The sequence below is a fragment of the Ascaphus truei genome, unplaced genomic scaffold (genome assembly GCF_040206685.1).
Source record: "Ascaphus truei isolate aAscTru1 unplaced genomic scaffold, aAscTru1.hap1 HAP1_SCAFFOLD_447, whole genome shotgun sequence".
NCBI lineage: Eukaryota > Metazoa > Chordata > Amphibia > Anura > Ascaphidae > Ascaphus > Ascaphus truei.
The window spans coordinates 3,451-72,364 of NW_027456778.1; positions in this window are offsets into that span (position 1 = coordinate 3,451).

The following is a 68,914-nucleotide window of genomic DNA, read 5'->3' on the forward strand; positions in this document are numbered from 1 at the left end:
TGAGTACTCCTGTTATCTGGGGGGTTGTGGCTGTGTGTGTGAGACGCCGGGTCAGTGAGTACTCCTGTTATCTGGGGGGTTGTGGCTGTGTGTGAGACGCCGGGTCAGTGAGATCTCCTGTTATCTGGGGGGTTGTGGCTGTGTGTGAGACGCCGGGTCAGTGAGATCTCCTGTTATCTGGGGGGTTGTGGCTGTGTGTGTGAGACGCCGGGTCAGTGAGTACTCCTGTTATCTGGGGGGTTGTGGCTGTGTGTGAGACGCCGGGTCAGTGAGTACTCCTGTTATCTGGGGGGTTGTGGCTGTGTGTGAGACGCCGGGTCAGTGAGTACTCCTGTTATCTGGGGGGTTGTGGCTGTGTGTGAGACGCCGGGTCAGTGAGTACTCCTGTTATCTGGGGGGTTGTGGCTGTGTGTGTGAGACGCCGGGTCAGTGAGTACTCCTGTTATCTGGGGGGTTGTGGCTGTGTGTGAGAGACGCCGGGTCAGTGAGAACTCCTGTTATCTGGGGGGTTGTGGCTGTGTGTGAGACGCCGGGTCAGTGAGTACTCCTGTTATCTGGGGGGTTGTGGCTGTGTGTGAGACGCCGGGTCAGTGAGTACTCCTGTTATCTGGGGGGTTGTGGCTGCTGTGTGTGAGACGCCGGGTCAGTGAGTACTCCTGTTATCTGGGGGGTTGTGGCTGTGTGTGTGAGACGCTGGGTCAGTGAGTACTCCTGTTATCTGGGGGGTTGTGGCTGTGTGTGAGACGCCGGGTCAGTGAGTACTCCTGTTATCTGGGGGGTTGTGGCTGCTGTGTGTGAGACGCCGGGTCAGTGAGTACTCCTGTTATCTGGGGGGTTGTGGCTGTGTGTGTGAGACGCCGGGTCAGTGAGTACTCCTGTTATCTGGGGGGTTGTGGCTGTGTGTGAGACGCCGGGTCAGTGAGTACTCCTGTTATCTGGGGGGTTGTGGCTGTGTGTGAGACGCCGGGTCAGTGAGTACTCCTGTTATCTGGGGGGTTGTGGCTGTGTGTGAGACGCCGGGTCAGTGAGTACTCCTGTTATCTGGGGGGTTGTGGCTGTGTGTGAGACGCCGGGTCAGTGAGAACTCCTGTTATCTGGGGGGTTGTGGCTGTGTGTGTGAGACGCCGGGTCAGTGAGTACTCCTGTTATCTGGGGGGTTGTGGCTGTGTGTGAGACGCCGGGTCAGTGAGTACTCCTGTTATCTGGGGGGTTGTGGCTGCTGTGTGTGAGACGCCGGGTCAGTGAGTACTCCTGTTATCTGGGGGGTTGTGGCTGCTGTGTGTGAGACGCCGGGTCAGTGAGTACTCCTGTTATCTGGGGGGTTGTGGCTGTGTGTGTGAGACGCCGGGTCAGTGAGATCTCCTGTTATCTGGGGGGTTGTGGCTGTGTGTGAGACGCCGGGTCAGTGAGTATTCCTGTTATCTGGGGGGTTGTGGCTGTGTGTGTGAGACGCCGGGTCAGTGAGATCTCCTGTTATCTGGGGGGTTGTGGCTGTGTGTGTGAGACGCCGGGTCAGTGAGTACTCCTGTTATCTGGGGGGTTGTGGCTGTGTGTGAGACTCCGGGTCAGTGAGTACTCCTGTTATCTGGGGGGTTGTGGCTGCTGTGTGTGAGACGCCGGGTCAGTGAGTACTCCTGTTATCTGGGGGGTTGTGGCTGTGTGTGTGAGACGCCGGGTCAGTGAGATCTCCTGTTATCTGGGGGGTTGTGGCTGTGTGTGTGAGACGCCGGGTCAGTGAGTACTCCTGTTATCTGGGGGGTTGTGGCTGTGTGTGTGAGACGCCGGGTCAGTGAGTACTCCTGTTATCTGGGGGGTTGTGGCTGTGTGTGAGACTCCGGGTCAGTGAGTACTCCTGTTATCTGGGGGGTTGTGGCTGTGTGTGAGACGCCGGGTCAGTGAGATCTCCTGTTATCTGGGGGGGTTGTGGCTGTGTGTGTGAGACGCCGGGTCAGTGAGTACTCCTGTTATCTGGGGGGTTGTGGCTGTGTGTGTGAGACGCCGGGTCAGTGAGAACTCCTGTTATCTGGGGGGTTGTGGCTGCTGTGTGAGACGCCGGGTCAGTGAGTACTCCTGTTATCTGGGGGGTTGTGGCTGTGTGTGTGAGACGCCGGGTCAGTGAGTACTCCTGTTATCTGGGGGGTTGTGGCTGTGTGTGAGACGCCGGGTCAGTGAGATCTCCTGTTATCTGGGGGGTTGTGGCTGCTGTGTGTGAGACGCCGGGTCAGTGAGTACTCCTGTTATCTGGGGGGTTGTGGCTGCTGTGTGTGAGACGCCGGGTCAGTGAGTACTCCTGTTATCTGGGGGGTTGTGGCTGTGTGTGTGAGACACCGGGTCAGTGAGTACTCGTGTTATCTGGGGGGTTGTGGCTGCTGTGTGTGAGACGCCGGGTCAGTGAGTACTCCTGTTATCTGGGGGGTTGTGGCTGTGTGTGAGACGCCGGGTCAGTGAGTACTCCTGTTATCTGGGGGGTTGTGGCTGTGTGTGTGAGACGCCGGGTCAGTGAGTACTCCTGTTATCTGGGGGGTTGTGGCTGCTGTGTGTGAGACGCCGGGTCAGTGAGTACTCCTGTTATCTGGGGGGTTGTGGCTGCTGTGTGTGAGACGCTGGGTCAGTGAGTACTCCTGTTATCTGGGGGGTTGTGGCTGCTGTGTGTGAGACGCCGGGTCAGTGAGTACTCCTGTTATCTGGGGGGTTGTGGCTGCTGTGTGTGAGACGCTGGGTCAGTGAGTACTCCTGTTATCTGGGGGGTTGTGGCTGCTGTGTGTGAGACGCCGGGTCAGTGAGATCTCCTGTTATCTGGGGGGTTGTGGCTGTGTGTGAGACGCCGGGTCAGTGAGTACTCCTGTTATCTGGGGGGATGTGGCTGTGTGTGTGAGACGCCGGGTCAGTGAGTACTCCTGTTATCTGGGGGGATGTGGCTGTGTGTGTGAGACGCCGGGTCAGTGAGTACTCCTGTTATCTGGGGGGTTGTGGCTGTGTGTGTGAGACGCCGGGTCAGTGAGATCTCCTGTTATCTGGGGGGTTGTGGCTGTGTGTGTGAGACGCCGGGTCAGTGAGTACTCCTGTTATCTGGGGGGTTGTGGCTGTGTGTGTGAGACGCCGGGTCAGTGAGTACTCCTGTTATGGGGTCTGGGGGGGGTTGTGGCTGTGTGTGTGAGACGCCGGGTCAGTGAGTACTCCTGTTATCTGGGGGGTTGTGGCTGTGTGTGTGAGACGCCGGGTCAGTGAGTACTCCTGTTATCTGGGGGGTTGTGGCTGTGTGTGTGTGAGACGCCGGGTCAGTGAGTACTCCTGTTATCTGGGGGGTTGTGGCTGTGTGTGTGAGACGCCGGGTCAGTGAGTACTCCTGTTATCTGGGGGGTTGTGGCTGCTGTGTGTGAGACGCCGGGTCAGTGAGTACTCCTGTTATCTGGGGGGTTGTGGCTGTGTGTGAGACGCCGGGTCAGTGAGATCTCCTGTTATCTGGGGGGTTGTGGCTGTGTGTGTGTGAGACGCCGGGTCAGTGAGTACTCCTGTTATCTGGGGGTTGTGGCTGTGTGTGTGAGACGCCGGGTCAGTGAGTACTCCTGTTATCTGGGGGGTTGTGGCTGCTGTGTGTGAGACGCCGGGTCAGTGAGTACTCCTGTTATCTGGGGGGTTGTGGCTGCTGTGTGTGAGACGCCGGGTCAGTGAGATCTCCTGTTATCTGGGGGGTTGTGGCTGTGTGTGTGTGAGACGCCGGGTCAGTGAGTACTCCTGTTATCTGGGGGGTTGTGGCTGTGTGTGTGAGACGCCGGGTCAGTGAGTACTCCTGTTATCTGGGGGGTTGTGGCTGCTGTGTGTGAGACGCCGGGTCAGTGAGTACTCCTGTTATCTGGGGGGTTGTGGCTGTGTGTGTGAGACGCCGGGTCAGTGAGTACTCCTGTTATCTGGGGGGTTGTGGCTGTGTGTGTGTGTGTGAGACGCCGGGTCAGTGAGTACTCCTGTTATCTGGGGGTTGTGGCTGCTGTGTGTGAGACGCCGGGTCAGTGAGTACTCCTGTTATCTGGGGGGTTGTGGCTGTGTGTGAGACGCCGGGTCAGTGAGTACTCCTGTTATCTGGGGGGTTGTGGCTGTGTGTGTGAGACGCCGGGTCAGTGAGTATTCCTGTTATCTGGGGGGTTGTGGCTGTGTGTGAGACGCCGGGTCAGTGAGATCTCCTGTTATCTGGGGGGTTGTAGCTGCTGTGTGTGAGACGCCGGGTCAGTGAGTACTCCTGTTATCTGGGGGGTTGTGGCTGTGTGTGAGACGCCGGGTCAGTGAGTTCTCCTGTTATCTGGGGGGTTGTAGCTGCTGTGTGTGAGACGCCGGGTCAGTGAGTACTCCTGTTATCTGGGGGGTTGTGGCTGTGTGTGAGACGCCGGGTCAGTGAGTACTCCTGTTATCTGGGGGGTTGTGGCTGTGTGTGAGACGCCGGGTCAGTGAGATCTCCTGTTATCTGGGGGGTTGTGGCTGCTGTGTGTGAGACGCCGGGTCAGTGAGATCTCCTGTTATCTGGGGGGTTGTGGCTGTGTGTGTGAGACGCCGGGTCAGTGAGTACTCCTGTTATCTGCGGGGTTGTGGCTGTGTGTGTGAGACGCCGGGTCAGTGAGTACTCCTGTTATCTGGGGGGTTGTGGCTGCTGTGTGTGAGACGCCGGGTCAGTGAGTACTCCTGTTATCTGGGGGGTTGTGGCTGTGTGTGAGACGCCGGGTCAGTGAGTACTCCTGTTATCTGGGGGGTTGTGGCTGTGTGTGAGACGCCGGGTCAGTGAGATCTCCTGTTATCTGGGGGGTTGTGGCTGTGTGTGTGAGACGCCGGGTCAGTGAGTACTCCTGTTATCTGGGGGGTTGTGGCTGCTGTGTGTGAGACGCCGGGTCAGTGAGTACTCCTGTTATCTGGGGGGTTGTGGCTGCTGTGTGTGAGACGCCGGGTCAGTGAGATCTCCTGTTATCTGGGGGGTTGTGGCTGCTGTGTGTGAGACGCCGGGTCAGTGAGTACTCCTGTTATCTGGGGGGTTGTGGCTGTGTGTGTGAGACGCCGGGTCAGTGAGTACTCCTGTTATCTGGGGGGTTGTGGCTGTGTGTGTGAGACGCCGGGTCAGTGAGATCTCCTGTTATCTGGGGGGTTGTGGCTGTGTGTGTGAGACGCCGGGTCAGTGAGTACTCCTGTTATCTGGGGGGTTGTGGCTGCTGTGTGTGAGACGCCGGGTCAGTGAGTACTCCTGTTATCTGGGGGGTTGTGGCTGTGTGTGAGACGCCGGGTCAGTGAGTACTCCTGTTATCTGGGGGGTTGTGGCTGTGTGTGTGAGACGCCGGGTCAGTGAGTACTCGTGTTATCTGGGGGGTTGTGGCTGCTGTGTGTGAGACGCCGGGTCAGTGAGTACTCCTGTTATCTGGGGGGTTGTGGCTGTGTGTGAGACGCCGGGTCAGTGAGTACTCGTGTTATCTGGGGGGTTGTGGCTGCTGTGTGTGAGACGCCGGGTCAGTGAGTACTCCTGTTATCTGGGGCGTTGTGGCTGTGTGTGTGAGACGCCGGGTCAGTGAGTTCTCCTGTTATCTGGGGGGTTGTGGCTGTGTGTGTGAGACGCCGGGTCAGTGAGTACTCCTGTTATCTGGGGGGTTGTGGCTGTGTGTGAGACGCCGGGTCAGTGAGAACTCCTGTTATCTGGGGGGTTGTGGCTGTGTGTGTGTGTGTGAGACGCCGGGTCAGTGAGTACTCCTGTTATCTGGGGGTTGTGGCTGCTGTGTGTGAGACGCCGGGTCAGTGAGTACTCCTGTTATCTGGGGGGTTGTGGCTGTGTGTGAGACGCCGGGTCAGTGAGTACTCCTGTTATCTGGGGGGTTGTGGCTGTGTGTGTGAGACGCCGGGTCAGTGAGTACTCCTGTTATCTGGGGGGTTGTGGCTGTGTGTGTGAGACGCCGGGTCAGTGAGATCTCCTGTTATCTGGGGGGTTGTGGCTGCTGTGTGTGAGACGCCGGGTCAGTGAGTACTCCTGTTATCTGGGGGGTTGTGGCTGCTGTGTGTGAGACGCCGGGTCAGTGAGTACTCCTGTTATCTGGGGGGTTGTGGCTGCTGTGTGTGAGACGCCGGGTCAGTGAGTACTCCTGTTATCTGGGGGGTTGTGGCTGCTGTGTGTGAGACGCCGGGTCAGTGAGTACTCCTGTTATCTGGGGGGTTGTGGCTGTGTGTGTGAGACGCCGGGTCAGTGAGTACTCCTGTTATCTGGGGGGTTGTGGCTGTGTGTGTGTGTGTGAGACGCCGGGTCAGTGAGTACTCCTGTTATCTGGGGGTTGTGGCTGCTGTGTGTGAGACGCCGGGTCAGTGAGTACTCCTGTTATCTGGGGGGTTGTGGCTGTGTGTGAGACGCCGGGTCAGTGAGTACTCCTGTTATCTGGGGGGTTGTGGCTGTGTGTGTGAGACGCCGGGTCAGTGAGTATTCCTGTTATCTGGGGGGTTGTGGCTGTGTGTGAGACGCCGGGTCAGTGAGATCTCCTGTTATCTGGGGGGTTGTAGCTGCTGTGTGTGAGACGCCGGGTCAGTGAGTACTCCTGTTATCTGGGGGGTTGTGGCTGTGTGTGAGACGCCGGGTCAGTGAGTTCTCCTGTTATCTGGGGGGTTGTAGCTGCTGTGTGTGAGACGCCGGGTCAGTGAGTACTCCTGTTATCTGGGGGGTTGTGGCTGTGTGTGAGACGCCGGGTCAGTGAGTACTCCTGTTATCTGGGGGGTTGTGGCTGTGTGTGAGACGCCGGGTCAGTGAGATCTCCTGTTATCTGGGGGGTTGTGGCTGCTGTGTGTGAGACGCCGGGTCAGTGAGTACTCCTGTTATCTGGGGGGTTGTGGCTGCTGTGTGTGAGACGCCGGGTCAGTGAGTACTCCTGTTATCTGGGGGGTTGTGGCTGTGTGTGAGACGCCGGGTCAGTGAGTACTCCTGTTATCTGGGGGGTTGTGGCTGTGTGTGAGACGCCGGGTCAGTGAGATCTCCTGTTATCTGGGGGGTTGTGGCTGTGTGTGTGAGACGCCGGGTCAGTGAGTACTCCTGTTATCTGGGGGGTTGTGGCTGCTGTGTGTGAGACGCCGGGTCAGTGAGTACTCCTGTTATCTGGGGGGTTGTGGCTGTGTGTGTGAGACGCCGGGTCAGTGAGATCTCCTGTTATCTGGGGGGTTGTGGCTGCTGTGTGTGAGACGCCGGGTCAGTGAGTACTCCTGTTATCTGGGGGGTTGTGGCTGTGTGTGTGAGACGCCGGGTCAGTGAGTACTCCTGTTATCTGGGGGGTTGTGGCTGTGTGTGTGAGACGCCGGGTCAGTGAGTACTCGTGTTATCTGGGGGGTTGTGGCTGCTGTGTGTGAGACGCCGGGTCAGTGAGTACTCCTGTTATCTGGGGGGTTGTGGCTGTGTGTGAGACGCCGGGTCAGTGAGTACTCGTGTTATCTGGGGGGTTGTGGCTGCTGTGTGTGAGACGCCGGGTCAGTGAGTACTCCTGTTATCTGGGGGGTTGTGGCTGTGTGTGAGACGCCGGGTCAGTGAGATCTCCTGTTATCTGGGGGGTTGTGGCTGCTGTGTGTGAGACGCCGGGTCAGTGAGTACTCCTGTTATCTGGGGGGTTGTGGCTGCTGTGTGTGAGACGCCGGGTCAGTGAGTACTCCTGTTATCTGGGGGGTTGTGGCTGCTGTGTGTGAGACGCCGGGTCAGTGAGTACTCCTGTTATCTGGGGGGTTGTGGCTGTGTGTGAGACGCCGGGTCAGTGAGTACTCCTGTTATCTGGGGGGTTGTGGCTGTGTGTGAGACGCCGGGTCAGTGAGTACTCCTGTTATCTGGGGGGTTGTGGCTGTGTGTGTGAGACGCCGGGTCAGTGAGTACTCCTGTTATCTGGGGGGTTGTGGCTGTGTGTGTGAGACGCCGGGTCAGTGAGTACTCCTGTTATCTGGGGGGTTGTGGCTGTGTGTGTGAGACACCGGGTCAGTGAGTACTCCTGTTATCTGGGGGGTTGTGGCTGTGTGTGAGACGCCGGGTCAGTGAGTACTCCTGTTATCTGGGGGGTTGTGGCTGTGTGTGTGAGACGCCGGATCAGTGAGTACTCCTGTTATCTGGGGGGTTGTGGCTGCTGTGTGTGAGACGCCGGGTCAGTGAGTACTCCTGTTATCTGGGGGGTTGTGGCTGCTGTGTGTGAGACGCCGGGTCAGTGAGTACTCCTGTTATCTGGGGGGTTGTGGCTGTGTGTGAGACGCCGGGTCAGTGAGTACTCCTGTTATCTGGGGGGTTGTGGCTGCTGTGTGTGTGAGACGCCGGGTCAGTGAGTACTCCTGTTATCTGGGGGGATGTGGCTGTGTGTGTGAGACGCCGGGTCAGTGAGTACTCCTGTTATCTGGGGGGTTGTGGCTGCTGTGTGTGAGACGCCGGGTCAGTGAGATCTCCTGTTATCTGGGGGGTTGTGGCTGCTGTGTGTGAGACGCCGGGTCAGTGAGTACTCCTGTTATCTGGGGGGTTGTGGCTGTGTGTGTGAGACGCCGGGTCAGTGAGTACTCCTGTTATCTGGGGGGTTGTGGCTGTGTGTGAGACGCCGGGTCAGTGAGTACTCCTGTTATCTGGGGGGTTGTGGCTGTGTGTGTGAGACGCCGGGTCAGTGAGTACTCCTGTTATCTGGGGGGTTGTGGCTGCTGTGTGTGAGACGCCGGGTCAGTGAGTACTCCTGTTATCTGGGGGGTTGTGGCTGCTGTGTGTGAGACGCCGGGTCAGTGAGTACTCCTGTTATCTGGGGGGTTGTGGCTGTGTGTGAGACGCCGGGTCAGTGAGATCTCCTGTTATCTGGGTGGTTGTGGCTGTGTGTGAGACGCCGGGTCAGTGAGTACTCCTGTTATCTGGGGGGTTGTGGCTGCTGTGTGTGAGACGCCGGGTCAGTGAGTACTCCTGTTATCTGGGGGGTTGTGGCTGTGTGTGTGAGACGCCGGGTCAGTGAGTACTCCTGTTATCTGGGGGGTTGTGGCTGTGTGTGTGAGACGCCGGGTCAGTGAGTACTCCTGTTATCTGGGGGGTTGTGGCTGCTGTGTGTGAGACGCTGGGTCAGTGAGTACTCCTGTTATCTGGGGGGTTGTGGCTGTGTGTGAGACGCCGGGTCAGTGAGTACTCCTGTTATCTGGGGGGTTGTGGCTGCTGTGTGTGAGACGCCGGGTCAGTGAGTACTCCTGTTATCTGGGGGGTTGTGGCTGCTGTGTGTGAGACGCCGGGTCAGTGAGTACTCCTGTTATCTGGGGGGTTGTGGCTGCTGTGTGTGAGACGCCGGGTCAGTGAGTACTCCTGTTATCTGGGGGGTTGTGGCTGTGTGTGAGACGCCGGGTCAGTGAGTACTCCTGTTATCTGGGGGGATGTGGCTGTGTGTGTGAGACGCCGGGTCAGTGAGTACTCCTGTTATCTGGGGGGTTGTGGCTGCTGTGTGTGAGACGCCGGGTCAGTGAGTACTCCTGTTATCTGGGGGGTTGTGGCTGTGTGTGTGTGACGCCGGGTCAGTGAGAACTCCTGTTATCTGGGGGGTTGTGGCTGTGTGTGAGACGCCGGGTCAGTGAGTACTCCTGTTATCTGGGGGGTTGTGGCTGTGTGTGAGACGCCGGGTCAGTGAGTACTCCTGTTATCTGGGGGGTTGTGGCTGTGTGTGTGAGACGCCGGGTCAGTGAGTACTCCTGTTATCTGGGGGGATGTGGCTGTGTGTGTGAGACGCCGGGTCAGTGAGTACTCCTGTTATCTGGGGGGTTGTGGCTGTGTGTGTGAGACGCCGGGTCAGTGAGTACTCCTGTTATCTGGGGGGTTGTGGCTGTGTGTGAGACGCCGGGTCAGTGAGTACTCCTGTTATCTGGGGGGATGTGGCTGTGTGTGAGACGCCGGGTCAGTGAGATCTCCTGTTATCTGGGGGGTTGTGGCTGTGTGTGAGACGCCGGGTCAGTGAGTACTCCTGTTATCTGGGGGGTTGTGGCTGTGTGTGAGACGCCGGGTCAGTGAGTACTCCTGTTATCTGGGGGGTTGTGGCTGCTGTGTGTGAGACGCCGGGTCAGTGAGTACTCCTGTTATCTGGGGGGTTGTGGCTGTGTGTGTGAGACGCCGGGTCAGTGAGTACTCCTGTTATCTGGGGGGTTGTGGCTGCTGTGTGTGAGACGCCGGGTCAGTGAGTACTCCTGTTATCTGGGGGGATGTGGCTGTGTGTGAGACGCCGGGTCAGTGAGTACTCCTGTTATCTGGGGGGTTGTGGCTGTGTGTGTGAGACGCCGGGTCAGTGAATACTCCTGTTATCTGGGGGGTTGTGGCTGCTGTGTGTGAGACGCTGGGTCAGTGAGTACTCCTGTTATCTGGGGGGTTGTGGCTGTGTGTGTGAGACGCCGGGTCAGTGAGTACTCCTGTTATCTGGGGGGATGTGGCTGAGTGTGAGACGCCGGGTCAGTGAGTACTCCTGTTATCTGGGGGGTTGTGGCTGTGTGTGTGAGACGCCGGGTCAGTGAGTACTCCTGTTATCTGGGGGGTTGTGGCTGCTGTGTGTGAGACGCCGGGTCAGTGAGTACTCCTGTTATCTGGGGGGTTGTGGCTGTGTGTGTGAGACGCCGGGTCAGTGAGTACTCCTGTTATCTGGGGGGTTGTGGCTGTGTGTGAGACGCCGGGTCAGTGAGTACTCCTGTTATCTGGGGGGTTGTGGCTGCTGTGTGTGAGACGCCGGGTCAGTGAGTACTCCTGTTATCTGGGGGGTTGTGGCTGCTGTGTGTGAGACGCCGGGTCAGTGAGTACTCCTGTTATCTGGGGGGTTGTGGCTGTGTGTGAGACGCCGGGTCAGTGAGTACTCCTGTTATCTGGGGGGTTGTGGCTGTGTGTGTGAGACGCCGGGTCAGTGAGTACTCCTGTTATCTGGGGGGTTGTGGCTGTGTGTGTGAGACGCCGGGTCAGTGAGATCTCCTGTTATCTGGGGGGTTGTGGCTGTGTGTGTGAGACGCCGGGTCAGTGAGTACTCCTGTTATCTGGGGGGTTGTGGCTGCTGTGTGTGAGACGCCGGGTCAGTGAGTACTCCTGTTATCTGGGGGGTTGTGGCTGTGTGTGTGAGACGCCGGGTCAGTGAGTACTCCTGTTATCTGGGGGGTTGTGGCTGCTGTGTGTGAGACGCCGGGTCAGTGAGTACTCCTGTTATCTGGGGGGTTGTAGCTGTGTGTGTGAGACGCCGGGTCAGTGAGTACTCCTGTTATCTGGGGGGTTGTAGCTGTGTGTGTGTGTGAGACGCCGGGTCAGTGAGTACTCCTGTTATCTGGGGGGTTGTGGCTGTGTGTGTGAGACGCCGGGTCAGTGAGTACTCCTGTTATCTGGGGGGTTGTGGCTGTGTGTGAGACGCCGGGTCAGTGAGTACTCCTGTTATCTGGGGGGTTGTGGCTGTGTGTGTGACGCCGGGTCAGTGAGTACTCCTGTTATCTGGGGGGTTGTGGCTGTGTGTGTGAGACGCCGGGTCAGTGAGTACTCCTGTTATCTGGGGGGTTGTGGCTGCTGTGTGTGAGACGCCGGGTCAGTGAGTACTCCTGTTATCTGGGGGGTTGTGGCTGTGTGTGAGACGCCGGGTCAGTGAGTACTCCTGTTATCTGGGGGGTTGTGGCTGTGTGTGTGAGACGCCGGGTCAGTGAGTACTCCTGTTATCTGGGGGGTTGTGGCTGCTGTGTGTGTGAGACGCCGGGTCAGTGAGTACTCCTGTTATCTGGGGGGTTGTGGCTGTGTGTGTGAGACGCCGGGTCAGTGAGTACTCCTGTTATCTGGGGGGTTGTGGCTGTGTGTGTGAGACGCCGGGTCAGTGAGTACTCCTGTTATCTGGGGGGTTGTGGCTGTGTGTGAGACGCCGGGTCAGTGAGTACTTCTGTTATCTGGGGGGTTGTGGCTGCTGTGTGTGAGACGCCGGGTCAGTGAGTACTCCTGTTATCTGGGGGGTTGTGGCTGTGTGTGTGAGACGCCGGGTCAGTGAGATCTCCTGTTATCTGGGGGGTTGTGGCTGCTGTGTATGAGACGCCGGGTCAGGGAGTACTCCTGTTATCTGGGGGGTTGTGGCTGCTGTGTGTGAGACGCCGGGTCAGTGAGTACTCCTGTTATCTGGGGGGTTGTGGCTGTGTGTGTGAGACGCCGGGTCAGTGAGATCTCCTGTTATCTGGGGGGTTGTGGCTGCTGTGTGTGAGACGCCGGGTCAGTGAGATCTCCTGTTATCTGGGGGGTTGTGGCTGTGTGTGTGAGACGCCGGGTCAGTGAGTACTCCTGTTATCTGGGGGGTTGTGGCTGTGTGTGTGAGACGCCGGGTCAGTGAGTACTCCTGTTATCTGGGGGGTTGTGGCTGTGTGTGTGAGACGCCGGGTCAGTGAGTACTCCTGTTATCTGGGGGGTTGTGGCTGTGTGTGAGACGCCGGGTCAGTGAGTACTCCTGTTATCTGGGGGGTTGTGGCTGTGTGTGTGAGACGCCGGGTCAGTGAGTACTCCTGTTATCTGGGGGGTTGTGGCTGCTGTGTGTGTGAGACGCCGGGTCAGTGAGTACTCCTGTTATCTGGGGGGTTGTGGCTGTGTGTGTGAGACGCCGGGTCAGTGAGATCTCCTGTTATCTGGGGGGTTGTGGCTGTGTGTGTGAGACGCCGGGTCAGTGAGTACTCCTGTTATCTGGGGGGTTGTGGCTGTGTGTGTGAGACGCCGGGTCAGTGAGAACTCCTGTTATCTGGGGGGTTGTGGCTGTGTGTGAGACGCCGGGTCAGTGAGAACTCCTGTTATCTGGGGGGTTGTGGCTGCTGTGTGTGAGACGCCGGGTCAGTGAGTACTCCTGTTATCTGGGGGGTTGTGGCTGTGTGTGTGAGACGCCGGGTCAGTGAGTACTCCTGTTATCTGGGGGGTTGTGGCTGTGTGTGAGACGCCGGGTCAGTGAGTACTCCTGTTATCTGGGGGGTTGTGGCTGCTGTGTGTGAGACGCCGGGTCAGTGAGTACTCCTGTTATCTGGGGGGTTGTGGCTGCTGTGTGTGTGAGACGCCGGGTCAGTGAGTACTCCTGTTATCTGGGGGGTTGTGGCTGTGTGTGTGAGACGCCGGGTCAGTGAGTACTCCTGTTATCTGGGGGGTTGTTGCTGCTGTGTGTGAGACGCCGGGTCAGTGAGTACTCCTGTTATCTGGGGGGTTGTGGCTGTGTGTGAGACGCCGGGTCAGTGAGTACTCCTGTTATCTGGGGGGTTGTGGCTGTGTGTGTGAGACGCCGGGTCAGTGAGTACTCCTGTTATCTGGGGGGTTGTTGCTGCTGTGTGTGAGACGCCGGGTCAGTGAGTACTTCTGTTATCTGGGGGGTTGTGGCTGCTGTGTGTGAGACGCCGGGTCAGTGAGTACTCCTGTTATCTGGGGGGTTGTGGCTGCTGTGTGTGAGACGCCGGGTCAGTGAGTACTCCTGTTATCTGGGGGGTTGTGGCTGTGTGTGTGAGACGCCGGGTCAATGAGTACTCCTGTTATCTGGGGGGTTGTGGCTGCTGTGTGTGAGACGCCGGGTCAGTGAGTACTCCTGTTATCTGGGGGGTTGTGGCTGTGTGTGTGAGACGCCGGGTCAGTGAGTACTCCTGTTATCTGGGGGGTTGTTGCTGCTGTGTGTGAGACGCCGGGTCAGTGAGTACTCCTGTTATCTGGGGGGTTGTGGCTGCTGTGTGTGAGACGCCGGGTCAGTGAGTACTCCTGTTATCTGGGGGGTTGTGGCTGCTGTGTGTGAGACGCCGGGTCAGTGAGTACTTCTGTTATCTGGGGGGTTGTGGCTGCTGTGTGTGAGACGCCGGGTCAGTGAGTACTCCTGTTATCTGGGGGGTTGTGGCTGCTGTGTGTGAGACGCCGGGTCAGTGAGTACTCCTGTTATCTGAGGGGTTGTGGCTGTGTGTGAGACGCCGGGTCAGTGAGTACTCCTGTTATCTGGGGGGTTGTGGCTGCTGTGTGTGAGACGCCGGGTCAGTGAGTACTCCTGTTATCTGGGGGGTTGTGGCTGTGTGTGTGAGACCCCGGGTCAGTGAGTACTCCTGTTATCTGGGGGGTTGTGGCTGCTGTGTGTGAGACGCCGGGTCAGTGAGTACTCCTGTTATCTGGGGGGTTGTGGCTGTGTGTGTGAGACGCCGGGTCAGTGAGTTCTCCTGTTATCTGGGGGGTTGTGGCTGTGTGTGAGACGCCGGGTCAGTGAGTACTCCTGTTATCTGGGGGGTTGTGGCTGTGTGTGTGAGACGCCGGGTCAGTGAGTTCTCCTGTTATCTGGGGGGTTGTGGCTGTGTGTGAGACGCCGGGTCAGTGAGTTCTCCTGTTATCTGGGGGGTTGTGGCTGTGTGTGAGACGCCGGGTCAGTGAGAACTCCTGTTATCTGGGGGGTTGTGGCTGTGTGTGAGACGCCGGGTCAGTGAGTGCTCCTGTTATCTGGGGGGTTGTGGCTGTGTGTGTGAGACGCCGGGTCAGTGAGTACTCCTGTTATCTGGGGGGTTGTGGCTGTGTGTGTGAGACGCCGGGTCAGTGAGTACTCCTGTTATCTGGGGGGTTGTGGCTGTGTGTGAGACGCTGGGTCAGTGAGTACTCCTGTTATCTGGGGGGTTGTGGCTGTGTGTGTGAGACGCCGGGTCAGTGAGTACTCCTGTTATCTGGGGGGTTGTGGCTGTGTGTGTGAGACGCCAGGTCAGTGAGTACTCCTGTTATCTGGGGGGTTGTGGCTGTGTGTGAGACGCCGGGTCAGTGAGTACTCCTGTTATCTGGGGGGTTGTGGCTGTGTGTGTGAGACGCCGGGTCAGTGAGTACTCCTGTTATCTGGGGGGTTGTGGCTGTGTGTGAGACGCCGGGTCAGTGAGTACTCCTGTTATCTGGGGGGTTGTGGCTGCTGTGTGTGAGACGCCGGGTCAGTGAGTACTCCTGTTATCTGGGGGGTTGTGGCTGTGTGTGTGAGACGCCGGGTCAGTGAGTACTCCTGTTATCTGGGGGGTTGTGGCTGCTGTGTGTGAGACGCCGGGTCAGTGAGTACTCCTGTTATCTGGGGGGTTGTGGCTGCTGTGTGTGAGACGCCGGGTCAGTGAGTACTCCTGTTATCTGGGGGGTTGTGGCTGTGTGTGTGAGACGCCGGGTCAGTGAGTACTCCTGTTATCTGGGGGGTTGTGGCTGTGTGTGTGAGACGCCGGGTCAGTGAGTACTCCTGTTATCTGGGGGGTTGTGGCTGTGTGTGAGACGCAGGGTCAGTGAGAACTCCTGTTATCTGGGGGGTTGTGGCTGTGTGTGAGACGCCGGGTCAGTGAGTACTCCTGTTATCTGGGGGGTTGTGGCTGTGTGTGTGTGACGCCGGGTCAGTGAGTACTCCTGTTATCTGGGGGGTTGTGGCTGTGTGTGAGACGCCGGGTCAGTGAGTACTCCTGTTATCTGGGGGGTTGTGGCTGTGTGTGTGAGACGCCGGGTCAGTGAGTACTCCTGTTATCTGGGGGGTTGTGGCTGTGTGTGTGAGACGCCGGGTCAGTGAGTACTCCTGTTATCTGGGGGGTTGTGGCTGTGTGAGACGCCGGGTCAGTGAGTACTCCTGTTATCTGGGGGGTTGTGGCTGTGTGTGTGAGACGCCGGGTCAGTGAGTACTCCTGTTATCTGGGGGGTTGTGGCTGTGTGTGTGAGACGCCGGGTCAGTGAGTACTCCTGTTATCTGGGGGGTTGTGGCTGTGTGTGTGAGACGCCGGGTCAGTGAGTACTCCTGTTATCTGGGGGGTTGTGGCTGTGTGTGAGACGCCGGGTCAGTGAGTACTCCTGTTATCTGGGGGGTTGTGGCTGCTGTGTGTGAGACGCCGGGTCAGTGAGTACTCCTGTTATCTGGGGGGTTGTGGCTGCTGTGTGTGAGACGCCGGGTCAGTGAGATCTCCTGTTATCTGGGGGGTTGTGGCTGTGTGTGTGAGACGCCGGGTCAGTGAGATCTCCTGTTATCTGGGGGGTTGTGGCTGCTGTGTGTGAGACGCCGGGTCAGTGAGATCTCCTGTTATCTGGGGGGTTGTGGCTGCTGTGTGTGAGACGCCGGGTCAGTGAGTTCTCCTGTTATCTGGGGGGTTGTGGCTGTGTGTGTGAGACGCCGGGTCAGTGAGTACTCCTGTTATCTGGGGGGTTGTGGCTGTGTGTGAGACGCCGGGTCAGTGAGATCTCCTGTTATCTGGGGGGTTGTGGCTGTGTGTGTGAGACGCCGGGTCAGTGAGTACTCCTGTTATCTGGGGGGTTGTGGCTGTGTGTGTGAGACGCCGGGTCAGTGAGTACTCCTGTTATCTGGGGGGTTGTGGCTGTGTGTGAGACGCAGGGTCAGTGAGTACTCCTGTTATCTGGGGGGTTGTGGCTGTGTGTGTGAGACGCCGGGTCAGTGAGTACTCCTGTTATCTGGGGGGTTGTGGCTGTGTGTGAGACGCCGGGTCAGTGAGTACTCCTGTTATCTGGGGGGTTGTGGCTATGTGTGTGAGACGCCGGGTCAGTGAGTACTCCTGTTATCTGGGGGGTTGTGGCTGTGTGTGAGACGCCGGGTCAGTGAGTACTCCTGTTATCTGGGGGGTTGTGGCTGTGTGTGTGAGACGCCGGGTCAGTGAGTACTCCTGTTATCTGGGGGGATGTGGCTGTGTGTGTGAGATGCCGGGTCAGTGAGTACTCCTGTTATCTGGGGGGTTGTGGCTGTGTGTGTGAGACGCCGGGTCAGTGAGTACTCCTGTTATCTGGGGGGTTGTGGCTGCTGTGTGTGAGACGCCGGGTCAGTGAGTACTCCTGTTATCTGGGGGGTTGTGGCTGCTGTGTGTGAGACGCCGGGTCAGTGAGTACTCCTGTTATCTGGGGGGTTGTGGCTGTGTGTGTGAGACGCCGGGTCAGTGAGTACTCCTGTTATCTGGGGGGTTGTGGCTGTGTGTGTGAGACGCCGGGTCAGTGAGTACTCCTGTTATCTGGGGGGTTGTGGCTGCTGTGTGTGAGACGCAGGGTCAGTGAGTACTCCTGTTATCTGGGGGGTTGTGGCTGTGTGTGTGAGACGCCGGGTCAGTGAGTACTTCTGTTATCTGGGGGGTTGTGGCTGCTGTGTGTGAGACGCCGGGTCAGTGAGTACTCCTGTTATCTGGGGGGTTGTGGCTGTGTGTGTGAGACGCCGGGTCAGTGAGTACTCCTGTTATCTGGGGGGTTGTGGCTGTGTGTGTGTGAGACGCCGGGTCAGTGAGATCTCCTGTTATCTGGGGGGTTGTGGCTGCTGTGTGTGAGACGCCGGGTCAGTGAGTACTCCTGTTATCTGGGGGGTTGTGGCTGTGTGTGTGAGACGCCGGGTCAGTGAGTACTCCTGTTATCTGGGGGGTTGTGGCTGTGTGTGTGAGACGCCGGGTCAGTGAGTACTCCTGTTATCTGGGGGGTTGTGGCTGTGTGTGAGACGCCGGGTCAGTGAGTACTCCTGTTATCTGGGGGGTTGTGGCTGTGTGTGTGAGACGCCGGGTCAGTGAGATCTCCTGTTATCTGGGGGGTTGTGGCTGCTGTGTGTGAGACGCCGGGTCAGTGAGTACTCCTGTTATCTGGGGGGTTGTGGCTGTGTGTGAGACGCCGGGTCAGTGAGTACTCCTGTTATCTGGGGGGTTGTGGCTGCTGTGTGTGAGACGCCGGGTCAGTGAGTACTCCTGTTATCTGGGGGGTTGTGGCTGTGTGTGAGACGCCGGGTCAGTGAGTACTCCTGTTATCTGGGGGGTTGTGGCTGTGTGTGTGAGATGCCGGGTCAGTGAGTACTCCTGTTATCTGGGGGGTTGTGGCTGCTGTGTGTGAGACGCTGGGTCAGTGAGTACTCCTGTTATCTGGGGGGTTGTGGCTGCTGTGTGTGAGACGCCGGGTCAGTGAGTACTCCTGTTATCTGGGGGGTTGTGGCTGTGTGTGAGACGCCGGGTCAGTGAGTACTCCTGTTATCTGGGGGGTTGTGGCTGTGTGTGAGACGCCGGGTCAGTGAGTACTCCTGTTATCTGGGGGGTTGTGGCTGTGTGTGTGAGACGCCGGGTCAGTGAGTACTCCTGTTATCTGGGGGGTTGTGGCTGCTGTGTGTGAGACGCCGGGTCAGTGAGTACTCCTGTTATCTGGGGGGTTGTGGCTGTGTGTGAGACGCCGGGTCAGTGAGATCTCCTGTTATCTGGGGGGTTGTGGCTGTGTGTGTGAGACGCCGGGTCAGTGAGTACTCCTGTTATCTGGGGGGTTGTGGCTGTGTGTGAGACGCCGGGTCAGTGAGTACTCCTGTTATCTGGGGGGTTGTGGCTGTGTGTGTGAGACGCCGGGTCAGTGAGATCTCCTGTTATCTGGGGGGTTGTGGCTGTGTGTGAGACGCCGGGTCAGTGAGATCTCCTGTTATCTGGGGGGTTGTGGCTGCTGTGTGTGAGACGCCGGGTCAGTGAGTACTCCTGTTATCTGGGGGGATGTGGCTGTGTGTGAGACGCCGGGTCAGTGAGTACTCCTGTTATCTGGGGGGTTGTGGCTGTGTGTGTGAGACGCCGGGTCAGTGAGTGCTCCTGTTATCTGGGGGGTTGTGGCTGTGTGTGTGAGACGCCGGGTCAGTGAGATCTCCTGTTATCTGGGGGGTTGTGGCTGTGTGTGAGACGCCGGGTCAGTGAGTACTCCTGTTATCTGGGGGGTTGTGGCTGTGTGTGTGAGACGCCGGGTCAGTGAGATCTCCTGTTATCTGGGGGGTTGTGGCTGTGTGTGTGTGAGACGCCGGGTCAGTGAGTACTCCTGTTATCTGGGGGGTTGTGGCTGCTGTGTGTGTGAGACGCCGGGTCAGTGAGTACTCCTGTTATCTGGGGGGTTGTGGCTGCTGTGTGTGTGAGACGCCGGGTCAGTGAGTACTCCTGTTATCTGCGGGGTTGTGGCTGTGTGTGTGAGACGCCGGGTCAGTGAGATCTCCTGTTATCTGGGGGGTTGTGGCTGTGTGTGTGAGACGCCGGGTCAGTGAGTACTCCTGTTATCTGGGGGGTTGTGGCTGTGTGTGTGAGACGCCGGGTCAGTGAGTACTCCTGTTATCTGGGGGGTTGTGGCTTTGTGTGTGAGACGCCGGGTCAGTGAGTACTCCTGTTATCTGGGGGGTTGTGGCTGTGTGTGTGAGACGCCGGGTCAGTGAGTACTCCTGTTATCTGGGGGGTTGTGGCTGCTGTGTGTGAGACGCCGGGTCAGTGAGTACTCCTGTTATCTGGGGGGTTGTGGCTGTGTGTGTGAGACGCCGGGTCAGTGAGTACTCCTGTTATCTGGGGGGTTGTGGCTGCTGTGTGTGTGAGACGCCGGGTCAGTGAGTACTCCTGTTATCTGGGGGGTTGTGGCTGTGTGTGAGACGCCGGGTCAGTGAGTACTCCTGTTATCTGGGGGGTTGTGGCTGTGTGTGTGAGACGCCGGGTCAGTGAGTTCTCCTGTTATCTGGGGGGTTGTGGCTGTGTGTGTGAGACGCCGGGTCAGTGAGTACTCCTGTTATCTGGGGGGTTGTGGCTGTGTGTGAGACGCCGGGTCAGTGAGTACTCCTGTTATCTGGGGGGTTGTGGCTGTGTGTGTGAGACGCCGGGTCAGTGAGTACTCCTGTTATCTGGGGGGTTGTGGCTGTGTGTGAGACGCTGGGTCAGTGAGTACTCCTGTTATCTGGGGGGTTGTGGCTGCTGTGTGTGAGACGCCGGGTCAGTGAGTACTCCTGTTATCTGGGGGGTTGTGGCTGTGTGTGAGACGCCGGGTCAGTGAGTACTCCTGTTATCTGGGGGGTTGTGGCTGTGTGTGTGAGACGCCGGGTCAGTGAGTACTCCTGTTATCTGGGGGGTTGTGGCTGTGTGTGTGAGACGCCGGGTCAGTGAGTACTCCTGTTATCTGGGGGGTTGTGGCTGCTGTGTGTGAGACGCCGGGTCAGTGAGTACTCCTGTTATCTGGGGGGTTGTGGCTGTGTGTGTGAGACGCCGGGTCAGTGAGTACTCCTGTTATCTGGGGGGTTGTGGCTGTGTGTGTGAGACGCTGGGTCAGTGAGTACTCCTGTTATCTGGGGGGTTGTGGCTGTGTGTGTGAGACGCTGGGTCAGTGAGATCTCCTGTTATCTGGGGGGTTGTGGCTGTGTGTGTGAGACGCCGGGTCAGTGAGTACTCCTGTTATCTGGGGGGTTGTGGCTGTGTGTGTGAGACGCCGGGTCAGTGAGTACTCCTGTTATCTGGGGGGTTGTGGCTGTGTGTGTGAGACGCCGGGTCAGTGAGTACTCCTGTTATCTGGGGGGTTGTGGCTGTGTGTGAGACGCCGGGTCAGTGAGATCTCCTGTTATCTGGGGGGTTGTGGCTGTGTGTGTGAGACGCCGGGTCAGTGAGTACTCCTGTTATCTGGGGGGTTGTGGCTGCTGTGTGTGTGAGACGCCGGGTCAGTGAGTACTCCTGTTATCTGGGGGGTTGTGGCTGTGTGTGTGAGACGCCGGGTCAGTGAGTACTCCTGTTATCTGGGGGGTTGTGGCTGTGTGTGTGAGACGCCGGGTCAGTGAGTACTCCTGTTATCTGGGGGGTTGTGGCTGTGTGTGTGAGACGCCGGGTCAGTGAGTACTCCTGTTATCTGGGGGGTTGTGGCTGTGTGTGTGAGATGCCGGGTCAGTGAGAACTCCTGTTATCTGGGGGGTTGTGGCTGTGTGTGTGAGATGCCGGGTCAGTGAGTACTCCTGTTATCTGGGGGGTTGTGGCTGTGTGTGTGAGACGCCGGGTCAGTGAGATCTCCTGTTATCTGGGGGGTTGTGGCTGTGTGTGTGAGACGCCGGGTCAGTGAGTACTCCTGTTATCTGGGGGGTTGTGGCTGCTGTGTGTGAGACGCCGGGTCAGTGAGAACTCCTGTTATCTGGGGGGTTGTGGCTGTGTGTGTGAGACGCCGGGTCAGTGAGTACTTCTGTTATCTGGGGGGTTGTGGCTGCTGTGTGTGAGACGCCGGGTCAGTGAGTACTCCTGTTATCTGGGGGGTTGTGGCTGTGTGTGAGACGCTGGGTCAGTGAGAACTCCTGTTATCTGGGGGGTTGTGGCTGTGTGTGAGACGCCGGGTCAGTGAGTACTCCTGTTATCTGGGGGGTTGTGGCTGCTGTGTGTGAGACGCCGGGTCAGTGAGTACTCCTGTTATCTGGGGGGTCGTGGCTGTGTGTGTGAGACGCCGGGTCAGTGAGTACTCCTGTTATCTGGGGGGTTGTGGCTGTGTGTGTGAGACGCCGGGTCAGTGAGTACTCCTGTTATCTGGGGGGTTGTGGCTGTGTGTGAGACGCCGGGTCAGTGAGTTCTCCTGTTATCTGGGGGGTTGTGGCTGTGTGTGTGAGACGCCGGGTCAGTGAGTACTCCTGTTATCTGGGGGGTTGTGGCTGTGTGTGTGAGACGCCGGGTCAGTGAGTACTCCTGTTATCTGGGGGGTTGTGGCTGCTGTGTGTGAGACGCCGGGTCAGTGAGATCTCCTGTTATCTGGGGGGTTGTGGCTGCTGTGTGTGAGACGCCGGGTCAGTGAGTTCTCCTGTTATCTGGGGGGTTGTGGCTGTGTGTGTGAGACGCCGGGTCAGTGAGTACTCCTGTTATCTGGGGGGTTGTGGCTGCTGTGTGTGAGACGCCGGGTCAGTGAGTACTCCTGTTATCTGGGGGGTTGTGGCTGTGTGTGTGAGACGCCGGGTCAGTGAGTACTCGTGTTATCTGGGGGGTTGTGGCTGTGTGTGTGAGACGCCGGGTCAGTGAGTACTCCTGTTATCTGGGGGGTTGTGGCTGTGTGTGAGACGCCGGGTCAGTGAGAACTCCTGTTATCTGGGGGGTTGTGGCTGTGTGTGTGAGACGCCGGGTCTGTGAGATCTCCTGTTATCTGGGGGGTTGTGGCTGTGTGTGTGAGACGCCGGGTCAGTGAGATCTCCTGTTATCTGGGGGGTTGTGGCTGCTGTGTGTGAGACGCCGGGTCAGTGAGTACTCCTGTTATCTGGGGGGTTGTGGCTGTGTGTGTGTGACGCCGGGTCAGTGAGTACTCCTGTTATCTGGGGGGTTGTGGCTGTGTGTGTGAGACGCCGGGTCAGTGAGTACTCCTGTTATCTGGGGGGTTGTGGCTGCTGTGTGTGAGACGCAGGGTCAGTGAGTACTCCTGTTATCTGGGGGGTTGTGGCTGTGTGTGTGAGACGCCGGGTCAGTGAGTACTCCTGTTATCTGGGGGGTTGTGGCTGTGTGTGAGACGCCGGGTCAGTGAGTACTCCTGTTATCTGGGGGGTTGTGGCTGTGTGTGTGAGACGCCGGGTCAGTGAGTACTCCTGTTATCTGGGGGGTTGTGGCTGTGTGTGTGAGACGCAGGGTCAGTGAGTACTCCTGTTATCTGGGGGGTTGTGGCTGTGTGTGTGAGACGCCGGGTCAGTGTGTACTCCTGTTATCTGGGGGGTTGTGGCTGCTGTGTGTGAGACGCCGGGTCAGTGAGTACTTCTGTTATCTGGGGGGTTGTGGCTGTGTGTGTGAGACGCCGGGTCAGTGAGTACTCCTGTTATCTGGGGGGTTGTGGCTGCTGTGTGTGAGACGCTGGGTCAGTGAGTACTCCTGTTATCTGGGGGGTTGTGGCTGTGTGTGTGAGACGCCGGGTCAGTGAGTACTCCTGTTATCTGGGGGGTTGTGGCTGTGTGTGTGAGACGCCGGGTCAGTGAGTACTCCTGTTATCTGGGGGGTTGTGGCTGTGTGTGTGAGACGCCGGGTCAGTGAGATCTCCTGTTATCTGGGGGGTTGTGGCTGCTGTGTGTGTGAGACGCCGGGTCAGTGAGTACTCCTGTTATCTGGGGGGTTGTGGCTGCTGTGTGTGAGACGCCGGGTCAGTGAGTACTCCTGTTATCTGGGGGGTTGTGGCTGTGTGTGAGACGCCGGGTCAGTGAGTACTCCTGTTATCTGGGGGGTTGTGGCTGTGTGTGTGAGACGCCGGGTCAGTGAGATCTCCTGTTATCTGGGGGGTTGTGGCTGCTGTGTGTGAGACGCCGGGTCAGTGAGTACTCCTGTTATCTGGGGGGTTGTGGCTGTGTGTGAGACGCCGGGTCAGTGAGTACTCCTGTTATCTGGGGGGATGTGGCTGTGTGTGTGAGACGCCGGGTCAGTGAGTACTCCTGTTATCTGGGGGGTTGTGGCTGTGTGTGTGAGACGCCGGGTCAGTGAGTACTCCTGTTATCTGGGGGGTTGTGGCTGTGTGTGTGAGACGCCGGGTCAGTGAGTACTCCTGTTATCTGGGGGGTTGTGGCTGCTGTGTGTGAGACGCCGGGTCAGTGAGTACTCCTGTTATCTGGGGGGTTGTGGCTGTGTGTGAGACGCCGGGTCAGTGAGTACTCCTGTTATCTGGGGGGATGTGGCTGTGTGTGTGAGACGCCGGGTCAGTGAGTACTCCTGTTATCTGGGGGGTTGTGGCTGTGTGTGTGAGACGCCGGGTCAGGGAGTACTCCTGTTATCTGGGGGGTTGTGGCTGTGTGTGTGAGACGCCGGGTCAGTGAGTACTCCTGTTATCTGGGGGGTTGTGGCTGCTGTGTGTGAGACGCCGGGTCAGTGAGATCTCCTGTTATCTGGGGGGTTGTGGCTGTGTGTGAGACGCAGGGTCAGTGAGTACTCCTGTTATCTGGGGGGTTGTGGCTGTGTGTGTGAGACGCCGGGTCAGGGAGTACTCCTGTTATCTGGGGGGTTGTGGCTGCTGTGTGTGAGACGCCGGGTCAGTGAGTACTCCTGTTATCTGGGGGGTTGTGGCTGTGTGTGTGAGACGCCGGGTCAGTGAGTACTCCTGTTATCTGCGGGGTTGTGGCTGTGTGTGTGAGACGCCGGGTCAGTGAGTACTCCTGTTATCTGGGGGGTTGTGGCTGTGTGTGTGAGACGCCGGGTCAGTGAGTACTCCTGTTATCTGGGGGGTTGTGGCTGTGTGTGTGAGACGCCGGGTCAGTGAGATCTCCTGTTATCTGGGGGGTTGTGGCTGTGTGTGTGAGACGCCGGGTCAGTGAGTGCTCCTGTTATCTGGGGGGTTGTGGCTGCTGTGTGTGAGACGCCGGGTCAGTGAGATCTCCTGTTATCTGGGGGGTTGTGGCTGTGTGTGTGAGACGCCGGGTCAGTGAGTACTCCTGTTATCTGGGGGGTTGTGGCTGTGTGTGAGACGCCGGGTCAGTGAGTACTCCTGTTATCTGGGGGGTTGTGGCTGTGTGTGTGAGACGCCGGGTCAGTGAGTACTCCTGTTATCTGGGGGGTTGTGGCTGTGTGTGAGACGCTGGGTCAGTGAGTACTCCTGTTATCTAGGGGGTTGTGGCTGTGTGTGAGACGCTGGGTCAGTGAGTACTCCTGTTATCTGGGGGGTTGTGGCTGCTGTGTGTGAGACGCCGGGTCAGTGAGTACTCCTGTTATCTGGGGGGTTGTGGCTGTGTGTGAGACGCCGGGTCAGTGAGTACTCCTGTTATCTGGGGGGTTGTGGCTGTGTGTGAGACGCCGGGTCAGTGAGATCTCCTGTTATCTGGGGGGTTGTGGCTGCTGTGTGTGTGAGACGCCGGGTCAGTGAGTACTCCTGTTATCTGGGGGGTTGTGGCTGTGTGTGAGACGCCGGGTCAGTGAGTACTCCTGTTATCTGGGGGGTTGTGGCTGTGTGTGAGACGCCGGGTCAGTGAGTACTCCTGTTATCTGGGGGGTTGTGGCTGTGTGTGTGTGACGCCGGGTCAGTGAGTACTCCTGTTATCTGGGGGGTTGTGGCTGTGTGTGTGAGACGCCGGGTCAGTGAGATCTCCTGTTATCTGGGGGGTTGTGGCTGCTGTGTGTGAGACGCCGGGTCAGTGAGTACTCCTGTTATCTGGGGGGTTGTGGCTGTGTGTGTGAGACGCCGGGTCAGTGAGTACTCCTGTTATCTGGGGGGTTGTGGCTGTGTGTGTGAGACGCCGGGTCAGTGAGTACTCCTGTTATCTGGGGGGTTGTGGCTGTGTGTGAGACGCCAGGTCAGTGAGTACTCCTGTTATCTGGGGGGTTGTGGCTGCTGTGTGTGTGAGACGCCGGGTCAGTGAGTACTCCTGTTATCTGGGGGGTTGTGGCTGTGTGTGAGACGCCGGGTCAGTGAGTACTCCTGTTATCTGGGGGGTTGTGGCTGCTGTGTGTGAGACGCCGGGTCAGTGAGTACTCCTGTTATCTGGGGGGTTGTGGCTGCTGTGTGTGAGACGCCGGGTCAGTGAGTACTCCTGTTATCTGGGGGGTTGTGGCTGTGTGTGAGACGCCGGGACAGTGAGTACTCCTGTTATCTGGGGGGTTGTGGCTGTGTGTGTGAGACGCCGGGTCAGTGAGTACTCCTGTTATCTGGGGGGTTGTGGCTGTGTGTGAGACGCCGGGTCAGTGAGAACTCCTGTTATCTGGGGGGTTGTGGCTGTGTGTGAGACGCCGGGTCAGTGAGTACTCCTGTTATCTGGGTGGTTGTGGCTGTGTGTGAGACGCCGGGTCAGTGAGTACTCCTGTTATCTGGGGGGTTGTGGCTGTGTGTGTGAGACGCCGGGTCAGTGAGTACTCCTGTTATCTGGGGGGTTGTGGCTGTGTGTGAGACGCCGGGTCAGTGAGTACTCCTGTTATCTGGGGGGTTGTGGCTGTGTGTGAGACGCCGGGTCAGTGAGTACTCCTGTTATCTGGGGGGTTGTGGCTGTGTGTGAGACGCCGGGTCAGTGAGATCTCCTGTTATCTGGGTGGTTGTGGCTGTGTGTGTGAGACGCCGGGTCAGTGAGTACTCCTGTTATCTGGGGGGTTGTGGCTGCTGTGTGTGAGACGCCGGGTCAGTGAGTACTCCTGTTATCTGGGGGGTTGTGGCTGTGTGTGTGAGACGCCGGGTCAGTGAGTACTCCTGTTATCTGGGGGGTTGTGGCTGCTGTGTGTGAGACGCCGGGTCAGTGAGATCTCCTGTTATCTGGGGGGTTGTGGCTGTGTGTGAGACGCCGGGTCAGTGAGTACTCCTGTTATCTGGGGGGTTGTGGCTGTGTGTGTGAGACGCCGGGTCAGTGAGTACTCCTGTTATCTGGGGGGTTGTGGCTGCTGTGTGTGAGACGCCGGGTCAGTGAGTACTCCTGTTATCTGGGGGGTTGTGGCTGTGTGTGAGACGCCGGGTCAGTGAGTACTCCTGTTATCTGGGGGGTTGTGGCTGCTGTGTGTGAGACGCCGGGTCAGTGAGTACTCCTGTTATCTGGGGGGTTGTGGCTGTGTGTGTGAGACGCCGGGTCAGTGAGTACTCCTGTTATCTGGGGGGTTGTGGCTGCTGTGTGTGAGACGCCGGGTCAGTGAGTACTCCTGTTATCTGGGGGGTTGTGGCTGTGTGTGTGAGACGCCGGGTCAGTGAGTACTCCTGTTATCTGGGGGGTTGTAGCTGCTGTGTGTGAGACGCCGGGTCAGTGAGTACTCCTGTTATCTGGGGGGTTGTGGCTGTGTGTGTGAGACGCCGGGTCAGTGAGTACTCCTGTTATCTGGGGGGTTGTGGCTGTGTGTGAGACGCCGGGTCAGTGAGTACTCCTGTTATCTGGGGGGTTGTGGCTGCTGTGTGTGAGACGCCGGGTCAGTGAGATCTCCTGTTATCTGGGGGGTTGCTGCTGTGTGTGAGACGCCGGGTCAGTGAGTACTCCTGTTATCTGGGGGGTTGTGGCTGCTGTGTGTGAGACGCCGGGTCAGTGAGTACTCCTGTTATCTGGGGGGTCGTGGCTGTGTGTGTGAGACGCCGGGTCAGTGAGTACTCCTGTTATCTGGGGGGTTGTGGCTGTGTGTGTGAGACGCCGGGTCAGTGAGTACTCCTGTTATCTGGGGGGTTGTGGCTGTGTGTGAGACGCCGGGTCAGTGAGTTCTCCTGTTATCTGGGGGGTTGTGGCTGTGTGTGTGAGACGCCGGGTCAGTGAGTACTCCTGTTATCTGGGGGGTTGTGGCTGTGTGTGTGAGACGCCGGGTCAGTGAGTACTCGTGTTATCTGGGGGGTTGTGGCTGTGTGTGTGAGACGCCGGGTCAGTGAGTACTCCTGTTATCTGGGGGGTTGTGGCTGTGTGTGAGACGCCGGGTCAGTGAGAACTCCTGTTATCTGGGGGGTTGTGGCTGTGTGTGTTGTTACAAAAGTTTCTTCTTCAGAAAATCAGGACTCAGTTTCAGTTCAAATATATCAGCAGTTTATTCTTCAATCAGCTTTCAATCTTCAATAAGCTTTTACATAGCAAAGATACATACATACTCTTACTTGTCGGTTCAAAATACAGAAGGGTAGTAGTTTAAACTACATTACCCATGATTCTTATACTTTTCTGAACAAAGAACTCATCAATCAATGTCTCTTTCTCTCCTGATTAAACAGACTGATTTCCTTAGGAGGTAAAAACCCCTAGGGACCTTCTGCTGGCAGGGATATATATATCACAGAACAGACAGGACCCCGAGACACTGATACCTACATACTGTTTATACAATTATAACCATATGTGAACTCTGATGTCCAAGCTGACCATGAGCCTTTCATAAAAGTAGCATGTTGAACTTATAACATGTTAACCTGTTGGGTGCTGAATATATATAATACATGTGTATATACTTGTATTGCTATTCTACTTTTAATATAGAAAATATATAACTAAACTTATTTCATCAAGCCCCTCTTTGATACTGTAAGTATCATTTCTTATAAGCTGATCTTGTAATTAAACAATTTGCTTGAGAATCATAGTCTGCCCAAATGTTAGTATTTGTTTTTGTCATGTTTAACCTAATTATTACTAGTTTTATCCTATTAAACTTCAACATTCCATATTATTCACTCTTACTACTCCCTGGATTATTTGATTAACCCCTCCTATCCTTCTTCAAAACCGTGTATCATTGCTATGATCACTTAAAACTCCTGTTAAGACACACTCATAAGGATATTTCATACATTCAACAAGATTAGTTTGTTCTTCACATTCCATTGCTGTCCCCAAAGAAACCATTGTACTGCACAATAATAATAATAATAATGTCATTGTTCTGTATACTGAGGTCCCCCAGTTCCAGATCTTCCGTTGTTTTGCTTCTTTCTTTGGTAAAAGTTTCTTTGGAATGAATTCATCTGAACATTGTTCTGAATCAGGTATTCGCTTATACCCTTCCTGCATCATAAATGCTTCATATCCAAATGGTCGTACAGTCCATTGTCCAATGTTAAAAGTCATCTGTAACATAAAAAAACTAAAACAGTATCATTGTTCTTTTAACCCTTGACCTTCATAACTAGCTTACATTGATCAATATGTACTAACATGGAAGCACTTGCTTTTGGTTTGGTATTAACACGTTGTATTTGTAGAACAGTTTGACCCATTTTCTTAAGAATAGTATAAGGTCCTTCCCAACCTGCATGCCATGGGCCAGGTTTCCTGAATGTTTTTACCATAACTTTCATTCCTGGAAGAAATTTATAAGCTGGATTCACTTTTACATCCCCATTTTCTCTAGGAGCCATGTTTTCTGCCGCAAAATGTAAAAGTTTAGCTAACTGACCTTGCAATACAGATAACCATTGAGTATGCTCGGTGGCCATCTTTAATGGTCCCGAAACTTGAGGTTCTGATGGAAAAACTAAAGGCATCCGCCTTCCAGTCATTAACTCATGAGGAGTTAACCGTGTTCTTGCATTGGGTGTTGCTCGAATAGACATAAGAACTCCTGGTAAATGATTAACCCAATGTTTGCCATATTCTGCTAACATCTTTTTAAGTCTTGATTTCAATGTTCTATTCATTCTTTCAACTATCCCAGCTGACTGCGGATGATATGGGACATGAAACCGCTGCTGGATCCCCAGCAGGGAACATAAATGTTTCATAATTTCACCTATGAAATGTGGCCCATTATCTGATTCAATTACTCTTGGAAATCCCCAAACTGAAAACACTTCTTTCCACAAAGCTTTGGCTGTGCTTAGAGCAGTATTGTTGGTTAGTGGAATAGCTTCTACCCATTTGGAGAATATATCCACTATTACAAGACAATACTGTAGCCCTCCTGGAGCTGCTGGTAAAGGACCTATGAAATCAATTTGAATAGATTCCCAGGGACCACCTGCCAAAGGCACTCGCTGTAATACAGGTCTCTGTCCTTTGGGCCTTGGATTGAATTGAGCACAAATTAAACATTCCTCACATACTTCCTGACACCTTTTTTCAATATTTTCACCCTCAAATTTAGCCATGATAATTTCTTTTAAAGATTGAATTCCTATATGACCCAATTGACAGTGATTGAATTGAATTAGTTCCTTTAAGATCCCTTTTGGAACATATGGACAGAAAGTACCATCATCTCTTATGGATCCCCATAAGCCTGTTTCTTTATGTAGTGTATAGTCCCTTTTTAACATAGATTCCTGCTGTTGTTGCAATAGCTTTAAATCTGCAACTGGTTCTCCTAGTGTTTCTCTTTTAAGGGTAACTGCAAGAATTATATGTTCAGGATATAACAATTCTCCTACCAAAGCAGCTTCTCGAGCAGCTTTGTCTACGAGATTGTTATTGATAGACTCATAATCTTTTGTGACCTGGTGCGCTTTAACCTTTATGATACTACACCTGTCAGGTGTTTTAGCAGCTTGATCAAAGAGTTCTTGCAATATTACACCATGAGCCAATGGTTTATTTTGAGAGTCCACCATACCACGCTTGGACCATACAGATAAATGTAGTGTAAGTGATTTAACTACATACCCACTATCACTAAAGATGTTACAGTGTTTATAACCCATATTGATGGCTTTCTTAACTGCCTCTAATTCTGCCCTTTGAGCTGACATCCCTCCAGGAAGTCTATATTTCCAGACTTCTTGCGTGTCAGGATTCCAAATAGCAAAACCTGTTTTGTACTGCCCTTCATAGAAAAAGCGTGCCCCATCTACAAACAATGATACTCCGTCCGGCTTCATTTGTTTGGAGAATGGAGACCATGCCTCTTCCTCTACTGCTTCCTGACAATCATGAGGAGTCCCAGAAAAATTCATTAGCTCAGGTAAAACAAATTTTGTGCTACTCTCTACCATTAAGAGTCGATCCTGTAATTTTAATACCCACTGAGCTAATCTAGCAGAATGTACTGCCATGTCTGTGCAGGACTGGAGAAGTTTTAAAGGTGTATGTGGTGTTTGGATTATAATAGTCCCAAATCCTATTATGTGTTCCATTGCTTCTAAAGCCCAATTAATAGCCATTAATTGTTTAACACATTCATACATCCCCTTCTCAACTGGTGTCATTAAGCGAGAGAAGTATCCCAATATCCTCTCTTCTTTGTATTGTTTTTGCAAAAGCACTGCAGAAATAGATTCTTTCCCTGCATGACACTGTATGATATAAGGTGAATCTATCACAGGTGCAGCTAATGTTGGGGCTCGGCTGAGTTCCCGTTTAAGCTGAACCCATGCTTGCTCAGTTACATCTGTCCAGAGTAACGTGTCCTGCAATTGTGAACCTTTTAAAAGATCATACAATGGTTTGGCAATTCCTGCCATATACATGATAAACTCTCTACTGAAGTTAACTAATCCTAGAAACTTCCAAAGATCACCTATTGTAAGTGGCCTAGGTAACAGTTGTACTGCTTCTACACGTTTTTGTCGTGGAGATTTACCTTGATCTGTAATATCCACTCCCAAAAAAGCAACTTTTGACTGCAGCAGCTGTACTTTTTGTGTGTTCAATTTTAAGCCTGCTTGCATCAATGCTTCACAAAGATAATGTAAAATGTTTACATGACCAAATCCTTCATCCTCAAAACCTTGATAAGCAAAAACTTTGGCTGCTTCCATGCCCTTATTTTGAAAAAGCATGCGAGCCTCCAAAATCTGTGATGCAGCATGATCCACATTAGGTGAGTCAAATGCTCTAAATTTTACTACATCTGTTAACCCCTGAATTTTACTGACAAATTCAATAACACATTGCTTATCATCATCTCTTGTCATTTTTCCAGGATCTTTGCTATTTATTAAACACCATGCCTTAGTCCACATACTAGCACAAACTCTCATGTCATCCTCTTTATTTATTTTAAAAGAGTCCAGAACATTAGGGAGCAGTCTCTCAACTCCCGTAGCACTCTGTACTACCAATAGCAATCTTTGAGTCTCAGAAGGGAAAATGTTTTTTAACACTTCATCATCATCTCCTTTTCCCCACTGTGCCTCATCATCTTGCAAAATTTGATTTTGTATCATGGTTTCAAATTTAGATTTTACCCATGAACTAAGGGCAGCTGGTAACCAAATTAACAACATTTTGTATGCATCAACATTGTCAAACCCTCTTTTTGTTATTTCTCCTTCAAAAATACCACAATTGTAAAATGGACCTTTTTTCTCATCATACTTAGGAAAGTCTTTTACCAACTTGGACATTTTTAGATTGTCCAAATTAGAAGAGCCTGTCACAGTATGCAAATGATTGGACAAATCAGATTTTAGCAAATCCCAATTAACTTTTTCTTCTGCATACTTAGTACCTTCTAATACTTGTATTCCCTGTGATAGAGGATCAGTAACTTTCCACAATACCTCAGTGCGGTCTATTAAATCACCCACACTGCGAATAGTGTCTTTTTGAACCTCTTGCAATTTTTCAGCATCGTCACTCAAAGCTCGCACTGCTGCCCGCAGTAGATCAACAGTGAGGCGATTCTGACCAAGAGCTTCTTTTAATGGTCCTATACGCACTTTCATTTTTTGTACCTGAGGTGACTCCTCAGCAGATTCTGAAGTACCTGTCTCAACTGTTTCAATAACAGTCATATTATCCAGAACCTGATCTAGGTTGTCAATGGCATTTACTATTTTACTCATTAAATCAGACATTTGATTATAAGCAGGTACTCTTGGAGTACTGAGTCTAGACAAGCGAGGCATAGATTGTGGACCACGTGGTGTAGACATATTTAAAGTACTGTTCGTGGTTACACCCATTATTGCCCCCATCAATATATCCCTCTTGTCTTTAGACTGAGTACATACAATACAACCATCACTTTCCTTTTTATAACACTCTTGCATTGCATTTGAAGTATCTATAAAACCTTTTGCTAACAAGCCTACTTTCTTTTCATCTTTAAACATTTCAAATTTTCTCCCTTCTACTTCTTTAATTCCATCTAAGACAAACAACATAAAATCATCCCAAATATCCAAAGGATTACCCCCAGAGATGTTGGTATCCAAAGAATATTTAGAGGCTTTTCTCTTAAGCCAGTCCATCTTCAAACGATAATCAATATATGGACTAAAAAAACTTTAAATTTGATTATCGTGACTACCCTCCTTCAGTATGTAAGTAACGAATAACGTACCGTTACAGGGGTTCTGAAGTGGAAGCGTGCACTCCTCCACTATATAGCACCCCTTTTTCTTCTGTATCTTTGCTCAAGAGACACCCCGCCTTATTCCGGGCCCAAATGAAGTAACCAGGCGACCTTGGGTTGCTGATTTGTCTCTTTCCTTGGTCTTTGTACTTCAAAAAATAACAGACGTCTTTCCTTTATCCTCACGGTATACCAAATCTTCCTCCTGAACTGGAACCAATTTCCTTGAATGAAGTCTTTTAATTCCGGATCTTCATGGGCGAAGTTTACAGACTAGGAATAAGGTTTATGGAAACCCTCTCTCCTTTTGGGAGACACGATAACTCTCACCTTTTTATTCCTTTTAGCTGTTAGTCCATGCCCGCTGCATTCTCCACCATTATGTTACAAAAGTTTCTTCTTCAGAAAATCAGGACTCAGTTTCAGTTCAAATATATCAGCAGTTTATTCTTCAATCAGCTTTCAATCTTCAATAAGCTTTTACATAGCAAAGATACATACATACTCTTACTTGTCGGTTCAAAATACAGAAGGGTAGTAGTTTAAACTACATTACCCATGATTCTTATACTTTTCTGAACAAAGAACTCATCAATCAATGTCTCTTTCTCTCCTGATTAAACAGACTGATTTCCTTAGGAGGTAAAAACCCCTAGGGACCTTCTGCTGGCAGGGATATATATATCACAGAACAGACAGGACCCCGAGACACTGATACCTACATACTGTTTATACAATTATAACCATATGTGAACTCTGATGTCCAAGCTGACCATGAGCCTTTCATAAAAGTAGCATGTTGAACTTATAACATGTTAACCTGTTGGGTGCTGAATATATATAATACATGTGTATATACTTGTATTGCTATTCTACTTTTAATATAGAAAATATATAACTAAACTTATTTCATCATGTGTGAGACGCCGGGTCTGTGAGATCTCCTGTTATCTGGGGGGTTGTGGCTGTGTGTGTGAGACGCCGGGTCAGTGAGATCTCCTGTTATCTGGGGGGTTGTGGCTGCTGTGTGTGAGACGCCGGGTCAGTGAGTACTCCTGTTATCTGGGGGGTTGTGGCTGTGTGTGTGTGACGCCGGGTCAGTGAGTACTCCTGTTATCTGGGGGGTTGTGGCTGTGTGTGTGAGACGCCGGGTCAGTGAGTACTCCTGTTATCTGGGGGGTTGTGGCTGCTGTGTGTGAGACGCAGGGTCAGTGAGTACTCCTGTTATCTGGGGGGTTGTGGCTGTGTGTGTGAGACGCCGGGTCAGTGAGTACTCCTGTTATCTGGGGGGTTGTGGCTGTGTGTGAGACGCCGGGTCAGTGAGTACTCCTGTTATCTGGGGGGTTGTGGCTGTGTGTGTGAGACGCCGGGTCAGTGAGTACTCCTGTTATCTGGGGGGTTGTGGCTGTGTGTGTGAGACGCAGGGTCAGTGAGTACTCCTGTTATCTGGGGGGTTGTGGCTGTGTGTGTGAGACGCCGGGTCAGTGTGTACTCCTGTTATCTGGGGGGTTGTGGCTGCTGTGTGTGAGACGCCGGGTCAGTGAGTACTTCTGTTATCTGGGGGGTTGTGGCTGCTGTGTGTGAGACGCCGGGTCAGTGAGTACTCCTGTTATCTGGGGGGTTGTGGCTGTGTGTGTGAGACGCCGGGTCAGTGAGTACTCCTGTTATCTGGGGGGTTGTGGCTGTGTGTGAGACGCCGGGTCAGTGAGTACTCCTGTTATCTGGGGGGTTGTGGCTGCTGTGTGTGAGACGCCGGGTCAGTGAGTACTCCTGTTATCTGGGGGGTTGTGGCTGTGTGTGTGAGACGCCGGGTCAGTGAGTACTCCTGTTATCTGGGGGGTTGTGGCTGTGTGTGTGAGACGCCGGGTCAGTGAGATCTCCTGTTATCTGGGGGGTTGTGGCTGCTGTGTGTGTGAGACGCCGGGTCAGTGAGTACTCCTGTTATCTGGGGGGTTGTGGCTGCTGTGTGTGAGACGCCGGGTCAGTGAGTACTCCTGTTATCTGGGGGGTTGTGGCTGTGTGTGAGACGCCGGGTCAGTGAGTACTCCTGTTATCTGGGGGGTTGTGGCTGTGTGTGTGAGACGCCGGGTCAGTGAGATCTCCTGTTATCTGGGGGGTTGTGGCTGCTGTGTGTGAGACGCCGGGTCAGTGAGTACTCCTGTTATCTGGGGGGTTGTGGCTGTGTGTGAGACGCCGGGTCAGTGAGTACTCCTGTTATCTGGGGGGATGTGGCTGTGTGTGTGAGACGCCGGGTCAGTGAGTACTCCTGTTATCTGGGGGGTTGTGGCTGTGTGTGTGAGACGCCGGGTCAGTGAGTACTCCTGTTATCTGGGGGGTTGTGGCTGTGTGTGTGAGACGCCGGGTCAGTGAGTACTCCTGTTATCTGGGGGGTTGTGGCTGCTGTGTGTGAGACGCCGGGTCAGTGAGTACTCCTGTTATCTGGGGGGTTGTGGCTGTGTGTGAGACGCCGGGTCAGTGAGTACTCCTGTTATCTGGGGGGATGTGGCTGTGTGTGTGAGACGCCGGGTCAGTGAGTACTCCTGTTATCTGGGGGGTTGTGGCTGTGTGTGTGAGACGCCGGGTCAGGGAGTACTCCTGTTATCTGGGGGGTTGTGGCTGTGTGTGTGAGACGCCGGGTCAGTGAGTACTCCTGTTATCTGGGGGGTTGTGGCTGCTGTGTGTGAGACGCCGGGTCAGTGAGATCTCCTGTTATCTGGGGGGTTGTGGCTGTGTGTGAGACGCAGGGTCAGTGAGTACTCCTGTTATCTGGGGGGTTGTGGCTGTGTGTGTGAGACGCCGGGTCAGGGAGTACTCCTGTTATCTGGGGGGTTGTGGCTGCTGTGTGTGAGACGCCGGGTCAGTGAGTACTCCTGTTATCTGGGGGGTTGTGGCTGTGTGTGTGAGACGCCGGGTCAGTGAGTACTCCTGTTATCTGCGGGGTTGTGGCTGTGTGTGTGAGACGCCGGGTCAGTGAGTACTCCTGTTATCTGGGGGGTTGTGGCTGTGTGTGTGAGACGCCGGGTCAGTGAGTACTCCTGTTATCTGGGGGGTTGTGGCTGTGTGTGTGAGACGCCGGGTCAGTGAGATCTCCTGTTATCTGGGGGGTTGTGGCTGTGTGTGTGAGACGCCGGGTCAGTGAGTGCTCCTGTTATCTGGGGGGTTGTGGCTGCTGTGTGTGAGACGCCGGGTCAGTGAGATCTCCTGTTATCTGGGGGGTTGTGGCTGTGTGTGTGAGACGCCGGGTCAGTGAGTACTCCTGTTATCTGGGGGGTTGTGGCTGTGTGTGAGACGCCGGGTCAGTGAGTACTCCTGTTATCTGGGGGGTTGTGGCTGTGTGTGTGAGACGCCGGGTCAGTGAGTACTCCTGTTATCTGGGGGGTTGTGGCTGTGTGTGAGACGCTGGGTCAGTGAGTACTCCTGTTATCTAGGGGGTTGTGGCTGTGTGTGAGACGCTGGGTCAGTGAGTACTCCTGTTATCTGGGGGGTTGTGGCTGCTGTGTGTGAGACGCCGGGTCAGTGAGTACTCCTGTTATCTGGGGGGTTGTGGCTGTGTGTGAGACGCCGGGTCAGTGAGTACTCCTGTTATCTGGGGGGTTGTGGCTGTGTGTGAGACGCCGGGTCAGTGAGTACTCCTGTTATCTGGGGGGTTGTGGCTGTGTGTGTGTGACGCCGGGTCAGTGAGTACTCCTGTTATCTGGGGGGTTGTGGCTGTGTGTGTGAGACGCCGGGTCAGTGAGATCTCCTGTTATCTGGGGGGTTGTGGCTGCTGTGTGTGAGACGCCGGGTCAGTGAGTACTCCTGTTATCTGGGGGGTTGTGGCTGTGTGTGTGAGACGCCGGGTCAGTGAGTACTCCTGTTATCTGGGGGGTTGTGGCTGTGTGTGTGAGACGCCGGGTCAGTGAGTACTCCTGTTATCTGGGGGGTTGTGGCTGTGTGTGAGACGCCAGGTCAGTGAGTACTCCTGTTATCTGGGGGGTTGTGGCTGCTGTGTGTGTGAGACGCCGGGTCAGTGAGTACTCCTGTTATCTGGGGGGTTGTGGCTGTGTGTGAGACGCCGGGTCAGTGAGTACTCCTGTTATCTGGGGGGTTGTGGCTGCTGTGTGTGAGACGCCGGGTCAGTGAGTACTCCTGTTATCTGGGGGGTTGTGGCTGCTGTGTGTGAGACGCCGGGTCAGTGAGTACTCCTGTTATCTGGGGGGTTGTGGCTGTGTGTGAGACGCCGGGTCAGTGAGTACTCCTGTTATCTGGGGGGTTGTGGCTGTGTGTGTGAGACGCCGGGTCAGTGAGTACTCCTGTTATCTGGGGGGTTGTGGCTGTGTGTGAGACGCCGGGTCAGTGAGAACTCCTGTTATCTGGGGGGTTGTGGCTGTGTGTGAGACGCCGGGTCAGTGAGTACTCCTGTTATCTGGGTGGTTGTGGCTGTGTGTGAGACGCCGGGTCAGTGAGTACTCCTGTTATCTGGGGGGTTGTGGCTGTGTGTGTGAGACGCCGGGTCAGTGAGTACTCCTGTTATCTGGGGGGTTGTGGCTGTGTGTGAGACGCCGGGTCAGTGAGTACTCCTGTTATCTGGGGGGTTGTGGCTGTGTGTGAGACGCCGGGTCAGTGAGTACTCCTGTTATCTGGGGGGTTGTGGCTGTGTGTGAGACGCCGGGTCAGTGAGATCTCCTGTTATCTGGGTGGTTGTGGCTGTGTGTGTGAGACGCCGGGTCAGTGAGTACTCCTGTTATCTGGGGGGTTGTGGCTGCTGTGTGTGAGACGCCGGGTCAGTGAGTACTCCTGTTATCTGGGGGGTTGTGGCTGTGTGTGTGAGACGCCGGGTCAGTGAGTACTCCTGTTATCTGGGGGGTTGTGGCTGCTGTGTGTGAGACGCCGGGTCAGTGAGATCTCCTGTTATCTGGGGGGTTGTGGCTGTGTGTGAGACGCCGGGTCAGTGAGTACTCCTGTTATCTGGGGGGTTGTGGCTGTGTGTGTGAGACGCCGGGTCAGTGAGTACTCCTGTTATCTGGGGGGTTGTGGCTGCTGTGTGTGAGACGCCGGGTCAGTGAGTACTCCTGTTATCTGGGGGGTTGTGGCTGTGTGTGAGACGCCGGGTCAGTGAGTACTCCTGTTATCTGGGGGGTTGTGGCTGCTGTGTGTGAGACGCCGGGTCAGTGAGTACTCCTGTTATCTGGGGGGTTGTGGCTGTGTGTGTGAGACGCCGGGTCAGTGAGTACTCCTGTTATCTGGGGGGTTGTGGCTGCTGTGTGTGAGACGCCGGGTCAGTGAGTACTCCTGTTATCTGGGGGGTTGTGGCTGTGTGTGTGAGACGCCGGGTCAGTGAGTACTCCTGTTATCTGGGGGGTTGTAGCTGCTGTGTGTGAGACGCCGGGTCAGTGAGTACTCCTGTTATCTGGGGGGTTGTGGCTGTGTGTGTGAGACGCCGGGTCAGTGAGTACTCCTGTTATCTGGGGGGTTGTGGCTGTGTGTGAGACGCCGGGTCAGTGAGTACTCCTGTTATCTGGGGGGTTGTGGCTGCTGTGTGTGAGACGCCGGGTCAGTGAGATCTCCTGTTATCTGGGGGGTTGCTGCTGTGTGTGAGACGCCGGGTCAGTGAGTACTCCTGTTATCTGGGGGGTTGTGGCTGTGTGTGAGACGCCGGGTCAGTGAGTACTCCTGTTATCTGGGGGGTTGTGGCTGTGTGTGAGACGCCGGGTCAGTGAGATCTCCTGTTATCTGGGGGGTTGTGGCTGTGTGTGAGACGCCGGGTCAGTGAGAACTCCTGTTATCTGGGGGGTTGTGGCTGTGTGTGAGACGCCGGGTCAGTGAGTACTCCTGTTATCTGGGTGGTTGTGGCTGTGTGTGAGACGCCGGGTCAGTGAGTACTCCTGTTATCTGGGGGGTTGTGGCTGTGTGTGTGAGACGCCGGGTCAGTGAGTACTCCTGTTATCTGGGGGGTTGTGGCTGTGTGTGAGACGCCGGGTCAGTGAGTACTCCTGTTATCTGGGGGGTTGTGGCTGTGTGTGAGACGCCGGGTCAGTGAGTACTCCTGTTATCTGGGGGGTTGTGGCTGTGTGTGAGACGCCGGGTCAGTGAGATCTCCTGTTATCTGGGTGGTTGTGGCTGTGTGTGTGAGACGCCGGGTCAGTGAGTACTCCTGTTATCTGGGGGGTTGTGGCTGCTGTGTGTGAGACGCCGGGTCAGTGAGTACTCCTGTTATCTGGGGGGTTGTGGCTGTGTGTGTGAGACGCCGGGTCAGTGAGTACTCCTGTTATCTGGGGGGTTGTGGCTGCTGTGTGTGAGACGCCGGGTCAGTGAGATCTCCTGTTATCTGGGGGGTTGTGGCTGTGTGTGAGACGCCGGGTCAGTGAGTACTCCTGTTATCTGGGGGGTTGTGGCTGTGTGTGTGAGACGCCGGGTCAGTGAGTACTCCTGTTATCTGGGGGGTTGTGGCTGCTGTGTGTGAGACGCCGGGTCAGTGAGTACTCCTGTTATCTGGGGGGTTGTGGCTGTGTGTGAGACGCCGGGTCAGTGAGTACTCCTGTTATCTGGGGGGTTGTGGCTGCTGTGTGTGAGACGCCGGGTCAGTGAGTACTCCTGTTATCTGGGGGGTTGTGGCTGTGTGTGTGAGACGCCGGGTCAGTGAGTACTCCTGTTATCTGGGGGGTTGTGGCTGCTGTGTGTGAGACGCCGGGTCAGTGAGTACTCCTGTTATCTGGGGGGTTGTGGCTGTGTGTGTGAGACGCCGGGTCAGTGAGTACTCCTGTTATCTGGGGGGTTGTGGCTGCTGTGTGTGTGAGACGCCGGGTCAGTGAGTACTCCTGTTATCTGGGGGGTTGTGGCTGTGTGTGAGACGCCGGGTCAGTGAGATCTCCTGTTATCTGGGGGGTTGTGGCTGTGTGTGTGAGACGCCGGGTCAGTGAGTACTCCTGTTATCTGGGGGGTTGTGGCTGTGTGTGTGAGACGCTGGGTCAGTGAGTACTCCTGTTATCTGGGGGGTTGTGGCTGTGTGTGTGAGACGCCGGGTCAGTGAGATCTCCTGTTATCTGGGGGGTTGTGGCTGTGTGTGTGAGACGCCGGGTCAGTGAGTACTCCTGTTATCTGGGGGGTTGTGGCTGTGTGTGTGAGACGCCGGGTCAGTGAGTACTCCTGTTATCTGGGGGGTTGTGGCTGTGTGTGAGACGCCGGGTCAGTGAGTACTCCTGTTATCTGGGGGGTTGCTGCTGTGTGTGAGACGCCGGGTCAGTGAGTACTCCTGTTATCTGGGGGGTTGTGGCTGTGTGTGTGAGACGCCGGGTCAGTGAGTACTCCTGTTATCTGGGGGGTTGTGGCTGTGTGTGAGACGCCGGGTCAGTGAGTACTCCTGTTATCTGGGGGGTTGTGGCTGTGTGTGTGAGACGCCGGGTCAGTGAGTACTCCTGTTATCTGGGGGGTTGTGGCTGCTGTGTGTGTGAGACGCCGGGTCAGTGAGTACTCCTGTTATCTGGGGGGTTGTGGCTGTGTGTGAGACGCCGGGTCAGTGAGTACTCCTGTTATCTGGGGGGTTGTGGCTATGTGTGAGACGCCGGGTCAGTGAGTACTCCTGTTATCTGGGGGGTTGTGGCTGTGTGTGTGAGACGCCGGGTCAGTGAGTACTCCTGTTATCTGGGGGGTTGTGGCTGTGTGTGTGTGAGACGCCGGGTCAGTGAGTACTCCTGTTATCTGGGGGGTTGTGGCTGCTGTGTGTGAGACGCCGGGTCAGTGAGTACTCCTGTTATCTGGGGGGTTGTGGCTGTGTGTGTGAGACGCCGGGTCAGTGAGTACTCCTGTTATCTGGGGGGTTGTGGCTGTGTGTGTGAGACGCCGGGTCAGTGAGATCTCCTGTTATCTGGGGGGTTGTGGCTGTGTGTGAGACGCCGGGTCAGTGAGTACTCCTGTTATCTGGGGGGTTGTGGCTGCTGTGTGTGAGACGCCGGGTCAGTGAGTACTCCTGTTATCTGGGGGGTTGTGGCTGTGTGTGTGAGACGCCGGGTCAGTGAGTACTCCTGTTATCTGGGGGGTTGTGGCTGTGTGTGTGAGACGCCGGGTCAGTGAGTACTCCTGTTATCTGGGGGGTTGTGGCTGTGTGTGTGAGACACCGGGTCAGTGAGTACTCCTGTTATCTGGGGGGTTGTGGCTGTGTGTGAGACGCCGGGTCAGTGAGTACTCCTGTTATCTGGGGGGTTGTGGCTGTGTGTGTGAGACGCCGGGTCAGTGAGTACTCCTGTTATCTGGGGGGTTGTGGCTGTGTGTGTGAGACGCCGGGTCAGTGAGTACTCCTGTTATCTGGGGGGTTGTGGCTGTGTGTGTGAGACACCGGGTCAGTGAGTACTCCTGTTATCTGGGGGGTTGTGGCTGTGTGTGAGACGCCGGGTCAGTGAGTACTCCTGTTATCTGGGGGGTTGTGGCTGTGTGTGTGAGACGCCGGGTCAGTGAGTACTCCTGTTATCTGGGGGGTTGTGGCTGTGTGTGTGAGACGCCGGGTCAGTGAGTACTCCTGTTATCTGGGGGGTTGTGGCTGTGTGTGAGACGCCGGGTCAGTGAGTACTCCTGTTATCTGGGGGGTTGTGGCTGTGTGTGAGACGCCGGGTCAGTGAGTACTCCTGTTATCTGGGGGGTTGTGGCTGTGTGTGTGAGACGCCGGGTCAGTGAGTACTCCTGTTATCTGGGGGGTTGTGGCTGCTGTGTGTGAGACGCCGGGTCAGTGAGTACTCCTGTTATCTGGGGGGTTGTGGCTGTGTGTGTGAGACGCCGGGTCAGTGAGATCTCCTGTTATCTGGGGGGTTGTGGCTGTGTGTGTGAGACGCCGGGTCAGTGAGTACTCCTGTTATCTGGGGGGTTGTGGCTGTGTGTGTGAGACGCCGGGTCAGTGAGTACTCCTGTTATCTGGGGGGATGTGGCTGTGTGTGTGAGACGCCGGGTCAGTGAGTACTCCTGTTATCTGGGGGGTTGTGGCTGTGTGTGAGACGCCGGGTCAGTGAGTACTCCTGTTATCTGGGGGGTTGTGGCTGTGTGTGAGACGCCGGGTCAGTGAGTACTCCTGTTATCTGGGGGGTTGTGGCTGTGTGTGAGACGCCGGGTCAGTGAGTACTCCTGTTATCTGGGGGTTTGTGGCTGTGTGTGAGACGCCGGGTCAGTGAGTACTCCTGTTATCTGGGGGGATGTGGCTGTGTGTGTGAGACGCCGGGTCAGTGAGTACTCCTGTTATCTGGGGGGTTGTGGCTGTGTGTGAGACGCCGGGTCAGTGAGTACTCCTGTTATCTGGGGGGTTGTGGCTGTGTGTGTGAGACGCCGGGTCAGTGAGTACTCCTGTTATCTGGGGGGTTGTGGCTGCTGTGTGTGTGAGACGCCGGGTCAGTGAGTACTCCTGTTATCTGGGGGGTTGTGGCTGTGTGTGTGAGACGCCGGGTCAGTGAGTACTCCTGTTATCTGGGGGGTTGTGGCTGCTGTGTGTGAGACGCCGGGTCAGTGAGTACTCCTGTTATCTGGGGGGTTGTGGCTGTGTGTGAGACGCCGGGTCAGTGAGAACTCCTGTTATCTGGGGGGTTGTGGCTGTGTGTGAGACGCCGGGTCAGTGAGTACTCCTGTTATCTGGGGGGTTGTGGCTGCTGTGTGTGAGACGCCGGGTCAGTGAGTACTCCTGTTATCTGGGGGGTTGTGGCTGTGTGTGTGAGACCCCGGGTCAGTGAGTACTCCTGTTATCTGGGGGGTTGTGGCTGCTGTGTGTGAGACGCCGGGTCAGTGAGTACTCCTGTTATCTGGGGGGTTGTGGCTGTGTGTGAGACGCCGGGTCAGTGAGTACTCCTGTTATCTGGGGGGTTGTGGCTGCTGTGTGTGAGACGCCGGGTCAGTGAGTACTCCTGTTATCTGGGGGGTTGTGGCTGTGTGTGTGAGACGCCGGGTCAGTGAGTACTCCTGTTATCTGGGGGGTTGTGGCTGTGTGTGTGAGACGCTGGGTCAGTGAGTACTCCTGTTATCTGGGGGGTTGTGGCTGCTGTGTGTGTGAGACGCTGGGTCAGTGAGAACTCCTGTTATCTGGGGGGTTGTGGCTGCTGTGTGTGAGACGCCGGGTCAGTGAGTACTCCTGTTATCTGGGGGGTTGTGGCTGTGTGTGTGAGACGCCGGGTCAGTGAGAACTCCTGTTATCTGGGGGGTTGTGGCTGCTGTGTGTGTGAGACGCCGGGTCAGTGAGTACTCCTGTTATCTGGGGGGTTGTGGCTGTGTGTGTGAGACGCCGGGTCAGTGAGATCTCCTGTTATCTGGGGGGTTGTGGCTGTGTGTGAGACGCCGGGTCAGTGAGTACTCCTGTTATCTGGGGGGTTGTGGCTGCTGTGTGTGAGACGCCGGGTCAGTGAGATCTCCTGTTATCTGGGGGGTTGTGGCTGTGTGTGTGAGACGCCGGGTCAGTGAGTACTCCTGTTATCTGGGGGGTTGTGGCTGTGTGTGTGAGACGCCGGGTCAGTGAGATCTCCTGTTATCTGGGGGGTTGTGGCTGTGTGTGTGAGACGCCGGGTCAGTGAGTACTCCTGTTATCTGGGGGGTTGTGGCTGTGTGTGTGAGACGCCGGGTCAGTGAGTGCTCCTGTTATCTGGGGGGTTGTGGCTGTGTGTGTGAGACGCCGGGTCAGTGAGATCTCCTGTTATCTGGGGGGTTGTGGCTGTGTGTGTGAGACGCCGGGTCAGTGAGTACTCCTGTTATCTGGGGGGTTGTGGCTGCTGTGTGTGAGACGCCGGGTCAGTGAGATCTCCTGTTATCTGGGGGGTTGTGGCTGTGTGTGAGACGCCGGGTCAGTGAGTACTCCTGTTATCTGGGGGGTTGTGGCTGTGTGTGTGAGACGCCGGGTCAGTGAGATCTCCTGTTATCTGGGGGGTTGTGGCTGTGTGTGAGACGCTGGGTCAGTGAGTACTCCTGTTATCTGGGGGGTTGTGGCTGCTGTGTGTGAGACGCCGGGTCAGTGAGTACTCCTGTTATCTGGGGGGTTGTGGCTGTGTGTGTGAGACGCCGGGTCAGTGAGTACTCCTGTTATCTGGGGGGTTGTGGCTGCTGTGTGTGAGACGCCGGGTCAGTGAGTACTCCTGTTATCTGGGGGGTTGTGGCTGTGTGTGTGAGACGCCGGGTCAGTGAGTACTCCTGTTATCTGGGGGGTTGTGGCTGTGTGTGAGACGCCGGGTCAGTGAGTACTCCTGTTATCTGGGGGGTTGTGGCTGTGTGTGAGACGCCGGGTCAGTGAGTGCTCCTGTTATCTGGGGGGTTGTGGCTGTGTGTGTGAGACGCCGGGTCAGTGAGTACTCCTGTTATCTGGGGGGTTGTGGCTGTGTGTGTGAGACGCCGGGTCAGTGAGATCTCCTGTTATCTGGGGGGTTGTGGCTGCTGTGTGTGAGACGCCGGGTCAGTGAGTACTCCTGTTATCTGGGGGGTTGTGGCTGCTGTGTGTGAGACGCCGGGTCAGTGAGATCTCCTGTTATCTGGGGGGTTGTGGCTGTGTGTGTGAGACGCCGGGTCAGTGAGTACTCCTGTTATCTGGGGGGTTGTGGCTGTGTGTGTGAGACGCCGGGTCAGTGAGTACTCCTGTTATCTGGGGGGTTGTGGCTGCTGTGTGTGAGACGCCGGGTCAGTGAGTACTCCTGTTATCTGGGGGGTTGTGGCTGTGTGTGAGACGCCGGGTCAGTGAGATCTCCTGTTATCTGGGGGGTTGTGGCTGTGTGTGTGAGACGCCGGGTCAGTGAGTACTCGTGTTATCTGGGGGGTTGTGGCTGTGTGTGTGAGACGCCGGGTCAGTGAGTACTCCTGTTATCTGGGGGGTTGTGGCTGTGTGTGAGACGCCGGGTCAGTGAGTACTCCTGTTATCTGGGGGGTTGTGGCTGTGTGTGTGAGACGCCGGGTCAGTGAGTACTCCTGTTATCTGGGGGGTTGTGGCTGTGTGTGTGAGACGCCGGGTCAGTGAGTACTCCTGTTATCTGGGGGGTTGTGGCTGTGTGTGAGACGCCGGGTCAGTGAGTACTCCTGTTATCTGGGGGGTTGTGGCTGCTGTGTGTGTGAGACGCCGGGTCAGTGAGTACTCCTGTTATCTGGGGGGTTGTGGCTGTGTGTGAGACGCCGGGTCAGTGAGTACTCCTGTTATCTGGGGGGTTGTGGCTGTGTGTGAGACGCCGGGTCAGTGAGTACTCCTGTTATCTGGGGGGTTGTGGCTGTGTGTGTGAGACGCCGGGTCAGTGAGTACTCCTGTTATCTGGGGGGTTGTGGCTGCTGTGTGTGAGACGCCGGGTCAGTGAGTACTCCTGTTATCTGGGGGGTTGTGGCTGTGTGTGAGACGCCGGGTCAGTGAGTACTCCTGTTATCTGGGGGGTTGTGGCTGTGTGTGAGACGCCGGGTCAGTGAGAACTCCTGTTATCTGGGGGGTTGTGGCTGCTGTGTGTGAGACGCCGGGTCAGTGAGATCTCCTGTTATCTGGGGGGTTGTGGCTGTGTGTGAGACGCCGGGTCAGTGAGTACTCCTGTTATCTGGGGGGTTGTGGCTGCTGTGTGTGAGACGCCGGGTCAGTGAGTACTCCTGTTATCTGGGGGGTTGTGGCTGTGTGTGAGACGCCGGGTCAGTGAGTACTCCTGTTATCTGGGGGGTTGTGGCTGTGTGTGTGAGACGCCGGGTCAGTGAGATCTCCTGTTATCTGGGGGGTTGTGGCTGTGTGTGTGAGACGCCGGGTCAGTGAGTACTCCTGTTATCTGGGGGGTTGTGGCTGCTGTGTGTGTGAGACGCCGGGTCAGTGAGATCTCCTGTTATCTGGGGGGTTGTGGCTGCTGTGTGTGAGACGCCGGGTCAGTGAGTACTCCTGTTATCTGGGGGGTTGTGGCTGTGTGTGTGAGACGCCGGGTCAGTGAGTACTCCTGTTATCTGGGGGGTTGTGGCTGTGTGTGTGAGACGCCGGGTCAGTGAGAACTCCTGTTATCTGGGGGGATGTGGCTGTGTGTGTGAGACGCAGGGTCAGTGAGTACTCCTGTTATCTGGGGGGTTGTGGCTGCTGTGTGTGAGACGCCGGGTCAGTGAGTACTCCTGTTATCTGGGGGGTTGTGGCTGTGTGTGAGACGCCGGGTCAGTGAGTACTCCTGTTATCTGGGGGGTTGTGGCTGTGTGTGTGAGACGCCGGGTCAGTGAGATCTCCTGTTATCTGGGGGGTTGTGGCTGTGTGTGTGAGACGCCGGGTCAGTGAGTACTCCTGTTATCTGGGGGGTTGTGGCTGCTGTGTGTGAGACGCCGGGTCAGTGAGTACTCCTGTTATCTGGGGGGTTGTGGCTGCTGTGTGTGAGACGCCGGGTCAGTGAGTACTCCTGTTATCTGGGGGGTTGTGGCTGTGTGTGTGAGACGCCGGGTCAGTGAGTACTCCTGTTATCTGGGGGGTTGTGGCTGCTGTGTGTGAGACGCCGGGTCAGTGAGTACTCCTGTTATCTGGGGGGTTGTGGCTGTGTGTGTGAGACGCCGGGTCAGTGAGTACTCCTGTTATCTGGGGGGTTGTGGCTGTGTGTGTGAGACGCCGGGTCAGTGAGATCTCCTGTTATCTGGGGGGTTGTGGCTGTGTGTGTGAGACGCCGGGTCAGTGAGTACTCCTGTTATCTGGGGGGTTGTGGCTGCTGTGTGTGAGACGCCGGGTCAGTGAGTACTCCTGTTATCTGGGGGGTTGTGGCTGCTGTGTGTGAGACGCCGGGTCAGTGAGATCTCCTGTTATCTGGGGGGTTGTGGCTGTGTGTGAGACGCCGGGTCAGTGAGTACTCCTGTTATCTGGGGGGTTGTGGCTGCTGTGTGTGAGACGCCGGGTCAGTGAGTACTCCTGTTATCTGGGGGGATGTGGCTGTGTGTGTGAGACGCCGGGTCAGTGAGTACTCCTGTTATCTGGGGGGTTGTGGCTGTGTGTGAGACGCCGGGTCAGTGAGTACTCCTGTTATCTGGGGGGTTGTGGCTGTGTGTGTGAGACGCCGGGTCAGTGAGTACTCCTGTTATCTGGGGGGTTGTGGCTGTGTGTGAGACGCCGGGGTCAGTGAGTACTCCTGTTATCTGGGGGGTTGTGGCTGTGTGTGAGACGCCGGGTCAGTGAGTACTCCTGTTATCTGGGGGGTTGTGGCTGTGTGTGAGACGCCGGGTCAGTGAGATCTCCTGTTATCTGGGGGGTTGTGGCTGCTGTGTGAGACGCCGGGTCAGTGAGTACACTCCTGTTATCTGGGGGTTGTGGCTGCTGTGTGTGAGACGCCGGGTCAGTGAGTACTCCTGTTATCTGGGGGGTTGTGGCTGTGTGTGTGAGACGCCGGGTCAGTGAGATCTCCTGTTATCTGGGGGGTTGTGGCTGTGTGTGTGAGACGCCGGGTCAGTGAGTACTCCTGTTATCTGGGGGGTTGTGGCTGTGTGTGAGACACCGGGTCAGTGAGTACTCCTGTTATCTGGGGGGTTGTGGCTGTGTGTGTGAGACGCCGGGTCAGTGAGTACTCCTGTTATCTGGGGGGTTGTGGCTGTGTGTGTGAGACGCCGGGTCAGTGAGTACTCCTGTTATCTGGGGGGTTGTGGCTGCTGTGTGTGAGACGCCGGGTCAGTGAGTACTCCTGTTATCTGGGGGGTTGTGGCTGTGTGTGAGACGCCGGGTCAGTGAGTACTCCTGTTATCTGGGGGGTTGTGGCTGTGTGTGAGACGCCGGGTCAGTGAGTACTCCTGTTATCTGGGGGGATGTGGCTGTGTGTGAGACGCCGGGTCAGTGAGTACTCCTGTTATCTGGGGGGATGTGGCTGTGTGTGTGAGACGCCGGGTCAGTGAGTACTCCTGTTATCTGGGGGGTTGTGGCTGTGTGTGTGAGACGCCGGGTCAGTGAGTACTCCTGTTATCTGGGGGGTTGTGGCTGCTGTGTGTGAGACGCCGGGTCAGTGAGTACTCCTGTTATCTGGGGGGTTGTGGCTGTGTGTGAGACGCCGGGTCAGTGAGTACTCCTGTTATCTGGGGGTTTGTGGCTGTGTGTGTGAGACGCCGGGTCAGTGAGTACTCCTGTTATCTGGGGGGATGTGGCTGTGTGTGTGAGACGCCGGGTCAGTGAGTACTCCTGTTATCTGGGGGGTTGTGGCTGTGTGTGTGAGACGCCGGGTCAGTGAGTACTCCTGTTATCTGGGGGGATGTGGCTGTGTGTGTGAGACGCCGGGTCAGTGAGTACTCCTGTTATCTGGGGGGTTGTGGCTGTGTGTGAGACGCCGGGTCAGTGAGTACTCCTGTTATCTGGGGGGTTGTGGCTGTGTGTGTGAGACGCCGGGTCAGTGAGTACTCCTGTTATCTGGGGGGTTGTGGCTGCTGTGTGTGAGACGCCGGGTCAGTGAGTACTCCTGTTATCTGGGGGGTTGTGGCTGCTGTGTGTGACGCCGGGTCAGTGAGTACTCCTGTTATCTGGGGGGTTGTGGCTGTGTGTGTGAGACGCCGGGTCAGTGAGTACTCCTGTTATCTGGGGGGTTGTGGCTGTGTGTGAGACGCCGGGTCAGTGAGTACTCCTGTTATCTGGGGGGTTGTGGCTGTGTGTGAGACGCCGGGTCAGTGAGTGCTCCTGTTATCTGGGGGGTTGTGGCTGTGTGTGTGAGACGCCGGGTCAGTGAGTACTCCTGTTATCTGGGGGGTTGTGGCTGTGTGTGTGAGACGCCGGGTCAGTGAGATCTCCTGTTATCTGGGGGGTTGTGGCTGCTGTGTGTGAGACGCCGGGTCAGTGAGTACTCCTGTTATCTGGGGGGTTGTGGCTGCTGTGTGTGAGACGCCGGGTCAGTGAGATCTCCTGTTATCTGGGGGTTGTGGCTGTGTGTGTGAGACGCCGGGTCAGTGAGTACTCCTGTTATCTGGGGGGTTGTGGCTGTGTGTGTGAGACGCCGGGTCAGTGAGTACTCCTGTTATCTGGGGGGTTGTGGCTGCTGTGTGTGAGACGCCGGGTCAGTGAGTACTCCTGTTATCTGGGGGGTTGTGGCTGTGTGTGTGAGACGCCGGGTCAGTGAGATCTCCTGTTATCTGGGGGGTTGTGGCTGTGTGTGTGAGACGCCGGGTCAGTGAGTACTCGTGTTATCTGGGGGGTTGTGGCTATGTGTGTGAGACGCCGGGTCAGTGAGATCTCCTGTTATCTGGGGGGTTGTGGCTGTGTGTGTGAGACGCCGGGTCAGTGAGTACTCGTGTTATCTGGGGGGTTGTGGCTGTGTGTGTGAGACGCCGGGTCAGTGAGTACTCTGTTATCTGGGGGGTTGTGGCTGTGTGTGTGAGACGCCGGGTCAGTGAGTACTCCTGTTATCTGGGGGGTTGTGGCTGTGTGTGAGACGCCGGGTCAGTGAGTACTCCTGTTATCTGGGGGGTTGTGGCTGCTGTGTGTGTGAGACGCCGGGTCAGTGAGTACTCCTGTTATCTGGGGGGTTGTGGCTGTGTGTGAGACGCCGGGTCAGTGAGTACTCCTGTTATCTGGGGGGTTGTGGCTGTGTGTGAGACGCCGGGTCAGTGAGTACTCCTGTTATCTGGGGGGTTGTGGCTGTGTGTGTGAGACGCCGGGTCAGTGAGTACTCCTGTTATCTGGGGGGTTGTGGCTGCTGTGTGTGAGACGCCGGGTCAGTGAGTACTCCTGTTATCTGGGGGGTTGTGGCTGTGTGTGAGACGCCGGGTCAGTGAGTACTCCTGTTATCTGGGGGGTTGTGGCTGTGTGTGAGACGCCGGGTCAGTGAGATCTCCTGTTATCTGGGGGGTTGTGGCTGTGTGTGAGACGCCGGGTCAGTGAGTACTCCTGTTATCTGGGGGGTTGTGGCTGCTGTGTGTGAGACGCCGGGTCAGTGAGTACTCCTGTTATCTGGGGGGTTGTGGCTGTGTGTGAGACGCCGGGTCAGTGAGTACTCCTGTTATCTGGGGGGTTGTGGCTGTGTGTGTGAGACGCCGGGTCAGTGAGATCTCCTGTTATCTGGGGGGTTGTGGCTGTGTGTGTGAGACGCCGGGTCAGTGAGTACTCCTGTTATCTGGGGGGTTGTGGCTGCTGTGTGTGTGAGACGCCGGGTCAGTGAGTACTCCTGTTATCTGGGGGGTTGTGGCTGCTGTGTGTGAGACGCCGGGTCAGTGAGTACTCCTGTTATCTGGGGGGTTGTGGCTGTGTGTGAGACGCCGGGTCAGTGAGTACTCCTGTTATCTGGGGGGTTGTGGCTGTGTGTGTGAGACGCCGGGTCAGTGAGATCTCCTGTTATCTGGGGGGTTGTGGCTGTGTGTGTGAGACGCCGGGTCAGTGAGTACTCCTGTTATCTGGGGGGTTGTGGCTGCTGTGTGTGAGACGCCGGGTCAGTGAGTACTCCTGTTATCTGGGGGGTTGTGGCTGCTGTGTGTGAGACGCCGGGTCAGTGAGTACTCCTGTTATCTGGGGGGTTGTGGCTGTGTGTGAGACGCTGGGTCAGTGAGTACTCCTGTTATCTGGGGGGTTGTGGCTGCTGTGTGTGAGACGCCGGGTCAGTGAGTACTCCTGTTATCTGGGGGGTTGTGGCTGTGTGTGTGAGACGCCGGGTCAGTGAGTACTCCTGTTATCTGGGGGGTTGTGGCTGCTGTGTGTGAGACGCCGGGTCAGTGAGTACTCCTGTTATCTGGGGGGTTGTGGCTGTGTGTGTGAGACGCCGGGTCAGTGAGTACTCCTGTTATCTGGGGGTTGTGGCTGCTGTGTGTGAGACGCCGGGTCAGTGAGTACTCCTGTTATCTGGGGGGTTGTGGCTGTGTGTGTGAGACGCCGGGTCAGTGAGTACTCCTGTTATCTGGGGGGTTGTGGCTGTGTGTGAGACGCCGGGTCAGTGAGTACTCCTGTTATCTGGGGGGTTGTGGCTGCTGTGTGTGAGACGCCGGGTCAGTGAGATCTCCTGTTATCTGGGGGGTTGTGGCTGTGTGTGAGACGCCGGGTCAGTGAGTACTCCTGTTATCTGGGGGGTTGTGGCTGCTGTGTGTGAGACGCCGGGTCAGTGAGTACTCCTGTTATCTGGGGGATGTGGCTGTGTGTGTGAGACGCCGGGTCAGTGAGTACTCCTGTTATCTGGGGGGTTGTGGCTGTGTGTGAGACGCCGGGTCAGTGAGTACTCCTGTTATCTGGGGGGTTGTGGCTGTGTGTGTGAGACGCCGGGTCAGTGAGTACTCCTGTTATCTGGGGGGTTGTGGCTGCTGTGTGTGTGAGACGCCGGGTCAGTGAGTACTCCTGTTATCTGGGGGGTTGTGGCTGTGTGTGAGACGCCGGGTCAGTGAGTACTCCTGTTATCTGGGGGGTTGTGGCTGTGTGTGAGACGCCGGGTCAGTGAGATCTCCTGTTATCTGGGGGGTTGTGGCTGCTGTGTGTGAGACGCCGGGTCAGTGAGTACTCCTGTTATCTGGGGGGTTGTGGCTGCTGTGTGTGAGACGCCGGGTCAGTGAGTACTCCTGTTATCTGGGGGGTTGTGGCTGTGTGTGTGAGACGCCGGGTCAGTGAGATCTCCTGTTATCTGGGGGGTTGTGGCTGTGTGTGTGAGACGCCGGGTCAGTGAGTACTCCTGTTATCTGGGGGGTTGTGGCTGTGTGTGAGACACCGGGTCAGTGAGTACTCCTGTTATCTGGGGGGTTGTGGCTGTGTGTGTGAGACGCCGGGTCAGTGAGTACTCCTGTTATCTGGGGGGTTGTGGCTGTGTGTGTGAGACGCCGGGTCAGTGAGTACTCCTGTTATCTGGGGGGTTGTGGCTGCTGTGTGTGAGACGCCGGGTCAGTGAGTACTCCTGTTATCTGGGGGGTTGTGGCTGTGTGTGAGACGCCGGGTCAGTGAGTACTCCTGTTATCTGGGGGGTTGTGGCTGTGTGTGAGACGCCGGGTCAGTGAGTACTCCTGTTATCTGGGGGGATGTGGCTGTGTGTGAGACGCCGGGTCAGTGAGTACTCCTGTTATCTGGGGGGATGTGGCTGTGTGTGTGAGACGCCGGGTCAGTGAGTACTCCTGTTATCTGGGGGGTTGTGGCTGTGTGTGTGAGACGCCGGGTCAGTGAGTACTCCTGTTATCTGGGGGGTTGTGGCTGCTGTGTGTGAGACGCCGGGTCAGTGAGTACTCCTGTTATCTGGGGGGTTGTGGCTGTGTGTGAGACGCCGGGTCAGTGAGTACTCCTGTTATCTGGGGGTTTGTGGCTGCTGTGTGTGAGACGCCGGGTCAGTGAGTACTCCTGTTATCTGGGGGGTTGTGGCTGTGTGTGTGAGACGCCGGGTCAGTGAGTACTCCTGTTATCTGGGGGGATGTGGCTGTGTGTGTGAGACGCCGGGTCAGTGAGTACTCCTGTTATCTGGGGGGTTGTGGCTGTGTGTGTGAGACGCCGGGTCAGTGAGTACTCCTGTTATCTGGGGGATGTGGCTGTGTGTGTGAGACGCCGGGTCAGTGAGTACTCCTGTTATCTGGGGGGTTGTGGCTGTGTGTGAGACGCCGGGTCAGTGAGTACTCCTGTTATCTGGGGGGTTGTGGCTGTGTGTGTGAGACGCCGGGTCAGTGAGTACTCCTGTTATCTGGGGGGTTGTGGCTGCTGTGTGTGAGACGCCGGGTCAGTGAGTACTCCTGTTATCTGGGGGGTTGTGGCTGCTGTGTGTGACGCCGGGTCAGTGAGTACTCCTGTTATCTGGGGGTTGTGGCTGTGTGTGTGAGACGCCGGGTCAGTGAGTACTCCTGTTATCTGGGGGGTTGTGGCTGTGTGTGTGAGACGCCGGGTCAGTGAGTACTCCTGTTATCTGGGGGGTTGTGGCTGTGTGTGAGAGACGCCGGGTCAGTGAGTACTCCTGTTATCTGGGGGGTTGTGGCTGTGTGTGTGAGACGCCGGGTCAGTGAGTACTCCTGTTATCTGGGGGGTTGTGGCTGCTGTGTGTGAGACGCCGGGTCAGTGAGTACTCCTGTTATCTGGGGGGTTGTGGCTGTGTGTGAGACGCCGGGTCAGTGAGTACTCCTGTTATCTGGGGGGTTGTGGCTGCTGTGTGTGAGACGCCGGGTCAGTGAGTACTCCTGTTATCTGGGGGGTTGTGGCTGTGTGTGTGAGACGCCGGGTCAGTGAGTACTCCTGTTATCTGGGGGTTGTGGCTGCTGTGTGTGAGACGCCGGGTCAGTGAGTACTCCTGTTATCTGGGGGGTTGTGGCTGTGTGTGAGACGCCGGGTCAGTGAGTACTCCTGTTATCTGGGGGGTTGTGGCTGTGTGTGTGAGACGCCGGGTCAGTGAGTACTCCTGTTATCTGGGGGGTTGTGGCTGCTGTGTGTGAGACGCCGGGTCAGTGAGTACTCCTGTTATCTGGGGGGTTGTGGCTGTGTGTGTGAGACGCCGGGTCAGTGAGATCTCCTGTTATCTGGGGGGTTGTGGCTGTGTGTGTGAGACGCCGGGTCAGTGAGTACTCCTGTTATCTGGGGGGTTGTGGCTGTGTGTGAGACGCCGGGTCAGTGAGTACTCCTGTTATCTGGGGGGTTGTGGCTGTGTGTGTGAGACGCCGGGTCAGTGAGTACTCCTGTTATCTGGGGGGTTGTGGCTGTGTGTGAGACGCCGGGTCAGTGAGATCTCCTGTTATCTGGGGGGTTGTGGCTGCTGTGTGTGAGACGCCGGGTCAGTGAGTACTCCTGTTATCTGGGGGGTTGTGGCTGCTGTGTGTGAGACGCCGGGTCAGTGAGTACTCCTGTTATCTGGGGGGTTGTGGCTGTGTGTGTGAGACGCCGGGTCAGTGAGATCTCCTGTTATCTGGGGGGTTGTGGCTGTGTGTGTGAGACGCCGGGTCAGTGAGTACTCCTGTTATCTGGGGGGTTGTGGCTGTGTGTGAGACACCGGGTCAGTGAGTACTCCTGTTATCTGGGGGGTTGTGGCTGTGTGTGTGAGACGCCGGGTCAGTGAGTACTCCTGTTATCTGGGGGGTTGTGGCTGTGTGTGTGAGACGCCGGGTCAGTGAGTACTCCTGTTATCTGGGGGGTTGTGGCTGTGTGTGTGAGACGCCGGGTCAGTGAGTACTCCTGTTATCTGGGGGGTTGTGGCTGTGTGTGAGACGCCGGGTCAGTGAGTACTCCTGTTATCTGGGGGGTTGTGGCTGTGTGTGAGACGCCGGGTCAGTGAGTACTCCTGTTATCTGGGGGGATGTGGCTGTGTGTGAGACGCCGGGTCAGTGAGTACTCCTGTTATCTGGGGGGATGTGGCTGTGTGTGTGAGACGCCGGGTCAGTGAGTACTCCTGTTATCTGGGGGGTTGTGGCTGTGTGTGTGAGACGCCGGGTCAGTGAGTACTCCTGTTATCTGGGGGGTTGTGGCTGCTGTGTGTGAGACGCCGGGTCAGTGAGTACTCCTGTTATCTGGGGGGTTGTGGCTGTGTGTGAGACGCCGGGGTCAGTGAGTACTCCTGTTATCTGGGGGTTGTGGCTGTGTGTGTGAGACGCCGGGTCAGTGAGTACTCCTGTTATCTGGGGGGATGTGGCTGTGTTTGTGAGACGCCGGGTCAGTGAGTACTCCTGTTATCTGGGGGGTTGTGGCTGTGTGTGTGAGACGCCGGGTCAGTGAGTACTCCTGTTATCTGGGGGGATGTGGCTGTGTGTGTGAGACGCCGGGTCAGTGAGTACTCCTGTTATCTGGGGGGTTGTGGCTGTGTGTGAGACGCCGGGTCAGTGAGTACTCCTGTTATCTGGGGGGTTGTGGCTGTGTGTGTGAGACGCCGGGTCAGTGAGTACTCCTGTTATCTGGGGGGTTGTGGCTGCTGTGTGTGAGACGCCGGGTCAGTGAGTACTCCTGTTATCTGGGGGGTTGTGGCTGCTGTGTGTGAGACGCCGGGTCAGTGAGTACTCCTGTTATCTGGGGGGTTGTGGCTGCTGTGTGTGAGACGCCGGGTCAGTGAGATCTCCTGTTATCTGGGGGGTTGTGGCTGTGTGTGAGACGCCGGGTCAGTGAGTACTCCTGTTATCTGGGGGGTTGTGGCTGTGTGTGTGAGACGCCGGGTCAGTGAGTACTCCTGTTATCTGGGGGGTTGTGGCTGTGTGTGAGACGCCGGGTCAGTGAGTACTCCTGTTATCTGGGGGGTTGTGGCTGCTGTGTGTGAGACGCCGGGTCAGTGAGTACTCCTGTTATCTGGGGGGTTGTGGCTGTGTGTGTGAGACGCCGGGTCAGTGAGTACTCCTGTTATCTGGGGGGTTGTGGCTGTGTGTGTGAGACGCTGGGTCAGTGAGTACTCCTGTTATCTGGGGGGTTGTGGCTGCTGTGTGTGTGAGACGCCGGGTCAGTGAGTTCTCCTGTTATCTGGGGGGTTGTGGCTGTGTGTGAGACGCCGGGTCAGTGAGAACTCCTGTTATCTGGGGGGTTGTGGCTGCTGTGTGTGTGAGACGCCGGGTCAGTGAGTACTCCTGTTATCTGGGGGGTTGTGGCTGCTGTGTGTGAGACGCCGGGTCAGTGAGATCTCCTGTTATCTGGGGGGTTGTGGCTGTGTGTGTGAGACGCCGGGTCAGTGAGTACTCCTGTTATCTGGGGGGTTGTGGCTGTGTGTGTGAGACGCCGGGTCAGTGAGATCTCCTGTTATCTGGGGGGTTGTGGCTGTGTGTGTGAGACGCCGGGTCAGTGAGTACTCCTGTTATCTGGGGGGTTGTGGCTGTGTGTGTGAGACGCCGGGTCAGTGAGTGCTCCTGTTATCTGGGGGGTTGTGGCTGTGTGTGTGAGACGCCGGGTCAGTGAGTACTCCTGTTATCTGGGGGGTTGTGGCTGTGTGTGTGAGACGCCGGGTCAGTGAGATCTCCTGTTATCTGGGGGGTTGTGGCTGTGTGTGTGAGACGCCGGGTCAGTGAGTACTCCTGTTATCTGGGGGGTTGTGGCTGCTGTGTGTGAGACGCCGGGTCAGTGAGATCTCCTGTTATCTGGGGGGTTGTGGCTGCTGTGTGTGAGACGCCGGGTCAGTGAGTACTCCTGTTATCTGGGGGGTTGTGGCTGTGTGTGTGAGACGCCGGGTCAGTGAGATCTCCTGTTATCTGGGGGGTTGTGGCTGTGTGTGAGACGCTGGGTCAGTGAGTACTCCTGTTATCTGGGGGGTTGTGGCTGCTGTGTGTGAGACGCCGGGTCAGTGAGTACTCCTGTTATCTGGGGGTTGTGGCTGTGTGTGAGACGCCGGGTCAGTGAGTACTCCTGTTATCTGGGGGGTTGTGGCTGTGTGTGAGACGCCGGGTCAGTGAGTGCTCCTGTTATCTGGGGGGTTGTGGCTGTGTGTGTGAGACGCCGGGTCAGTGAGTACTCCTGTTATCTGGGGGGTTGTGGCTGTGTGTGTGAGACGCCGGGTCAGTGAGATCTCCTGTTATCTGGGGGTTGTGGCTGCTGTGTGTGAGACGCCGGGTCAGTGAGTACTCCTGTTATCTGGGGGGTTGTGGCTGTGTGTGTGAGACGCCGGGTCAGTGAGTACTCCTGTTATCTGGGGGGTTGTGGCTGTGTGTGTGAGACGCCGGGTCAGTGAGTACTCCTGTTATCTGGGGGGTTGTGGCTGTGTGTGTGAGACGCCGGGTCAGTGAGTACTCCTGTTATCTGGGGGGTTGTGGCTGCTGTGTGTGAGACGCCGGGTCAGTGAGTACTCCTGTTATCTGGGGGGTTGTGGCTGTGTGTGAGACGCCGGGTCAGTGAGATCTCCTGTTATCTGGGGGGTTGTGGCTGTGTGTGTGAGACGCCGGGTCAGTGAGTACTCGTGTTATCTGGGGGGTTGTGGCTGTGTGTGTGAGACGCCGGGTCAGTGAGTACTCCTGTTATCTGGGGGGTTGTGGCTGTGTGTGTGAGACGCCGGGTCAGTGAGTACTCCTGTTATCTGGGGGGTTGTGGCTGTGTGTGAGACGCCGGGTCAGTGAGTACTCCTGTTATCTGGGGGGTTGTGGCTGCTGTGTGTGTGAGACGCCGGGTCAGTGAGTACTCCTGTTATCTGGGGGGTTGTGGCTGTGTGTGAGACGCCGGGTCAGTGAGTACTCCTGTTATCTGGGGGGTTGTGGCTGTGTGTGAGACGCTGGGTCAGTGAGTGCTCCTGTTATCTGGGGGGTTGTGGCTGCTGTGTGTGAGACGCCGGGTCAGTGAGTACTCCTGTTATCTGGGGGGTTGTGGCTGCTGTGTGTGAGACGCCGGGTCAGTGAGTACTCCTGTTATCTGGGGGGTTGTGGCTGTGTGTGTGAGACGCCGGGTCAGTGAGTACTCCTGTTATCTGGGGGGTTGTGGCTGTGTGTGTGAGACGCCGGGTCAGTGAGTACTCCTGTTATCTGGGGGGTTGTGGCTGTGTGTGAGACGCCGGGTCAGTGAGTACTCCTGTTATCTGGGGGGTTGTGGCTGTGTGTGTGAGACGCCGGGTCAGTGAGTACTCCTGTTATCTGGGGGGTTGTGGCTGTGTGTGAGACGCCGGGTCAGTGAGTACTCCTGTTATCTGGGGGGTTGTGGCTGTGTGTGAGACGCCGGGTCAGTGAGTACTCCTGTTATCTGGGGGGTTGTGGCTGTGTGTGAGACGCCGGGTCAGTGAGATCTCCTGTTATCTGGGGGGTTGTGGCTGTGTGTGAGACGCCGGGTCAGTGAGTACTCCTGTTATCTGGGGGGTTGTGGCTGTGTGTGTGAGACGCCGGGTCAGTGAGATCTCCTGTTATCTGGGGGTTGTGGCTGTGTGTGTGAGACGCCGGGTCAGTGAGTACTCCTGTTATCTGGGGGGTTGTGGCTGCTGTGTGTGAGACGCCGGGTCAGTGAGTACTCCTGTTATCTGGGGGGTTGTGGCTGTGTGTGTGAGACGCCGGGTCAGTGAGTACTCCTGTTATCTGGGGGTTGTGGCTGCTGTGTGTGAGACGCCGGGTCAGTGAGTACTCCTGTTATCTGGGGGGTTGTGGCTGTGTGTGTGAGACGCCGGGTCAGTGAGTACTCCTGTTATCTGGGGGGTTGTGGCTGCTGTGTGTGAGACGCCGGGTCAGTGAGTACTCCTGTTATCTGGGGGGTTGTGGCTGTGTGTGAGACGCCGGGTCAGTGAGTACTCCTGTTATCTGGGGGGTTGTGGCTGTGTGTGAGACGCTGGGTCAGTGAGTACTCCTGTTATCTGGGGGATTGTGGCTGCTGTGTGTGAGACGCCGGGTCAGTGAGTACTCCTGTTATCTGGGGGGTTGTGGCTGTGTGTGTGAGACGCCGGGTCAGTGAGTACTCCTGTTATCTGGGGGGTTGTGGCTGCTGTGTGTGAGACGCCGGGTCAGTGAGTACTCCTGTTATCTGGGGGGTTGTGGCTGTGTGTGTGAGACGCCGGGTCAGTGAGTACTCCTGTTATCTGGGGGGTTGTGGCTGCTGTGTGTGAGACGCCGGGTCAGTGAGTACTCCTGTTATCTGGGGGGTTGTGGCTGTGTGTGTGAGACGCCGGGTCAGTGAGTACTCCTGTTATCTGGGGGGTTGTGGCTGTGTGTGAGACGCCGGGTCAGTGAGTACTCCTGTTATCTGGGGGGTTGTGGCTGCTGTGTGTGAGACGCCGGGTCAGTGAGATCTCCTGTTATCTGGGGGGTTGTGGCTGTGTGTGAGACGCCGGGTCAGTGAGTACTCCTGTTATCTGGGGGGTTGTGGCTGCTGTGTGTGAGACGCCGGGTCAGTGAGTACTCCTGTTATCTGGGGGGATGTGGCTGTGTGTGTGAGATGCCGGGTCAGTGAGTACTCCTGTTATCTGGGGGGTTGTGGCTGTGTGTGAGACGCCGGGTCAGTGAGTACTCCTGTTATCTGGGGGGTTGTGGCTGTGTGTGTGAGACGCCGGTCAGTGAGTACTCCTGTTATCTGGGGGGTTGTGGCTGCTGTGTGTGTGAGACGCCGGGTCAGTGAGTACTCCTGTTATCTGGGGGGTTGTGGCTGTGTGTGAGACGCCGGTCAGTGAGTACTCCTGTTATCTGGGGGGTTGTGGCTGTGTGTGAGACGCCGGGTCAGTGAGATCTCCTGTTATCTGGGGGGTTGTGGCTGCTGTGTGTGAGACGCCGGGTCAGTGAGTACTCCTGTTATCTGGGGGGTTGTGGCTGCTGTGTGTGAGACGCCGGGTCAGTGAGTACTCCTGTTATCTGGGGGGTTGTGGCTGTGTGTGTGAGACGCCGGGTCAGTGAGATCTCCTGTTATCTGGGGGGTTGTGGCTGTGTGTGTGAGACGCCGGGTCAGTGAGTACTCCTGTTATCTGGGGGGTTGTGGCTGTGTGTGAGACACCGGGTCAGTGAGTACTCCTGTTATCTGGGGGGTTGTGGCTGTGTGTGTGAGACGCCGGGTCAGTGAGTACTCCTGTTATCTGGGGGGTTGTGGCTGTGTGTGTGAGACGCCGGGTCAGTGAGTACTCCTGTTATCTGGGGGGTTGTGGCTGTGTGTGTGAGACGCCGGGTCAGTGAGTACTCCTGTTATCTGGGGGGTTGTGGCTGTGTGTGAGACGCCGGGTCAGTGAGTACTCCTGTTATCTGGGGGGTTGTGGCTGTGTGTGAGACGCCGGGTCAGTGAGTACTCCTGTTATCTGGGGGGATGTGGCTGTGTGTGAGACGCCGGGTCAGTGAGTACTCCTGTTATCTGGGGGGATGTGGCTGTGTGTGTGAGACGCCGGGTCAGTGAGTACTCCTGTTATCTGGGGGGTTGTGGCTGTGTGTGTGAGACGCCGGGTCAGTGAGTACTCCTGTTATCTGGGGGGTTGTGGCTGCTGTGTGTGAGACGCCGGGTCAGTGAGTACTCCTGTTATCTGGGGGGTTGTGGCTGTGTGTGAGACGCCGGGTCAGTGAGTACTCCTGTTATCTGGGGGTTTGTGGCTGTGTGTGTGAGACGCCGGGTCAGTGAGTACTCCTGTTATCTGGGGGGATGTGGCTGTGTGTGTGAGACGCCGGGTCAGTGAGTACTCCTGTTATCTGGGGGGTTGTGGCTGTGTGTGTGAGACGCCGGGTCAGTGAGTACTCCTGTTATCTGGGGGGATGTGGCTGTGTGTGTGAGACGCCGGGTCAGTGAGTACTCCTGTTATCTGGGGGGTTGTGGCTGTGTGTGAGACGCCGGGTCAGTGAGTACTCCTGTTATCTGGGGGGTTGTGGCTGTGTGTGTGAGACGCCGGGTCAGTGAGTACTCCTGTTATCTGGGGGGTTGTGGCTGCTGTGTGTGAGACGCCGGGTCAGTGAGTACTCCTGTTATCTGGGGGGTTGTGGCTGCTGTGTGTGACGCCGGGTCAGTGAGTACTCCTGTTATCTGGGGGGTTGTGGCTGTGTGTGTGAGACGCCGGGTCAGTGAGTACTCCTGTTATCTGGGGGGTTGTGGCTGTGTGTGTGAGACGCCGGGTCAGTGAGTACTCTGTTATCTGGGGGTTGTGGCTGCTGTGTGTGAGACGCCGGGTCAGTGAGTACTCCTGTTATCTGGGGGTTGTGGCTGCTGTGTGTGAGACGCCGGGTCAGTGAGTACTCCTGTTATCTGGGGGGTTGTGGCTGCTGTGTGTGAGACGCCGGGTCAGTGAGTACTCCTGTTATCTGGGGGGTTGTGGCTGCTGTGTGTGAGACGCCGGGTCAGTGAGTACTCCTGTTATCTGGGGGGTTGTGGCTGCTGTGTGTGAGACGCCGGGTCAGTGAGTACTCCTGTTATCTGGGGGGTTGTGGCTGTGTGTGTGAGACGCCGGGTCAGTGAGTACTCCTGTTATCTGGGGGGTTGTGGCTGTGTGTGTGAGACGCCGGGTCAGTGAGTACTCCTGTTATCTGGGGGGTTGTGGCTGCTGTGTGTGAGACGCCGGGTCAGTGAGTACTCCTGTTATCTGGGGGGTTGTGGCTGTGTGTGAGACGCCGGGTCAGTGAGTACTCCTGTTATCTGGGGGGTTGTGGCTGTGTGTGTGTGAGACGCCGGGTCAGTGAGTACTCCTGTTATCTGGGGGGTTGTGGCTGTGTGTGTGAGACGCCGGGTCAGTGAGATCTCCTGTTATCTGGGGGGTTGTGGCTGTGTGTGTGAGACGCCGGGTCAGTGAGTGCTCCTGTTATCTGGGGGTTGTGGCTGTGTGTGTGAGACGCCGGGTCAGTGAGATCTCCTGTTATCTGGGGGGTTGTGGCTGTGTGTGTGAGACGCCGGGTCAGTGAGTACTCCTGTTATCTGGGGGGTTGTGGCTGTGTGTGTGAGACGCCGGGTCAGTGAGTACTCCTGTTATCTGGGGGGTTGTGGCTGTGTGTGTGAGACGCCGGGTCAGTGAGATCTCCTGTTATCTGGGGGGTTGTGGCTGTGTGTGAGACGCTGGGTCAGTGAGTACTCCTGTTATCTGGGGGGTTGTGGCTGCTGTGTGTGAGACGCCGGGTCAGTGAGTACTCCTGTTATCTGGGGGGTTGTGGCTGTGTGTGAGACGCCGGGTCAGTGAGATCTCCTGTTATCTGGGGGGTTGTGGCTGCTGTGTGTGTGAGACGCCGGGTCAGTGAGTACTCCTGTTATCTGGGGGGTTGTGGCTGTGTGTGAGACGCCGGGTCAGTGAGTACTCCTGTTATCTGGGGGGTTGTGGCTGTGTGTGAGACGCCGGGTCAGTGAGTGCTCCTGTTATCTGGGGGGTTGTGGCTGTGTGTGTGAGACGCCGGGTCAGTGAGTACTCCTGTTATCTGGGGGGTTGTGGCTGTGTGTGTGAGACGCCGGGTCAGTGAGTACTCCTGTTATCTGGGGGGTTGTGGCTGTGTGTGTGAGACGCCGGGTCAGTGAGTACTCCTGTTATCTGGGGGGTTGTGGCTGCTGTGTGTGAGACGCCGGGTCAGTGAGATCTCCTGTTATCTGGGGGGTTGTGGCTGTGTGTGTGAGACGCCGGGTCAGTGAGATCTCCTGTTATCTGGGGGGTTGTGGCTGCTGTGTGTGAGACGCCGGGTCAGTGAGTACTCCTGTTATCTGGGGGGTTGTGGCTGTGTGTGTGAGACGCCGGGTCAGTGAGTACTCCTGTTATCTGGGGGGTTGTGGCTGTGTGTGTGAGACGCCGGGTCAGTGAGTACTCCTGTTATCTGGGGGGTTGTGGCTGTGTGTGTGAGACGCCGGGTCAGTGAGTACTCCTGTTATCTGGGGGGTTGTGGCTGTGTGTGAGACGCCGGGTCAGTGAGTACTCCTGTTATCTGGGGGATTGTGGCTGTGTGTGAGACGCCGGGTCAGTGAGATCTCCTGTTATCTGGGGGGTTGTGGCTGCTGTGTGTGAGACGCCGGGTCAGTGAGTACTCCTGTTATCTGGGGGGTTGTGGCTGTGTGTGTGAGACGCCGGGTCAGTGAGTACTCCTGTTATCTGGGGGGTTGTGGCTGCTGTGTGTGAGACGCCGGGTCAGTGAGTACTCCTGTTATCTGGGGGGTTGTGGCTGTGTGTGAGACGCCGGGTCAGTGAGATCTCCTGTTATCTGTGGGGTTGTGGCTGTGTGTGTGAGACGCCGGGTCAGTGAGTACTCGTGTTATCTGGGGGGTTGTGGCTGTGTGTGTGAGACGCCGGGTCAGTGAGTACTCCTGTTATCTGGGGGGTTGTGGCTGTGTGTGTGAGACGCCGGGTCAGTGAGTACTCCTGTTATCTGGGGGGTTGTGGCTGTGTGTGAGACGCCGGGTCAGTGAGTACTCCTGTTATCTGGGGGGTTGTGGCTGCTGTGTGTGTGAGACGCCGGGTCAGTGAGTACTCCTGTTATCTGGGGGGTTGTGGCTGTGTGTGTGAGACGCCGGGTCAGTGAGTACTCCTGTTATCTGGGGGGTTGTGGCTGTGTGTGAGACGCCGGGTCAGTGAGTACTCCTGTTATCTGGGGGGTTGTGGCTGTGTGTGAGACGCCGGGTCAGTGAGATCTCCTGTTATCTGGGGGGTTGTGGCTGCTGTGTGTGTGAGACGCCGGGTCAGTGAGTACTCCTGTTATCTGGGGGGTTGTGGCTGTGTGTGAGACGCCGGGTCAGTGAGTACTCCTGTTATCTGGGGGGTTGTGGCTGTGTGTGAGACGCCGGGTCAGTGAGTACTTCTGTTATCTGGGGGGTTGTGGCTGCTGTGTGTGTGAGACGCCGGGTCAGTGAGTACTCCTGTTATCTGGGGGGTTGTGGCTGTGTGTGAGACGCCGGGTCAGTGAGTACTCCTGTTATCTGCGGGGTTGTGGCTGTGTGTGTGAGACGCCGGGTCAGTGAGTACTCCTGTTATCTGGGGGGTTGTGGCTGTGTGTGAGACGCCGGGTCAGTGAGTACTCCTGTTATCTGGGGGGTTGTGGCTGTGTGTGAGACGCCGGGTCAGTGAGTACTCCTGTTATCTGGGGGGTTGTGGCTGTGTGTGAGACGCCGGGTCAGTGAGTACTCCTGTTATCTGGGGGGTTGTGGCTGCTGTGTGTGAGACGCCGGGTCAGTGAGAACTCCTGTTATCTGGGGGGTTGTGGCTGCTGTGTGTGAGACGCCGGGTCAGTGAGATCTCCTGTTATCTGGGGGGTTGTGGCTGTGTGTGAGACGCCGGGTCAGTGAGTACTCCTGTTATCTGGGGGGTTGTGGCTGTGTGTGAGACGCCGGGTCAGTGAGTACTCCTGTTATCTGGGGGGTTGTGGCTGCTGTGTGTGAGACGCCGGGTCAGTGAGAACTCCTGTTATCTGGGGGGTTGTGGCTGCTGTGTGTGAGACGCCGGGTCAGTGAGATCTCCTGTTATCTGGGGGGTTGTGGCTGCTGTGTGTGAGACGCAGGGTCAGTGAGTACTCCTGTTATCTGGGGGGTTGTGGCTGTGTGTGTGAGACGCCGGGTCAGTGAGATCTCCTGTTATCTGGGGGGTTGTGGCTGTGTGTGTGAGACGCCGGGTCAGTGAGTACTCCTGTTATCTGGGGGGTTGTGGCTGTGTGTGTGAGACGCCGGGTCAGTGAGTACTCCTGTTATCTGGGGGGTTGTGGCTGTGTGTGTGAGACGCCGGGTCAGTGAGTACTCCTGTTATCTGGGGGGTTGTGGCTGCTGTGTGTGAGACGCCGGGTCAGTGAGTACTCCTGTTATCTGTGGGGTTGTGGCTGCTGTGTGTGAGACGCCGGGTCAGTGAGTACTCCTGTTATCTGGGGGGTTGTGGCTGTGTGTGAGACGCCGGGTCAGTGAGTACTCCTGTTATCTGGGGGGTTGTGGCTGTGTGTGTGAGACGCCGGGTCAGTGAGTACTCCTGTTATCTGGGGGGTTGTGGCTGCTGTGTGTGAGACGCCGGGTCAGTGAGATCTCCTGTTATCTGGGGGGTTGTGGCTGCTGTGTGTGAGACGCCGGGTCAGTGAGTACTCCTGTTATCTGGGGGGTTGTGGCTGTGTGTGTGAGACGCCGGGTCAGTGAGATCTCCTGTTATCTGGGGGGTTGTGGCTGTGTGTGAGACGCCGGGTCAGTGAGTACTCCTGTTATCTGGGGGGTTGTGGCTGTGTGTGAGACGCCGGGTCAGTGAGTACTCCTGTTATCTGGGGGGTTGTGGCTGTGTGTGAGACGCCGGGTCAGTGAGTACTCCTGTTATCTGGGGGGTTGTGGCTGTGTGTGAGACGCCGGGTCAGTGAGTACTCCTGTTATCTGGGGGGTTGTGGCTGTGTGTGAGACGCCGGGTCAGTGAGTACTCCTGTTATCTGGGGGGTTGTGGCTGTGTGTGAGACGCCGGGTCAGTGAGTACTCCTGTTATCTGGGGGGTTGTGGCTGTGTGTGTGAGACGCCGGGTCAGTGAGTACTCCTGTTATCTGGGGGGTTGTGGCTGTGTGTGAGACGCCGGGTCAGTGAGTACTCCTGTTATCTGGGGGGTTGTGGCTGCTGTGTGTGAGACGCCGGGTCAGTGAGTACTCCTGTTATCTGGGGGGTTGTGGCTGTGTGTGTGAGACGCCGGGTCAGTGAGATCTCCTGTTATCTGGGGGGTTGTGGCTGTGTGTGTGAGACGCCGGGTCAGTGAGTACTCCTGTTATCTGGGGGGTTGTGGCTGTGTGTGTGAGACGCCGGGTCAGTGAGTACTCCTGTTATCTGGGGGGTTGTGGCTGTGTGTGAGACACCGGGTCAGTGAGTACTCCTGTTATCTGGGGGGTTGTGGCTGTGTGTGTGAGACGCCGGGTCAGTGAGTACTCCTGTTATCTGGGGGGTTGTGGCTGTGTGTGTGAGACGCCGGGTCAGTGAGTACTCCTGTTATCTGGGGGGTTGTGGCTGTGTGTGTGAGACGCCGGGTCAGTGAGTACTCCTGTTATCTGGGGGGTTGTGGCTGTGTGTGAGACGCCGGGTCAGTGAGTACTCCTGTTATCTGGGGGGATGTGGCTGTGTGTGAGACGCCGGGTCAGTGAGTACTCCTGTTATCTGGGGGGATGTGGCTGTGTGTGTGAGACGCCGGGTCAGTGAGTACTCCTGTTATCTGGGGGGTTGTGGCTGTGTGTGTGAGACGCCGGGTCAGTGAGTACTCCTGTTATCTGGGGGGTTGTGGCTGCTGTGTGTGAGACGCCGGGTCAGTGAGTACTCCTGTTATCTGGGGGGTTGTGGCTGTGTGTGAGACGCCGGGTCAGTGAGTACTCCTGTTATCTGGGGGTTTGTGGCTGTGTGTGAGACGCCGGGTCAGTGAGTACTCCTGTTATCTGGGGGGATGTGGCTGTGTGTGTGAGACGCCGGGTCAGTGAGTACTCCTGTTATCTGGGGGGTTGTGGCTGTGTGTGAGACGCCGGGTCAGTGAGTACTCCTGTTATCTGGGGGGTTGTGGCTGTGTGTGTGAGACGCCGGGTCAGTGAGTACTCCTGTTATCTGGGGGGTTGTGGCTGCTGTGTGTGTGAGACGCCGGGTCAGTGAGTACTCCTGTTATCTGGGGGGTTGTGGCTGTGTGTGTGAGACGCCGGGTCAGTGAGTACTCCTGTTATCTGGGGGGTTGTGGCTGCTGTGTGTGAGACGCCGGGTCAGTGAGTACTCCTGTTATCTGGGGGGTTGTGGCTGCTGTGTGTGAGACGCCGGGTCAGTGAGTACTCCTGTTATCTGGGGGGTTGTGGCTGTGTGTGAGACGCCGGGTCAGTGAGAACTCCTGTTATCTGGGGGGTTGTGGCTGCTGTGTGTGAGACGCCGGGTCAGTGAGTACTCCTGTTATCTGGGGGGTTGTGGCTGTGTGTGTGAGACCCCGGGTCAGTGAGTACTCCTGTTATCTGGGGGGTTGTGGCTGCTGTGTGTGAGACGCCGGGTCAGTGAGTACTCCTGTTATCTGGGGGGTTGTGGCTGTGTGTGAGACGCCGGGTCAGTGAGTACTCCTGTTATCTGGGGGGTTGTGGCTGCTGTGTGTGAGACGCCGGGTCAGTGAGTACTCCTGTTATCTGGGGGGTTGTGGCTGTGTGTGTGAGACGCCGGGTCAGTGAGTACTCCTGTTATCTGGGGGGTTGTGGCTGTGTGTGTGAGACGCCGGGTCAGTGAGTACTCCTGTTATCTGGGGGGTTGTGGCTGCTGTGTGTGTGAGACGCCGGGTCAGTGAGTTCTCCTGTTATCTGGGGGGTTGTGGCTGTGTGTGAGACGCCGGGTCAGTGAGAACTCCTGTTATCTGGGGGGTTGTGGCTGTGTGTGTGAGACGCCGGGTCAGTGAGTACTCCTGTTATCTGGGGGGTTGTGGCTGTGTGTGAGACGCCGGGTCAGTGAGTACTCCTGTTATCTGGGGGGTTGTGGCTGTGTGTGTGAGACGCCGGGTCAGTGAGTACTCCTGTTATCTGGGGGGTTGTAGCTGTGTGTGTGTGTGAGACGCCGGGTCAGTGAGTACTCCTGTTATCTGGGGGGTTGTGGCTGCTGTGTGTGAGACGCCGGGTCAGTGAGTACTCCTGTTATCTGGGGGGTTGTGGCTGTGTGTGAGACGCCGGGTCAGTGAGTACTCCTGTTATCTGGGGGGTTGTGGCTGTGTGTGTGAGACGCCGGGTCAGTGAGTACTCCTGTTATCTGGGGGGTTGTGGCTGTGTGTGTGAGACGCCGGGTCAGTGAGTTCTCCTGTTATCTGGGGGGTTGTGGCTGCTGTGTGAGACGCCGGGTCAGTGAGTACTCCTGTTATCTGGGGGGTTGTGGCTGTGTGTGAGACGCCGGGTCAGTGAGTTCTCCTGTTATCTGGGGGGTTGTGGCTGTGTGTGAGACTCCGGGTCAGTGAGTACTCCTGTTATCTGGGGGGTTGTGGCTGTGTGTGTGAGACGCCGGGTCAGTGAGATCTCCTGTTATCTGGGGGGTTGTGGCTGTGTGTGTGAGACGCCGGGTCAGTGAGTACTCCTGTTATCTGGGGGGTTGTGGCTGTGTGCGTGAGACGCCGGGTCAGTGAGTACTCCTGTTATCTGGGGGGTTGTGGCTGTGTGTGAGACGCCGGGTCAGTGAGTACTCCTGTTATCTGGGGGGTTGTGGCTGTGTGTGTGAGACGCCGGGTCAGTGAGTACTCCTGTTATCTGGGGGGTTGTGGCTGTGTGTGTGAGACGCCGGGTCAGTGAGTTCTCCTGTTATCTGGGGGGTTGTGGCTGCTGTGTGTGAGACGCCGGGTCAGTGAGTATTCCTGTTATCTGGGGGGTTGTGGCTGTGTGTGTGAGACGCCGGGTCAGTGAGTACTCCTGTTATCTGGGGGGTTGTGGCTGTGTGTGAGACGCCGGGTCAGTGAGTTCTCCTGTTATCTGGGGGGTTGTGGCTGTGTGTGTGAGACGCCGGGTCAGTGAGTACTCCTGTTATCTGGGGGTTGTGGCTGCTGTGTGTGAGACGCCGGGTCAGTGAGTTCTCCTGTTATCTGGGGGGTTGTGGCTGTGTGTGAGACGCCGGGTCAGTGAGTACTCCTGTTATCTGGGGGGTTGTGGCTGTGTGTGAGACGCAGGGTCAGTGAGTACTCCTGTTATCTGGGGGTTTGTGGCTGTGAGTGTGAGACGCCGGGTCAGTGAGTACTCCTGTTATCTGGGGGGTTGTGGCTGTGTGTGTGAGACGCCGGGTCAGTGAGTACTCCTGTTATCTGGGGGGTTGTGGCTGTGTGTGTGAGACGCCGGGTCAGTGAGATCTCCTGTTATCTGGGGGGTTGTGGCTGTGTGTGAGACGCCGGGTCAGTGAGTACTCCTGTTATCTGGGGGGTTGTGGCTGTGTGTGTGAGACGCCGGGTCAGTGAGTACTTCTGTTATCTGGGGGGTTGTGGCTGCTGTGTGTGAGACGCCGGGTCAGTGAGTACTCCTGTTATCTGGGGGGTTGTGGCTGTGTGTGTGAGACGCCGGGTCAGTGAGTACTCCTGTTATCTGGGGGTTTGTGGCTGTGTGTGAGACGCCGGGTCAGTGAGATCTCCTGTTATCTGGGGGGTTGTGGCTGTGTGTGAGACGCCGGGTCAGTGAGTACTCCTGTTATCTGGGGGGTTGTGGCTGTGTGTGTGAGACGCCGGGTCAGTGAGTACTCCTGTTATCTGGGGGGTTGTGGCTGCTGTGTGTGTGAGACGCCGGGTCAGTGAGTACTCCTGTTATCTGGGGGGTTGTGGCTGTGTGTGTGTGAGACGCCGGGTCAGTGAGTACTCCTGTTATTTGGGGGGTTGTGGCTGTGTGTGTGTGAGACGCCGGGTCAGTGAGTACTCCTGTTATCTGGGGGGTTGTGGCTGTGTGTGTGAGACGCCGGGTCAGTGAGTACTTCTGTTATCTGGGGGGTTGTGGCTGCTGTGTGTGAGACGCCGGGTCAGTGAGTACTCCTGTTATCTGGGGGGTTGTGGCTGTGTGTGTGAGACGCCGGGTCAGTGAGTACTCCTGTTATCTGGGGGGTTGTGGCTGTGTGTGAGACGCCGGGTCAGTGAGATCTCCTGTTATCTGGGGGGTTGTGGCTGTGTGTGAGACGCCGGGTCAGTGAGTACTCCTGTTATCTGGGGGGTTGTGGCTGTGTGTGTGAGACGCCGGGTCAGTGAGTACTCCTGTTATCTGGGGGGTTGTGGCTGTGTGTGTGAGACGCCGGGTCAGTGAGTACTTCTGTTATCTGGGGGGTTGTGGCTGCTGTGTGTGAGACGCCGGGTCAGTGAGTACTCCTGTTATCTGGGGGGTTGTGGCTGTGTGTGTGAGACGCCGGGTCAGTGAGTACTCCTGTTATCTGGGGGGTTGTGGCTGCTGTGTGTGAGACGCCGGGTCAGTGAGTACTCCTGTTATCTGGGGGGTTGTGGCTGTGTGTGTGAGACGCCGGGTCAGTGAGTACTTCTGTTATCTGGGGGGTTGTGGCTGTGTGTGAGACGCCGGGTCAGTGAGTACTCCTGTTATCTGGGGGGTTGTGGCTGTGTGTGTGAGACGCCGGGTCAGTGAGTACTCCTGTTATCTGGGGGGTTGTGGCTGTGTGTGTGAGACGCCGGGTCAGTGAGTACTCCTGTTATCTGGGGGGTTGTGGCTGTGTGTGTGAGACGCCGGGTCAGTGAGTACTCCTGTTATCTGGGGGGTTGTGGCTGTGTGTGTGAGACGCCGGGTCAGTGAGTACTCCTGTTATCTGGGGGGTTGTGGCTGTGTGTGTGAGACGCCGGGTCAGTGAGTACTCCTGTTATCTGGGGGGTTGTGGCTGTGTGTGTGAGACGCCGGGTCAGTGAGTACTCCTGTTATCTGGGGGGTTGTGGCTGCTGTGTGTGTGAGACGCCGGGTCAGTGAGTACTCCTGTTATCTGGGGGGTTGTAGCTGCTGTGTGTGAGACGCCGGGTCAGTGAGTACTCCTGTTATCTGGGGGGTTGTGGCTGTGTGTGTGAGACGCCGGGTCAGTGAGTACTCCTGTTATCTGGGGGGTTGTAGCTGCTGTGTGTGAGACGCCGGG